Consider the following 72,089-nt stretch of genomic DNA (forward strand, 5'->3'; position numbering starts at 1 on the left):
TCGTTGGATCATATTGTTTTATGAAGGCATAGGTCCAACCTGTCGGGGCATCTTAGGAGCATATACCATACACTCCAAGAGTAATTAACACATGCTTGAAGAGCATGGCTGACAAGGGCACAGGAGACACTCATCAGAAGGAGAAGACACAATTTACCAATGGCATTATGTATCAAGGGAACAATATCACAAGAATTTTTTGAATGTAATGGATTTCGTCGGATATTTACCCAGCAATGGGTCTGACGATCCACAAAAGACCTGATGTGAGTATCGGTACTCAATCAGAGGGAGGTACGATGCAATGCATCGGGTTATAGAACATTAGAAAAATATCGATACTTAGTTACCAAAGGAATTAGTATTTCCAGGTTGGTGTATCATAATCAGATGCTCCGATCAAATACAAGTAAGCTGAATGGACTTAAAAGGACAATCAACCAAAGTTGATTTGTCGAGAACTAGCTCTATCTGGAAGGACATCTAGGCCGGAAGATAATTTATGAATATCAACACATGATTGTGCGCATTCACACAAAGGTAGAATCAATAAGATACAGGAAATTCACTAAGGAATTTAATGAATGCGGCTAGACATATGGATTTATCCATAATGGAAGCAGACGAGAAGGGTCAAGAGCAATAGGCTACCAGGGATTCCAAAAAATCGAAATAACAATTTGAACAAATTTCAAAACCAATGACAACTGATGACGGACGAATCCCCGATAAGGTAATTCGTTGCGTCTCGTAAAACAGGAGAAATTGGAGAAGAAAGTATGAACGACATTTGTATGTAGTCATCCATAGCGGTTGACGGAGGAAGGGAAATGGCAAGAGCGATGGGCACAAGTTCTCGAGAGAAAATCATCGAAGAGTATCATCGGAGTCTTCTAACGGATCAAGCCCTCGTCTGGAATATAGGGCTCTCCGGGAGGAAGTATTTACGAGAACCTAATGTTAGAGTAAGTAAAATCTTTATCCCGAAAGAGAAGAGAGAGTAGAACCCAGAGCATAGAAAAGGAGTAAAAGATACGAATACCACCCAATTGAGATGTGGACCCGTAAGCCACAACATCAGTGTTAGTAATGTTTTTCAAACATTAGACTCAACTTCGGCTAAGGAGTTGGAAAGGGGGCTACATACAGGAGGTTGGCTCTGATACCAACTTGTGACGCCCTCGTTTTAATCGTAAGCTTATCATACACGCAAATGCGTACGATCAAACCCAAGGACTCACGGGAAGATATCACAACACAACTCAAGACACAAATAAAATAATACAAGCTTCATATTACAAGCCAGGGGCCTCGAGGGCTAGAATACAGAAGCTCGATAAACACACGAGTCAGCGGAAGCAACAAATATCTGAGTACAAACATTAAACATGGGGTGCCCTAGAGAAGGCTAGCACAAAAGAAACACGATCGAACAAGGTGAGGCCTCCTGCCTGGGAACCTCCTAAGTACTCCTGGTCTTCAACGGCTTCCATGAAGAAGTCACCATTGGGGGGCACGCGTCGGCAGGAAACTCCATCTCCTGGGCTCCATCATCTGGTCGTAGCAACGGATCAAGGGGACAAAGGGGGAGCAAAGCAATGGTGAGTACTCATCCAAAGTACTCGCAAGTCTTACATCAGAACTATTCTAAGTATGCATCAGTATCAAATAAGGCGGTTATATGTGGATTGACTGCAACACTGCGACAATAGAGAGAGAAGGCCTAGTCCTATCGAATACTAGCATCTTTAGGGTCTTGCAACAATAGACGAGAGTAGAACAGGTGTAACACAATTAATAGTCATATTGTTGCAGGAATATTAAAGTGAGGGCATGCTTAGAGATGCTTCCTCGACTCCCTGCGAGGAAGCAATCCCAGGGCAACAATTCTAGTTAAGTAACAGTTGTAGTGTTAAAAGATCAGGGCACAACTCCAAGTCGTCGTATAACCGTGGACACGGCTATTCGAATAGATAAGTTCTTCCCTGCAGGGGTGCACAACATATTCCCCGACGCGCTCGATAACACTCTGGCCGAACACACTTTTTTGGGTCCTGTCCGGCCTTGGAATATCCACACGTTGCAGCTCCACCTAAGATCAGCAGAGAGGCCAGCCCGCCGGTCTAACTCCTAAGCATAGAGGGTTTGTGGGCCCACTTGCCCTCCGCGCTCCTGCACAATGCGAAGGCGGCCGATGTCAGTCCTAGCACCCCTTAATACAAGAGAGATGCATCTCGGGACCACTCGGGTGCGCGCCGCTACATCGCTGACGTCTCAAGAGCTTCGGCTGATACCGCGATGTCGAGTCCCCATAATTCTTCCCACGAAGACGTTTAGTGCGTAACAAGGCCTTCCGACCAACCCAGATCAAATACCCAAATCCATTATCATTTTAATTAGGCCAACGACACAATCTCGCGGGAATCCACCCGTCTAACAACTAATCACCAATGATCCCAGTAACATGGTCTAGTAACTGTGTGGTTGTAACATCGTGGGGAATCCGATGTACCACCCTCGTTGGATTCCGGACGATGTATCCGTCAAAGTGGACTTAGAGGATCACCCTCGAGGGTCCCACACTTGAGGGGTTGCGTGACAGAGGCATCGTCGGGAATGGTGAAAGAGGAATCACCCTCGATAACCACGACCGACTAGCTATACTACAGAGATATCATCAGGAGTACTTAGTGAGGTGTCACCCTCGGTACCCGATAGTATCTCTGTAGCGTCGTACAACTAAGGGGGGTGTATGTGCCGGGTCGGGTCTGGCTCGTCAATCAGGGATCGAGATTTGAAAACAAAGCGAGGCAACTAGACTACGGGGTCAGAAGGGATGACTGCTCCACTTATACTAAGCAGATTTAAAGTACAATACTGAAAGTAGTTGTTCATCAAAAATAGGCTATGCATCAGATATAGGAGCTAACTACAATAGTAGAAAAATACTAATGCAAGCATGAGGGAGAAAGACATAGGCGATATAGGGATGATCAAGGGGGTTTGCTTGCCTTGTTGCTTTGCAGCAAAGGGATGGTCGGCAAGGTCATAGTCGTACCTAGAAGCAGCGTCAGTCTCGGGGTCTACCGGTAAGAAGAGGGGGAAGAAACAATAAATAATTGCAACGGTGCAACACTAAGCATGACATGGCAATATGCAGAGCTAGGGGGATATATTGCATATCTAAGTGTTTTAGCTGATTAGGAATTTATTCGGTATTATCTTAGTAAAGTCATGCACTATTCATTTATCTGAAACAGGCAAAAAGTTACATGTTCACCTAGCTAGGGGTGATGGTCAAGCATTTTGATTACATATTCAGAATCTACATATTTTTCTGGTCATTTTCCTTATATAAATTATTTTTATCTGAGTTACCGATAAAAAGATATGAATTTCTAAAGATTTTAGCATTTTCTGGAATTGTTCTAATTATTTAAATCAATATTATCCAGAACAGTGCAGGGTGATGTCAACATGACGTAACGGTGACGTTAGCAGTCAATAGGAGGCTGACGAGGTCAAACCTGACCAGATGGTCCCACAGGTCAGTGAGACAGTGGCTAATTAGGATTTAACTAAACTAATTACAAAGTAATTAGGGGGGGTACCCATTAGCCCGTGACTCATTAAAGTTTTAATTAGCTAATTAATTAATTAACAGATTTCTATTTATCTTTAAAATTATTTAAATCACGCGGGACCCACATGTCATAGATACATGCCAGCCCGTCAGCGATGACCGGGTCAACTGGGCCCAGTGGGACCTAGGGGTCAGTGGTTCATCGGTGGGGGCCCGCGGCGCCACATTGGCGCCGGGTAAGCGCGACCACTGGAGTGCACCGGCGAGCCCAGACGCGGTGGCCGAACTCTGACGAATTCGGAAACATGCTACGGGGCATAGTTTTGAGCGCGGCTAGATCCTGTGGAACGGACTCTCCGTGATGCGTCCGATGGTGGTGGTTGCGACAGCCGGGGTGGCCGGAATGGTCGCCGGCGACGACGTCGGTCGGCGACGGTTCCAGGTGCGTGACGGGGACGATGTGTGGTGCGGCCAAGGCGCGCTAAGTGCGGACGGGGTCATGACCAGGGCATGGTGGGCGTGGGCACGGACGCGATGGGGACCGAGGCGGCGATAGTGACGTTCGACGTGGGGAGGGGGAGAAAGGAGGAGAGGTGGCCGAGGGCCTCACATGCGTTGAAGAGGGGGCCGACGAGGTTGAGATGGCCCACGGGGAACGACGTGGTGGCGATGGGGCGTTGAGCGCCGACGAGGAGGGGCGCCGACGGCGGTGCGGTAGGGGATCTGGGGAGGACCGGTGTGGGCATCGGTGAGGGAGCACCATCACGGGGGCATCGGCCAGGGCCGGCGAGGAGTCAGGGTCGGGGGGCTCGGCGATGGGAACCGAGGGGAGAGGCAACGCAGGGGAGGGTGAGGGAGGAGCTAGGCAGAGAGGGGTCGTTGCCTCGTGGGGATGAGGGAGGTCGTGGGGCTCGGGGTGGGCAGCGAGGCCAGGGGTGGGTGGCGGCGGCTCCACGGGGGAGTGGAGCGCTGGTAGGTTAGGGTTTGGCCCGGTGGGGGGCTTTATACCCCATCTACTAGGTGGGCCGAGCTGGTGGGCTGACAGGCCCAATTGGGGCGAGGGGTTTTCTTTTCCTGTATTTATTTATTTTAATATTGTATATATATATATATTATTATTTTCCATTTATTATTATTTTTTAAATTACTTTCTTTTACTTATTTATTTTTATTCTTTTATTATTTCTATTTTAAATATATAGGGTTTTAACCAATTTTAAAAAGCCCGATATATTTTTATAAATCATTAGGGGATTTTCCATCCAACCGTATTGCATTCGAAACTTTCCCCGTTTGACTTTATTTTCAAATTTCGAATTCGAATTGTTTTGTACTAACGCGAGATCAACGATAGGGAATCACGGTTACGTGGCATCATTAGCGTGTGAGCATTGTAGCTTAATTACATTCAACACTGTAGCAAAAGTTGAGGATGTCACACTATCACAAAGTAAAGTGCATAAGTAAAGGGTTCGGGTAAGAGATAACCGAGGCACGTAGAGACAACGATGTATCCCGAAGTTCACACCCTTGCGGATGCTAATCTCCGTTTGGAGCAGTGTGGAGGCACAATGCTCTCCAAGATGCCACTAAGGCCACCGTAATCTCCTCACGCCCTTGCACAATGCAAGATGTCATGATTACACTAAGGGACCCTTGAGGGCGGTCATCGAACCCGTACAAACAAGGTTGGGGCAATCTCCACAACTTAATTGGAGGCTCCCAACAACACCACAAAGCTTCACCACAATGGCATATGGCTTCAAGGTGACCACAAATGCTCGGGGCAATCTCCACAACTTAATTGGAGACCCCGACGCTTGCTTGGAGCTTTACACCACAATGATTGAGCTCTGAGGCTCCACCAAGCTTCTAGGATGCCAAAGCATCCACGAAGAACAATCTCTAGGGGTACCAAGTAACCAAGGGTAATAAGCTTCTCAACTTCTCACTTCCACGTATCACCGTGGAAAACTCAAACCGATGCAACTAATGCAATGGAAAGAACACACGAAGTGGTCAAGGCCCTCACACTCAAATCCCTCCACAACAAGAAAAGCTATGGAAAAATATGAGAGGAAGAACAAGGAGCTCACAAAGAACTCCAACAGCAAGATTCAAAGGGTTCCCCTCATGTAGAGGAGAAAGTGATTGGTGGAGATGTGGATCTGGATCTCCTCTCTCTTTTCCCTCAAGAACTAGCAGGAATTATTGGAGGGACTGAGAGTTAGCAAGCTCTAAGAAGGTCAACAATGGGGGAAGAACGCGAGCTCAACAGATGGATCCAATCCAATGGGGAAGAAGACCCCCTTTATATAGTGGGGGAAAGAATCCAACTGTTACCCCCACTCATAGCCCGAGCGGAGCGGTACTACCGCTGCTAGGAGCAGTAATACCACTCCCAGGAGCGATACTATCGCTGCTAGGAGCAGTACTGCCGCACGGTAGGTTCACCAACCACGGTAGTAAAAAATTACTATCGTGACTACCACCACTGAGGCTGTAGATGCAAAGAAAGTCCGAGGGAGCAGTAGTAACTTTTTATTACCACCACTTAGGATGTATCGTGACTACCACCACTGAGGCTGTAGATGCAAAGAAAGTTACTACCGTCAGAGAGCGGTAATAAAAAAGTACTACCGCTAGCACCAGCGGTACTACCGCTGGACACTGAAACTGCCATAACTTTCGCATACGAGCTAAGAATCGAGCAAAGTAAAGTTTTTTGGATTCAGGACGACAAGAGCTATCAAAACAGCGACGTGAAAATGCCAATGATATAGAGATGTGAGACCTCTATGAATGAAGAACCGGCAAAAACTTCTAACATCGAAAACATCGTAGAAGATGCATATGGACTACGTTTTCGATGAACTCGAGCTTGTCATGAAGATGACCATAAGCTCTAAAACTCACAAAGAGAAACACCAAACAAGAACCAAGAAATATGATGCAATGATGCAAATGTTTTGAGCTCTCAACGAATGATATGATCAAGCTACTCACTTGAGAGCCCCCCTTGACAGTACGTCAATCTATCCTAAAATAGAGAAACCTTTCAAGGGCAAACCTGTACCTTGCACCTAGTCCTCTTGAGCTAGATGATGATGATCTTGGCTTCCTCAAGATGGACCACCTTATTTGATTGCGTTGGTTTGATGCAGTCTAGTTGATTGCTCCCCCATACTCACTATGGGCGAGCCGCTCTTCAGCACATCTTCACACGTCCATTGCCACCACAATGGACGGCAAGCTTCAAGCATGATATCTTCGTGATGCTCCATTTGAACTTGCAAACTGCAATCTTGATGACGATCACCACTTGATGTCATCCTTCATAGGTTGAATGAGATTTCCCTCTTGATGCAAGCCTATGGAAACATACCTGACCCCACATAGAACTCTCATGAAGACCATGGGTTAGTACACATAAGCGTTATGGACAATGCTTACCATACCATGGGATCACTTGATCCTTCTCGGTACATCTTGTACACTTTGTGTGTTGATCATCTTGATTTACTCTCTGCTTAGTCTTGATCAACCTTGTGTCTTTATGACCAATCTTTGGATAATACATTGAATACCACCTTGGTCATCATATAAACTCCTTGAAACCAACAGATGGACTTCAAGAAGTGACTATGGACAAATCCTACGAATATAACTTAAGGCAACCATTAGTCCGTAGGGATTGTCATCAATTACCAAAACCACATATGGAGAAATATGCTCTAACAATAGCATTTGGAGATTTTTGTGGTAAGAATAAGATCAAACAGGGCTAGAAAAATTAGATTTTAATTACCCTAAACAAAGAACATGAAGAACTGAGCAACAAGGAGAAGAAGGCCGACGGTTCAGACATTCCACACCCTAATTCGATTGCAGGAGACACCTACGACAACGACGGATTCACGAAATCCGTGGCCGACACAAGTATGTCGTGGGAGAAGTTTAGGCAGTTAAGCTCTTCCTCTCTGACAATCATGTTTTCCAGCAGTCGTTCTAGGTTTAGAGCTTGAGAGTGAGGCAAAATATGAGTGGAGTAAATGAGAAGGGGAAAGTCAAGGGGTATTTATAGGTTAGTGAACTTTTCTAGGGGTCCAAAGATTTTGGACATCTATGCCCCTAATCCTTGCTTTCCACTCAACATGTGCCGCCCGTGATATGAGTAGTGGAGATATTGGGATTGTGGGGTGAATATTTAATTCTTGCGATGGAAGTGGGAGTGTTTATAGCGGTAGAGGCCAAAACAAAAATTTGAAGTTTCAAATTTCCATTTACAAACTCTTCAGCTTTCAAGGACACGATGAAAACTTTGAACGGTTTTCACAATAGAACACACATGAATAATTTGTGAACATTTGGATTGAGTTTAGCATACAGGGGGAATGGGTCCAATCACATTCACTTAGATGAAAAATCAACTTGAAGAATTAGCGATAAGTGAATGATGTTGAGGACATTGAAAATTCTCTCACTCTATATATAGGGTGGGTCTATTTTGACATCAGCCCTTAAGACCTTATTCTGACATCAAAGAGTCTTATTCTCACGTCAACCCACACACAACACCGCCTCCCCATCCCCTCCTCGCCTTCTACCGTGGTGGCGGCCAGCAAGTCGCTGCCGCCTCTCCCCTCCCCTCCCCTCCTCGCCTTCTTCCATGAGAGCATACTGGAGCGATGCCACCCTCCCCTTCTTGATTTCTTCCATGGCAGCGGCCTGGGAGCACCGCGGCCTACTCCTCCCGACCTTCTATCATGGCAGTTGCGGCAGCAACGGCCTCGGAGCACCGACGGCCCACTTTGCCCGGCCTTCTTCATCAATAGCTCCCTCAGAGATCAGCGGCGCATCAAGAACCAGCAGGGGCAGATCCACTCTGTTCCATCCTCTACAAGATCACATCTGGTTCTTCCTCCACAAGGCATTGTTCGACGGAGAAGAAGTGCACGCAAAGCTCCTTCCTTCGCCCCCGCTGCTTGGATTCAAGCTTCAACAAGGTTTGGCACAAGACCTCCATCTTCACTGACCTTGAGGCAAGTTCAAATCACCCTTGATCTACTAAATAAGTGCAAGAGAAGGTGGACTGCACCGGAGGATGCAAGAGAGCTGCACACAGGTGCGAATGGAACTTCCTAAAAATGCAAGAGCGAACTACAATGTGAGGTAATCATTCCAGTCGGTCTTCACTCTCAGGCTTTTTATTATAGTCAATGCAGTGATCAAAGTTCAGTACATCTTCGAATCTAATGCAGTACATTCAATTCAGTTCATCGTGAGTGAGTTTGTAGTGCAATTAGTGGATTATGTGGTACACTTGTAGATGTTCGCCCTTCTTATGGATGAAATGCGATTGCTTCAGTTCGCAAAGTGCTATAATGCAGTCTACGTGCATTAGTTCGCAATACCCTTTCATATGTAATGCAGTTCATATGATTTACTTCATTTCATCTCACAATGCAGCTTGGTCGTTTTGTGCAGGAAATGATGTTCAACAGACAGAAAATGCCATAGATAATTCCCACCACAGAGCCCCTGAACTGCATGAGGAGCCACTCTCTTGCAAACACTAGATGGGTAACTCCTAAGATACCTCCTGGATTCTTCCCTACAACAGACAGGTAGTCGTACTCTTTGAAAGAATATATTTTTTCCAGGAAGAAGAGCCAGTGGAAGATGGCAATGATGTGACCTTCATGTGGGAGGGCAGTCACCAATGCCAGCAGGATGGTGATGATGATGACGTCGATGATGAACCGATAACTATTCTCAATACAGAGTACAAGCATGACTTCACTACATTTGGACAACATGTCCTAACAGACCATGATGATGTCGTTGGCCATGATGATGAAGATGATGATGATGTGCTGCAGCCTCAACAATTTTCAAACAAACCCACTAAGAGAGCAACACAAAACTGGATTTCCACCGCGTGGAACTTCTACAGAAAAGAGAGCTCTGCATGCACGTGGAACATCAAGTTCAACCCAGCGGCCAACAAGGGTGCCTCGTCCAGAAGCGAACAACAGAAACAAGACTTCCTCACTACTTCCACCGCGAGATCCTAAACTACTCATATCCATTCTAACCCCACCATGCCCAATATAACCCGACGAGCTGCAAACTCTATTGGGTGTCCGATAGTACACACACATAAGTTCCTGTCCTAGAAATAAGAACATTGCAGTCCATTGAGAAAAGCAGCACACTTTTAGTTCATGTGAAGTTTGGTCTTATATCAAATGTCGTCCACACTTCAAAAACAAAATGGCTAGCAGTACTTTCTTATTTCTTATGCAGTCCTCATATGGCAAACAAAAGAGTGCACTTAGTCTGACAGAAAATTCTGCCATAAATAAAATCAAAAGATGATGGTGCAATTTTTAGCTAGTATGGTTTAACGACAATGATATCTTGCAGGATCAAAACATGCCGCCAGATCTTGTACCAGCCGCTAGAATTCAGCTCATAAGACCGAGCAAAGGAGTTTTACAACACTTATGCAAGGCATGCAGGGTTTGGCACACGCTAAAGAGCAATCAACAACAACAATAACTACATCGTCTGCTCCAGACAAGGGATACATATTGAGAAAGTGCTACAATATGAGTGGAAACGTGCAAAGATATCTAAAAGGACTAGCTGCCAAGTAGGAATCAGAGTGAAAAGGAAGAATAATGGGTGCTTCGTTATAGAGGAGGTGGATCTCAAGCATAATCATAAGATGATAGATAGCCCCGGGATGCTTTTGCACATGCGCTCTCACAATAGAGATAATCCTTTGATTGACCAAATGGTGAAGGACATGAAGTTGGACAACCACACTTACGCACACGTGATGTCAACTCTATTGCATTTATCCGGTATGTGCAATACATGGGACATACTAGTCGTGACTGGGTGAACAAGTAAGCACATCACTATCAACATCTCACTTGAGCATCCTTTTTGTAACTATTTCCTGTTTTGACATATATGTTTGCATTGTCTTTGAACTGCAGGAAACAACAACTTGCACGAGAGGAGTCTCAAGACGACGTCAAGAAGCTACTAAATTGTTTCGAGAGGATGAAGAAAATAAACCCAGAGTTCTTTTACGATTACGACAAAGATGTATATAATCATGTAAGAAACATCTTCTCGGCCAGCGCAAATTGCAGAGAGTCGTATGAAGATTATGGAGATTGCGTCACATTCAATACAACATATAGAACAAACAAATTCCACATGCCTCTTGGGGTGTTTGTGGGAGTGAACCATCATCTACAAAGCATGATCTTTGCTCTCGCCCTTGTGTGAGATGAAACAATCCCATCTTTCGAATGGGTTTGCAAAACCTTCTTGAGATGCATGAACTACAAGGGGTCAATTTGCATACTCATAGGTACAAATGCAAACACCTGCATGTTTACATTTGTTCAGTCCCATTCTATTTATTTCCTCTTTTCTTGCACATCACCAATTTCATAATAATACATAACTTCTACCACTCATATCAATGTTCCTCAGTGAAGGCAGCATTAAAGACAAGCCTCCTAGATACATGCCATAACGTGTGTCGGTGGCACATTATGAAGAAATATAAAGACCGACTCGCCTTACTATATAAGGCGTGCATCACATTAAAGGCTCACCTCACTTATGTGCTGAAACATCCACTGATGCCATCGGAATTTGAACGGGCATGGAATGACCTTATGTAGAAATACAACCTGCAAGAGGATGAAGTGATGAAATCGCTATGGGCCGACAGACATGAGTGGAAATCAGCGTACTATAGGAAACATTCTATGCGCCGATGACTTCCACACAAAGAAGTGAGAGCATGGACCGCATATTGAAGAAGAATTTTGTCAAAGAGAATCACGATCTACATATCTTATCTCAATAAGTGTACAAGTGCATTCAGACCAGGAGGGGCATCGAGCAAGCACATTCAATCAAAACCGAGGTAAAACAATAATGTTCATCAACAACCCAAAATTGATATTGTAGTTGTCCCATGTGTGTAACGTTGATTTTCTGATAATGTAGTCGGAGGTGAAGACAACAACACAAATTGGGTATGAAGTCCAGCTGTCAAAAATATGCACAAGGGCCATTTTTGCTGATTTTCAAAAGACTCGTTACTGTGGTACTACATTCAGAGCTGAAAACTGCCCCATCGCGATTGGTCCATGGTCTCCTTCCAAGCACCTGAGGATGCACATGGTCTCCACTTGATGTAGCGACCATGTCTCAAGTGGATCAAATCATAGGTGAGCAAAGAGAGATGTCACCTTGTTTTCCATGGCACGAGCACATGTTCTCGTCATGGATTCACTTGTAGCATGAGGTGTTGGTGTTGTATCCATGAGGATGATCATGGGATGCTCCGTATCATCTCCCCCTTAGGGAAGATCGGTCCTTGGATCACGTCCTTCATCGCCATGGAAAGGGGAATGGTCCTAGATGTTGAATGTGTCTCTCATGTTGTACTTGCCGCGTAGAATGTCGATCTTGTAGGCATTTTTGTTGTAGTGTGCCAACACCTTGAAAGGTCCATTTGCTCGGGGTAGTAGCTTGGACTTGCGTCCAGCGGGGAAGTGGTCCTTACGAAGGTGTGGTCATACAAGATCACTGGTCTTGAACACCATGGGAAGCTTGTTGTTGTTTCACTTGTTGGTGACGCATTCCACTTGACGTTCGATCATGCGCCTTGTATCTTCATGGAATTTCTTCATATAGCTTTCCCTTGTACTTGCGTCCATGTCCACTTGCTCTTGAAGTGGTAGAGGAAGGATGTCCAATGGGGATAAGGGGTTGAAGACGTAGACCACTTCAAAAGGAGCCTTGCCGGTGGTGAATTACCTTTCACGGTTGTAGGCATACTCAACGATGGGGATGCAGTCTTCCCATTCTTTGAGATTCTTCTTGATCAACACGTGTAGGAGAGTTGATAGTGTCTGGTTTGTCACCTCCATTTGGCCATCGGTTTGTGGGTGGTAGGTCGAAGATAATAGGAGCTTGATTCCAAGCTTGGCGCATAGAGTCTTCCAAAATTTGCTAAGGAACTTGATGCCACCGTCCGATACAATTGTCTTGGGGACGCCATGTAGTCAAAAGATGTCCCTACAAAAGAGATTCACAACATGTGAAGCATCGTTTATCTTGTGACATGGAATTGAAGTGAGCCATCTTTGAAAAACGGTCCACAACAACAAACATGGGATCATGACCATTTTTTGATTGAGGCAAACTGAGCACAAAGTCCATGCTTATATTTTCCCAAGGTTAATAGGTATGGGAGACGCATGCAAAGGCCATGGTATTGAGATTTTGACTTAGCTTTGCGGCACGTAGAGTATCAGTTGGTGAATCATGCAACATCACGAAACATCCTTGGCCAAAAGTACTTGTTGGAGACTGTGGCATATGTCTTTCCGCATCCAAAGTGAACCATTAGTCCTCCACCATGGACTTCTTGCAAAATCAACAAACAAAGAGAAGACTTAGAATGCATAATTTGTTAGCACACATAAGATAGCCATCATTCATGTAACAGTTTTTCCAACAAGTTTTAGCATGGCATTTTGCATATGGAATTGCAAAGAAAGTATCATGCTCATATAAATCTTTGATATGCTCAAATCCAATCACATTCGATTCAAGTTGTGTAACGATCATGCATCTGCAAGAAAGCGCATCAGCTACTACATTATCTTTACCCTTAATGTATTTGATAACATAAGGGAAAGATTCAATTAATTCACTCCATTTAGCATGTCGTTTGATCAACTTGGTTTGACCTTAATATATTTCAATGTTTCATGGTCGGTGTGGATGAAAAATTCATGAGGTCATAAATAATGTTCCCAAACATGCAAGACTCTCACTAAAGCATACAATTATTTGTCATATATGGGATAGTTGAGTTGGGCGCCTGAAAGTTTTTCACTAAAATAAGTGATTGGGCGTTTGTCTTGCATGAGCACACTGATACGTCTCCAACGTATCAATAATTTTTGATGGTTTCATGCTATTATCTTGTCAAACTTCGGATGGTTTGGATGCCTTTAATATATTTTTTGGGACTAACTTATTAACTCAGTGCCAAGTGGCAGTTCCTGTTTTTCCATGTTTTTAACCCCTTTCAGAGGAGATTTTGAAACGGAGTCCAAATGGAAGAAAATCCCCGAAAAGATTTTTTTCCGGAACAGAAGAAGATCGGGAAGCTTGGGAGCCAATGAAGGGAAGCCTCAGGGGCCCCACAAGCCCCCACCCCGCGGCCAGGGGGGAGGCCATCGCCCACAGGCTTGTGGGCCCCTGAGCGCCCCGTGACCTAGGGGTTGCGCCTATAAATTCCCTAAAAATCCCAAAAGCTCAGGAGATCATCGAAATCAGTTTTCCGCCGCCGCAAGCTTCTGTCTCCGCAAGATCTCATCTGGGGCACGTTCTGGTGCCATGCCGGAGGGGGTATTCGGACACGAAAGGCTTCTCCATCAACACCATGACCTCTCCGATGATGCGTGAGTAGTTCACCATAGACCTACGGGTCCATAGCTATTAACTAGATGGCTTCTTCTCTCTCTTGGATCTTCAATACAAAGTTCTCCATGATCTTCATGGAGATCTATCCGATGTAATCTTCTTTTGCAGTGTGTTTATCGAGATCCGATGAATTGTGGATTTATGATGAGATTATCTATGAATCTTATTTGAGTTTCTTCTGATCTCTCTTATGCATGATTTCATATCCTTGTAATTCTCTTCGAGTTGTGGGTTTTGTTTGGCCAACTAGATCTATGATTCTTGCAACGGGAGAAGTGCTTGGTTTTGGGTTCGTACTGTGCGGTGACCTCACCCAGTGATAGAAGGGGTAGCAAGGCACGCATCGTGTTGTTGCCATCAAGGGTAAAAAGATGAGGTTTTCATCATTGGTTTGAGATTATCCCTCTACATCATGTCATCTTGCTTAAGGCGTTACTCTGTTCGTCATGAACTCAATACACTAGATGCATGCTGGATAGCGGTCGATGTGTGGAGTAATAGTAGTAGACGCAGAAAGTATCGGTCTACTTGTCTCGGACGTGATGCCTATATGTATGATCATTGCCTTAGATATCGTCATGACGTTGCACGGTTCTATCAATTGCTCGGCAGTAATTTGTTCACCCACCATGATATTTGCTATTATGAGAGAAGCCTCTAGTGAACACTATGGCCCCTAGGGTCTACTCCACACCATATTTTCAGCCTTACACTTTTTACTTCGTTGCACTTTCCACCTTATATCTCACTTTGCAAACAATCTTGAAGGGATTTACAACCCCTTTGAAGCATTGGGTGCAAGCTTATTTGTGTTTGCGCAGGTATTTTGGACTTGACGAGGCCGTCCTTATGGATCCATACCTTGGTTCTCAAACTGAGGGAAATACTTACTGCTCCTGTGCCGCATCACCCTTTCCTCTTCAAGGGAAAAACCGACGCAAACCAGAGAAGTAACAAAAAGAATTCCTAGCGCCAAGGAAGGACTTTTGTTGCCGCAGCAGAATAATTTCTGGAGCCGTTGCCGGGGAGGAAGATCAAGTCAAGGACTCTTCCAAGTAGGTGTCGCAAACTCATCTCTTGCATTTACTTTGTTTGCCAGTTGCCTCTCGTTTTCCTCTCCCCCACTTCACCAATTTGCCTTTTTCGTTTGCCTTTTCGTTCACCCTTTTTCTCGCCTGCTCTTTGTTTGCTTGTTTGCTTGCTTGCTTGCTGAGGTCACCTTGAATGAAAACACCAAACTTTGTGACTTCTCGGATACTAATAATAATGATTTTGTTAGTACTCCGATTGCTCACGCCACTAGTGCGGAGTCACACGAAATCAATGCCGCTTTGCTGAATCTTGTTATGAAAGAGCAATCCTCTGGCCTTCCTAGTGAAGATGCCGCATCCCATCTCAATACCTTCATTGAGCTTTGCGATATGCAAAAGAAAAACTATGTGAATAATGACGTGATTAAATTGAAGCTTTTGCCTTTCTCGTTGCGAGATCGCGCAAAAACTTGGTTTTCTTCTTTGCCCAAAAATAGTATCGATTCTTGGGATAAGTGCAAAGATGCTTATATATCCAAGTATTTTCCGCCGGCTAAGATCATCTCTCTCCATAATGATATCATGAATTGCAAGCAACTTGATCATGAACATGTTGCACAAGCTTGGGAGAGAATGAAATTAATGATTAGAAATTGTCCTGCTCATGGCTTGAGCCTTTGGATGATTATACAAATATTTTACGTTGGCTTGAATTTCGCTTCTAGAAATATCTTGGTGTCCGCCTCAGGTGGAACGTTCATGGTAATCACGTTAGGAGAAGCCACAAAGCTTTCAGACAACATCATGACGAACTACTCTCAGTGGCACACTGAAAGGTCACCTACTAGTAAGAAGGTACACGCTATAGAGGAAATTAACTCATTGAGTGCTAAGATGGACGAGTTAATGAATTTGGTTGCTAGTAGAAGTGCTCCTTTGGATCCTAACGATATGCCTTTGTCTTCTTTGATTGAGAGTAGAGACGCTAGCTTGGACGTTAATTTTGTTGGTAGGAATAACTTTGGCAACAACAATGCTTTTAGATGAAACTATGTTCCTAGGCCTTTTCCTGGTAACTCCTCTAATAACTTTGGCAACTCCTACAACAATACCCATGGAAATTACAATAGATTACCCTCTTATCAAAGAGTTCATCAACTCTCAAAATATTTTCAATGCGTCCATAGAGGAAAAGCTACTCAAAATTGACGATTTGGCTAAGAGCGTTGATAGAATGTCTAGTGATGTTGATGCTTTGAAAGTTATATGTGCTCCTCCCAAAATCAACATGGATGAAACTTTGAAAGCTATGCTTGTTTCCATGATTGAGAGCCAAGAAAGAACCGCCAAAATTCGAGCTAGACATGAATGGCTTAAAAAGGCGTGTTCTCGTGATGAGAATCACGAAGACCTTAAAGTGCTAGGTGTGACTCCCACTGAATCTTTGTTTTCTTGTGTCAAACCTAATGATTATGGGGCTGGATATGTATCCACTTTGGTTGAAAAGTGCCCCAATGATTCAGAGTCCATCTATCTTGATGCTAAAAGCATTGAAAGTGGAGTAGAAGATGTTAAAACTTTAAGTAGTAATGAAATTACTACCGTGGATTTCAAGGAATTTAATTATGATAGTTTCTCCTTGATTGAATGCATTTCTTTGATGTAATCCATGTTAAACTATCCACACACTTATAGCAAAAACAAGGCCTTTACCGATCATATCGTCGAAGCTATGATAAAATCTCTTGAAGAGAAACTTAAATTGGAAGTCTCTATCCCTAGAAAGCTTCGTGATGAGTGGGAACCTACCATCAAAACCAAAATTAAAAACTACGAGTGCAATGCTTTGTGTGATTTGGGTGCTAGTGTTTCTGCGATTCCAAAGTCTTTTATGTGATGTTCTGGGTTTTAATGAGATTGAAGAGTGTTCTCTTAATTTGCATCTTGTTTATTCTACTGTCAAGAAACCCATGGGAAGGATCAATGATGTTCTTATTGTTGCAAATAGGAACTATGTACCCGTGGATTTCATTGTGCTTGACATTGATTGCAATCCTACTTGCCCTATTATTCTTGGTAGACCTTGTTGGAAATATGCCCTAGAGGCAATAATAAAATGGTTATTATCATATTTCCCTATTCATGATAATCGTCTATTGTTCATGCTATAATTGTATTAACAGGAAACAGTAATACATGTGTGAATAAATAGATCACAATGTGTCCCTAGCAAGCCTCTAGTTGGCTAGCTCGTTAGTCAATAGATGATCATGGTTTCCTGATCATGGGCATTAGATGTCATTGATAACGGGATCACATCATTGGGAGAATGATGTGATGGACAGACCCAATCCTAAGCCTAGCACTAGATCGTATTGTTCGTATACTAATGCTTTTCTAATGTCAAGTATCTTTTCCTTCGACCGTGAGATTGTGCAACTCCCGGATACCGTAGGAGTGCTTTGGGTGTATCAAACGTCACAACGTAACTGGGTGACTATAAAGGTGCACTACGGGTACCTCCGAAAGTGTCTGTTGGGTTGGCACGAATCGAGATCGGGATTTGTCACTCCGTGTGATGGAGAGGTATCTCTGGGCCCACTCGGTAGAACATCATCATGAGCTCAATGTGACTAAGGAGTTAGTCACACGATGACGTGCTACGGAACGAGTAAAGAGACTTACCGGTAACGAGATTGAACAAGGTATAGGTATACCGACGATCGAATCTCGGGCAAGTTCTATACCGACAGACAAAGGGAATCGTATACGGGATTGATTGAATCCTTGACATCGTGGTTCATCCGATGAGATCATTGTGGAGCTAGTGGGAGCCACCATGGGTATCCAGACCCCGCTGATGGTTATTGGCCAGAGAGGTGTCTCGGTCATGTCTGCGTGTCTCCCGAACCCGTAGGGTCTACACACTTAAGGATCGATGAGGCTAGGGTTATAGGGAATTGTTGTACGAGGTTACCGAAAGATGTTCGGAGTCCCGGATGAGATCCCGGACGTCACGAGGAGCTCCGGAATGGTCCGGAGGTAAAGATTGATATATAGGACGAATGGTTTTGGACACCGGAAGTGTTTCGGGCGTCACTGGTAACGTACCGGGACCACCGGGACCACCGAAGTGGGGCAACGACCCCAAGAGGCTAGATGGGCTAAGTGCGGGAGGGAACCAGCCCCTAGGTGGCCTGGTGCGCCACCCACACCCAGCCCAATGCGCAAGTGGTGGGGAGAGTGGGCAACCCTAGGCGCAGGTGGGCCTTAGGCCCACCAGGTGGTGCGCGACACCCCCTCCCACCGTAGCCGCCGCCCCCTCTCCCATCTGGTGGCCGTCGGCCCCTAGGGAGGGAACCCTAGGGGTGGCGCAGCCCTCCCCCCTCCTCCTATAAATAGATGAGGACTCGGGGCTGTTGGAGACACGGTTTCATCTCTCTCTCGGCGCAGCCCTGCTCCTCTACCTCCTCCTCTCTGCCGGCGCTTGGCGAAGCCCTGCCGGGAGACCTCGTCTCTCCACCGACACCACGCCGTCGTGTTGCTGGACTTCTTCCCCAACCTCTCACTCCTCCTTGCTGGATCAAGGTGCGGGAGACGTCACCGGGCTGCACGTGTGTTGAACGCGGAGGTGCCGTTGTTCGGCACTAGATCGGAATTGCCGCGAGTACGACTCCATCAACCGCGTTCTAGCAACGCTTCCGCTTAGCGATCTTCAAAGGTACGAAGATGCTCTTACCCCTCTCTCGTTGCTGGTCTCTCCATAGGAAGATCTGAACATGCGTAGGAAATTTTTTGAATTTATGCTACGTTACCCAACAGTGGCATCCGAGCCAGGTTTTCTATGCGTAGATTCTATGCACGAGTAGAACACAAAGGTTGTGGGCAATGGTTTGTCAATTTGCTTGCCGTTACTAGTCTTATTCTTTTCCGGCGGTATTGTGGGATGAAGCGGCCCGGACCGACCTTACACGTACGCTTACGTGAGACTGGTTCCACCGACAAACATGCACATCGTGCATAAAGGTGGCTAGCGGGTGTGTGTCTCTCCTACTCTAGTCGGATTGGATTTGATGAAAAGGGTCCTTAGGAAGGGTAAATAGCTTTGGCATATCATCGTTGTGGCTGTCACGTAGGTAAGAAGGCGTTCTTGCTAGAAACCCAAATCAGCCACGTAAAACTTGCAACAATAATTAGAGGACGTCTAACTTGTTTTTGCAGGGTTTGACATGTGATGTGATATGGCCAAAGTTGTGATGTTGCATGTATGATGTATGAGATGATCATGTTATTGTAATAGGTTTCACGACTTGCATGTCAATGAGTATGACAACCGGCAGGAGCCATAGGAGTTGTCTTACTTTATTGTATGAGATGCAACGCCATGTGCTTACTACTTTCACTTCATTGCTAACGGTTAGCTATAGTAGTAGTGATAGTAGTAGTTGGCGTGACGACTTCACGGAGACACGATGATGGAGATCATGATGATGGAGATCATGGTGTCACGCCGGTGACGATGATGATCATGCGATGCCTGAAGATGGAGATCGAAAGAGCAAAGATGATAATGGCCATATCATGTCACTATATGATTGCATTGTGATGTTTATGATGTTTTACATCTTATTGCTTAAAACGACGGTACCATAATAAGATGATCCCTCTTAAAATTTCGAGAACGTATTCCCCTAAGTGTGCACCATTGCGAAGGTTCGTTGTCTCGAAGCACCACTTGATGATCGGGTGTGATAGATTCTAACGTTCGCATACAATGGGTGTAAGCCAGATTTACACACGCGAAACACCTAGGTTGACTCGATGAGTTTAGCATGTACATACATGACCTCGAATGCAAGAGACGAAAGGTCGAACATGAGTCGTATGGTTGAATACGATCAGCATGAAGTTGCTCACCATGGTGACTAGTCCGTCTCACGTGATGATCGGACACGGGTTAGTCAACATGGATCATGTATCACTTAGATGACTAGAGGGATGTCGATTTAAGTGGGAGTTCATACTTGATTTGATTAAATGAACTTAATTGTCATGAACTTAGTCTAAAATTTGTCTTTACAAATATTGTAGATGTCCAACGTCAACCTCAACTTCAACGCGTTCCTAGAGAAAAACAAGCTGAAAGATGATGGTAGCAACTATGCGGACTGGGTTCGCAACCTGAAGCTCATCCTTGAAGCAGCTAAAAAGGCTTATGTCCTTAATGCGCCGCTAGGTGACCCTCCCGCTCCCGCAGCAGCCCAGGACATTCTAAACGTCTGGCAAGCGCGGAGTGATGACTACTCTCTGGTCAGGTGTGGCATGTTATACAGTTTAGAAACGGGGCTCCAAAGACGTTTTGAGCAACACGGGGCATATGAGATGTTCCAAGAGCTGAAGCTAGTTTTTCAAGCTCATGCCCGTGTCGAGAGATATGAAGTCTCCGACAAGTTCTTCAGCTGTAAGATGGAGGAGAACAGTTCTGTCAGTGAGCACATACTCAAAATGTCTGGGTTACACGGTCGTCTGACTTCACTTGGAGTCGAACTTCCGGATGATGCTATCATTGACAGAATCCTCCAGTCTCTCCCACCAAGCTACAAAGGCTTTGTGCTTAACTACAACATGCAAGGGATGGACAAAACCATTCCCGAGTTGTACTCGATGCTCAAGTCTGCAGAAGTAGAAATCAAGAAGGAGCATCAAGTGTTGATGGTCAACAAGACCACTAGTTTCAAGAAAGGCAGAGGTAAGAAGAACTTCAAGAAAGACGGCAAAGCTGTTGCCGCGCCCGGTAAGCCAGATGCTGGGAAGAAGAAAAAGAACGGACCCAAGCCTGAGACTGAGTGCTTCTATTGCAAGGGAAAGGGTCACTGGAAGCGGAACTGCCCCAAATACTTAGCGGACAAGAAGGCCGGCAACGTTAAAGGTATATGTGATATACATGTTATTGATGTGTACCTTACCAGCGCTCGTAGTAGCTCCTGGGTATTCGATACCGGTGCTGTTGCTCACATTTGCAACTCAAAGCAGGAACTGCGGAATAAGCGGAGACTGGCCAAGGACGAGGTGACGATGCGCGTCGGGAATGGTTCAAAGGTCGATGTGATCGCCGTCGGCACGCTACCTCTACATCTACCATCATGATTAGTTTTAAACCTTAATAATTGTTATTTAGTACCAGCTTTAAGCATGAACATTGTATCAGGGTCTTGCTTAATGCGAGACGGCTACTCATTTAAGTCAGAGAATAATGGTTGTTCTATTTATATGAGTGATATGTTTTATGGTCATGCTCCGCTGGTGAATGGTTTATTCTTGATGAATCTCGATCGTGATGTTACACATTTTCATAGTGTGAGTACCAAAAGATGCAAAGTTGATAATGATAGTCCCACATACTTGTGGCACTGCCGCCTTGGTCATATCGGCGTTAAGCGCATGAAGAAGCTCCATACTGATGGACTGTTAGAGTCTCTTGACTTTGAATCATTTGACACATGCGAACCGTGCCTCATGGGCAAGATGACTAAGACTCCATTCTCAGGAATAATGGAGAGAGCAACCGACTTATTGGAAATAATACATACTGATGTGTGTGGTCCAATGAACGTCGAAGCTCGTGGTGGTTATCGTTATGTTCTCACTCTCACCGATGATTTGAGTAGGTATGGGTATATCTACTTGATGAAGCACAAATCTGAGACGTTTGAAAAGTTCAAGGAATTTCAGAGTGAGGTTGAGAATCAACGTGACAGAAAAATTAAATGTCTACGATCTGATCGTGGAGGAGAATATTTGAGTCACGAGTTTGGCACACACCTAAGAAAGTGTGGAATCGTTTCACAACTGACGCCGCCTGGCACACCGCAGCGCAACGGAGTGTGTGAACGTCGTAATCGCACTTTATTAGATATGGTGCGATCTATGATGTCTCTCACCGACTTACCGCTATCATTTTGGGGATACGCATTAGAAACTGCAACATTCACTTTAAATAGGGCACCGTCTAAATCCGTTGAGACGACACCGTATGAACTATGGTTTGGCAAGAAACCTAAGTTGTCGTTTCTTAAAGTTTGGGGCTGCGATGCTTATGTGAAGAAACTTCAACCAGAAAAGCTCGAACCCAAAGCGGAGAAATGCGTATTCATAGGATACCCTAAGGAAACTATTGGGTATACCTTCTATCTTAGATCCAAAGGTAAAACCTTTGTTGCCAAGAACGGATCCTTTCTAGAGAAAGAGTTTCTCTCGAAAGAAGTAAGTGGGAGGAAGGTAGAACTTGATGAGGTAATTACTCCCCCTCTCGAACAGGAAAGTAGTGCAACGCAAGAAGTTGTTATTGTGGTGCCTACACCGACTGAAGAGGAAGTTAATGATGATGATCATGAAGCTTCGGATCAAGTTACTACTGAACCGCGAAGGTCCACAAGGGTACGCTCCGCACCAGAGTGGTACGACAACCCTGTGATGGAAATCATGTTGTTAGACAACGGTGAACCTTCGAACTATGAAGAAGCGATGGCGGGCCCGGATTCCAACAAATGGCTTGAGGCCATGAAATCCGAGATAGGATCCATGTATGAGAACAAAGTATGGACTTTGGTGGACTTGCCCGATGACCGGCGAGCCATAGAAAATAAATGGATCTTCAAGAAGAAGACTGATGCAAACGGTAATCTAACCGTTTACAAAGCTCGACTTGTCGCAAAGGGTTTTCGACAAATTCAAGGAGTTGACTACGAAGAGACTTTCTCTCCCGTAGCAAAGCTGAAATCAGTCCGAATCATGTTAGCAATTGCCGCCTTTTATGATTATGAAATTTGGCAAATGGACGTCAAAACAGCGTTCCTTAACGGGAACCTTAAGGGAGAGTTGTATATGATGCAACCAGAAGGTTTTGTCGACCCTAAGGGTGCTAACAAAGTGTGCAAGCTCCAGCGCTCCATCTATGGGCTGGTGCAAGCATCTCGGAGTTGGAACATTCGCTTTAATGAGGTGATTAAAGCGTTTGGGGTTCATACAGGTTTACGGAGAAGCCTGTCTGTACAAGAAAGTGAGTGGGAGCTCTGTAGCTTTCCTCGTACTATATGTGGATGACATATTATTGATGGGGAATGATATAGAGATGTTGGAGAGCATAAAGGCCTATTTGAACAAGAGTTTTTCAATGAAGGACCTAGGACAAGCTGCATACATATTAGGCATCAAGATCTATAGAGATAGATCGAGACGCCTCATAGGTCTTTCGCAAAGTACATACCTTGACAAGATATTGAAGAAGTTCAATATGGAAAACTCAAAGAAAGGGTTCTTGCCAGTTTTGCAAGGTATGAGATTGAGTAAGACTCAGTCACCGACCACGGCAGCAGATAGAGAGAAGATGAGTTCTATCCCCTACGCTTCAGCCGTGGGCTCTCTAATGTATGCCATGTTGTGTACCAGACCTGATATAAACCTTGCCATAAGCTTGGTAGGGAGGTACCAAAGTAATCCCGGTGCGGAACACTGGACAGCGGTCAAGAATATCCTTAAGTACCTGAAAAGGACTAAGGAAATGTTTCTCGTTTATGGAGGTGACGAAGAGCTCGTCGTAAAGGGTTACATCGATGCTAGCTTCGACACAGATCCGGATGACTCTAAGTCACAAACCGGATACGTATATGTGTTGAATGGTGGGGCAGTGAGCTGGTACAGCAGCAAGCAAGAAGTCGTGGCAGCATCTACATGTGAAGCGGAGTACATAGCTGCTTCAGAAGCAGCTCGTGAAGGAATTTGGATGAAGGAGCTCATCACCGACCTTGGAGTGGTTCCGAGCGCGTCGGGTCCTATGACACTCTTCTGTGATAACACTGGAGCCATTGCCATAGCCAAGGAGCCCAGGTTTCACCGGAAGACGAAGCACATCAAGCGCTGCTACAACTCCATCCAGGACCATGTCCAGAGTGGAGTGATAGATATTTGTAAAGTGCAGACGGATCTGAATATTGCAGACCCGTTAACTAAACCTCTTCCACGAGCAAAACATGATCAACACCATGATGCTATGGGTGTTCGATACATCACAATGTAACTAGATTATTGACTCTAGTGCAAGTGGGAGACTGTTGGAAATATGCCCTAGAGGCAATAATAAAATGGTTATTATCATATTTCCCTGTTCATGATAATCGTCTATTGTTCATGCTATAATTGTATTAACAGGAAACAGTAATACATGTGTGAATAAATAGATCACAATGTGTACCTAGCAAGCCTCTAGTTGGCTAGCTCGTTAGTCAATAGATGATCATGGTTTCCTGATCATGGGCATTAGATGTCATTGATAACGGGATCACATCATTGGAGAATGATATGATGGACAGACCCAATCCTAAGCCTAGCACTAGATCGTATTGTTCATATGCTAATGCTTTTCTAATGTCAAGTATCTTTTCCTTTGACCGTGAGATTGTGCAACTCCCGGATACCGTAGGAGTGCTTTGGGTGTATCAAACGTCACAACGTAACTGGGTGACTATAAAGGTGCACTACGGGTACCTCCGAAAGTGTCTGTTGGGTTGGCACGAATCGAGATCGGGATTTGTCACTCCGTGTGACGGAGAGGTATCTCTGGGCCCAATCGGTAGAACATCCTCATGAGATCCATGTGACTAAGGAGTTAGTCACACGATGACGTGCTACGGAACGAGTAAAGAGACTTACCGGTAACGAGATTGAACAAGGTATAGGTATACCGACGATCGAATCTCGGGCAAGTTCTATACCGACAGACAAAGGGAATCGTATATGGGATTGATTGAATCCTTGACATCGTGGTTCATCCGATGAGATCATTGTGGAGCTAGTGGGAGCCACCATGGGTATCCAGACCCCGCTGATGGTTATTGGCCAGAGAGGTGTCTCGGTCATGTCTGCGTGTCTCCCGAACCCGTAGGGTCTACACACTTAAGGTTCGGTGATGCTAGGGTTATAGGGAATTGTTGTACGAGGTTACCGAAAGTTGTTCGGAATCCCGGATGAGATCCCGGACGTCACGAGGAGCTCCGGAATGGTCCGGAGGTAAAGATTGATATATAGGACGGATGGTTTTGGACACCGGAAGTGTTTCGGGCGTCACCGGTAACGTGCCGGGACCACCGGGACCACCGAAGGGGGGCAACGACCCCAAGAGGCTAGATGGGCTAAGTGCGAGAGGGAACCAGCCCCTAGGTGGGCTGGTGCGCCTCCCACACCCAGCCCAATGCGCAAGTGGTGGGGAGAGGGGGCAACCCTAGGCGCAGGTGGGCCTTAGGCCCACCAGGTGGTGCGCCACACCCCCTCCCACCCTAGCCGCCGCCGCCCACTCCCATCTGGTGGCCGCCGGCCCCTAGGGAGGGAACCCTAGGGGTGGCGCAGCCCTCCCCCCTCCTCCTATAAATAGATGAGGACTCGGGGCTGTTGGAGACACGGTTTCATCTCTCTCTCGGCGCAGCCCTGCTCCTCTCCCTCCTCCTCTCTGCCGGCGCTTGGCGAAGCCCTGCCGGGAGACCTCGTCTCTCCACCGACACCACGCCGTCGTGTTGCTGGACTTCTTCCCCAACCTCTCCCTCCTCCTTGCTGGATCAAGGTGCGGGAGACGTCACCGGGCTGCACGTGTGTTGAACGCGGAGGTGCCGTTGTTCGGCACTAGATCGGAATCGCCGCGAGTACGACTCCATCAACCGCGTTCTAGCAATGCTTCCGCTTAGCGATCTTCAAAGGTACGAATATGCTCTTACCCCTCTCTCGTTGCTGGTCTCTCCATAGGAAGATCTGAACATGCGTAGGAAAAAATTTGAATTTATGCTACGTTACCCAACAGACCTTTCCTAAGGACTATCGGTGCTATCATCATATGAAGGAAGGGAATATTAGATTTCAATTTACTTTAAGGAAGGGCATGGAACACTTTCCTAGAAAAAAATAAGGTTGCCTTATGAATCCATGATGAGGGCTACTTATGGTTTGAGCACCAAAGACGATGATACATGATTCTATCGCTTTTATGCCTAGCTAAGGGCGTTAAACAATAGTGCTTGTTGGGAGGCAACCCAATGAATTTATATTTTTCTTTCTATATTGTTGCATCCACACCATCATGATTCTGTTGTGATTGTGTTTTTTGTGTTTCTTTTTGTGTTTGAACCAAGCAAAACCTTTATGACTAGTCTTGGTAATGGTTGTTTGATCCTGCTGGAAAAAGACAGAAACTTTTCGCTCACGAGATGATTTTTCATTTTTATTGAGAAAGAGATTTTTAGTTGATTCCTTTTCCTACTGGTTGATATCAGTTTTTCCCATGACGTAGTTATTGTTCAGATTTTTGGAGGTAACAGAAGTATACGAAGTATATAGATTGCTACAAACTCGTGTGTTTTTGACAGATTCTGTTTTTGTTGAGTTGGTTGCTTGTTTTGATGAAACTATGGTTAGTATCGGGGGTTACTAGCCATGGAAAAGTGAGAATATAGTAGCCCAACACTAATGTAGATGGAATTCAAGATTGCTACAGTACCAAAAGAAGTGGTAGTTTGTTTTCTTGTACTAACGTTATCACGAGTTTCTGATAAAGTTTTGTGTTGTGAAGTTTTCAAGTTTTGGGTGATGTTCTCATGGATGATGAGATAAGGAGTGGAAAGAGCTCAAGCTTGGGGATGCCCTAGGCATCCCAAGCCAATTCAAGGACACCAAAAATCCTAAGCTTGGGGATGCCCCGGGAAGGCATCCCCTCTTTCGTCTTCAATCCATCGGTAACATTACTTGGAGCTATATTTTTATTCACCACATGATATGTGTTTTGCTTGGAGCGTCTTGTATCGTAGGAGTCTTTTATTTTTGTTGTGTCACAATCATTCTTGCTGCACACCTTTTTGAGAGAGAGACATGCACTCATCGTGATTTTGCTAGAATGCTCATAGTGCTTCACTTATATCTTTTGAGATAGATACTTTTGCTCTAGTGCTTCACTTATATCTTTTGAGCTAGATACTTTTGCTCTAGTGCTTCACTTATATATTTTAGAGCACGGTGGTGCATGATTTGGTAGTTGGCTTATGCTTTGAAAGTAGTCCCAAAAGTGATAGCTACCCAAAGAGGATGCAAAAACCTCCATCTTCATGTGCATTGAGTAGAAAGAGAAGTTTCTATTCCTCTCAATTAGTTTTGAGACGTGGATTCGGTAATATTGAGAGCTACTTTAGTAGGGAGTTGTCAAACCCACCAAATTATCGCTGGTGCCGCGCAATTCTCGCCGGTGCACAAACCCACCTAATTCCTTCCTCAAACAAGCCACCATATCTACCTACTATTGCATTTTCATAGCCATTCCGAGATATATTGCCATGCAACTCCCACCGTTCCGTCTCATGACTTGTGCTGTCACTCTCATATTGCCATTGCATGATCGTAAGATAGCTAGCAAGATGTTTTCAACGTCATACGCCATGCTAGATCGTTGCATCCCGGTACACTGCCGGAGGCATTTCCTATGGAGTCATCATCATTGAGATCTTTGAGCTATGAGTAAATAAAAGTGTGATGATCATCATTATTAGAGCATTGTCCCATGTGAGGAAATAAAAATAAAAATAAGAGGCCAAAGAGCCCAAAAATAATAAAAAAAGAGGAAATAAAAGAAAAGAAAAAAAGAGGCCTAAGAGCCCAAATGAAAAAAAAAGAAGAGAGAAAAGAGAGAAGGGAAAGTGCTACTATTTTTTTCCATACTTGTGCTTCATGATAGCACTATGTTCTTCATGATTGAGAGCTTCTTTCTTTTTCACCACCATATGCTAGTGGGAATCTTCATTATATAACTTGGCTTGTATATTCCAATGATGGGCTTCCTCAAAATTGCCCTAGGTCTTCGTGAGCAAGCAAGTTGGATGCACACCCACTAGTTCTCCTTTTGAGCTTTCACATACTTATAGCTGTAGTGCATCCTTTTGTATGGCATTTCCTAATCATTCACATTTATATCTGTTAATGGGCATCTCCACAGCCTATTGATACGCCGAGTCAATGTGACCATCTCCTCTTTTTGTCTCACAACCACCACCACACTCTATTCCACTTATAGTGCTATATCCATGGCTCGCGCTCATGTATTGCGTGATATTTATAATTTTTTTTGAGAAAGTAAGAGTGCGAAAACAATTACTTGGCCAATACCGGGGTTGTGCATGATTTACATTAGTTGTGTGCGGATGATGGAGCATAGCCAGACTATATGATTTTGTAGGGATAACTTTCTTTGGCCTTGTTATTTTGAAAGTTCATGATTACCTTGCTAGTTTGCTTGAAGTATTATTGTTTACATGTTAATAGCATACTATTGTTTTGAATCTTACGGATCTGAACATTCATGTCACGTGAAAGAAGTTGCAAAGGACAACTATGCTAGGTAGCATTCCATTTCAAAAATTCATTCTTTTTCCCTTCCCTACTTGAGGACTTTGGATGTTTGGCGACGCTTGATACATTTCCAACGTATCTATAATTTTTGATGGTTTCATGCTATTCTCTTGCCAAACTTTGGATGTTTTGCATGCCTTTTATATATTTTTTGGGACTAACTTATTAACTCAGTGCCAAGTGCCAGTTCCTGTTTTTTCCATGTTTTTGACCCCTTTCAGAGGAGATTTTGAAATGGAGTCCAAACGGAAGAAAATCCCCGAAAAGATTTTTTCCGGAACGGAAGAAGATCAGGGGCCCCACAAGCCCCCACCCCGCGGCCCACAGGCTTGTGGGCCCCCTGAGCGCCCCCTGACCTAGGGGTTGTGCCTATAAATTCCCTAAAAATCCTAAGAAAATCAGGAGATCATCGAAATCACTTTTCCGACGCCGCAAGCTTCTGTCTCCGCAAGATCCCATCTGGGGCACGTTCTGGTGCCCTGCCGGAGGGGGATTCGGACACGTAGGGCTTCTCCATCAACACCATGACCTCTCCGATGATGCGTGAGTAGTTCACCATAGACCTACTGGTCCATAGCTAGTAACTAGATGGCTTCTTCTCTCTCTTGGATCTTCAATACAAAGTTCTCCATGATCTTCATGGAGATCTATCCTATGTAATCTTCTTTTGCGGTGTGTTTGTCGAGATCCGATGAATTGTGGATATATGATCAGATTATCTATGAATCTTATTTGAGTTTCTTCTGATCTCTCTTATGCATGATTTCATATCCTTGTAATTCTCTTCGAGTTGTGGGTTTTATTTGGCCAACTAGATCTATGATTCTTGCAATGGGAGAAGTGCTTGGTTTTGGTTTCATACCGTGTGGTGACCTCACCCAGTGACAGAAGGGGTAGCGAGGCACGCATCGTGTTGTTGCCATCAAGGGTAAAAAGATGGGGTTTTCATCATTGGTTTGAGATTATCCCTCTACATCATGTTATCTTGCTTAAGGCGTTGCTCTGTTCGTCATGAACTCAATACACTAGATGCATGCTGGATAGCGGTCGATGTGTGGAGTAATAGTAGTAGATGCAGAAAGTATCGGTCTACTTGTCTCGGACGTGATGCCTATATGTATGATCATTGCCTTAGATATCGTCATGACTTTGCGCGGTTCTATCAATTGCTCGGCAGTAATTTGTTCACCCACCATGATATTTGCTATTATGAGAGAAGCCTCTAGCGAACACTATGCCCCCGAGGGTCTACTCCACACCATATTTTCAGCCTTACACTTTTTACTTCATTGCACTTTCCGCCTTCAGATCTCACTTTGCAAACAATCTTGAAGGGATTGACAACCCCTTTGAAGCGTTGGGTGCAAGCTTGTTTGTGTTTGCGCAGGTACTCTGGATTTGATGAGGCCCTCCTTCTGGATCAATACCTTGGTTCTCAAACTGAGGTAAATACTTACTACTCCTGTGTTGCATCACCCTTTCCTCTTCAAGGGAAAAATCGACGCAAACCAGAGAAGTAACAAGAAGAATTCCTAGCGCCAAGGAAGGACTTTTGTTGCCGCAGCACGCACCACTTATGCCGTTACCACTAGTGTCACAATGCACTTCAAAGGTTTTATCGAAGTTGGGTAAGGCAAGCAATGGTGCATTAGTAAGCAAGTTTTTAAGTTCAAGAAAAGTTGTGCTTGCGATGGTCCCCAAACAAAGGGTGTGTGTTTCTTTCTCAAAGCATGTAGAGGAGATTCCATGGTGCTAAAATCCTTAACACAACGACAGTAAAAGCCGGCTAGGCCAAGGAAACTACATACTTGTTGCAAATTCGTGGGCATGGGCCAAGGATCCTTTATAATGTCTATGAAGTTGGCGTGAACAGTAATCGTTGTGACATCTTGGTTTATTTTGGTGGGAGGTGTACTAATGCTTTTAGGAACGTATATGAACTTGGGACTTTTGTCTCTAGAAGGACTAGCACTAGTTTTAGATGGTGTAAAGGCGGAACCTACTTTGTCAATAACCTCCTCCATTTTATCAATTCTACTCAAAACTTGTTCCATCCTTTCATCAATAATAATGTACTTTTCCTTTAAGTTTTTCAAAGTCATCTCTACATGTGACCCAAGTTGAGCGATATGATTATGCAATTTTTTGTCTAACTCCTCAATGGGTTCGTGAGTAACCACTTTTCTTTCAATAGTATCAAGTCTTTGCATAACATGTTCCGAGGCTAAATTGGTTTCACTAACGATAATGGGTGTTGTTTCAACAAGATTTTCAATGGGATTATAGGCGTCCATAGTGTGTCACATAGGGAAATTCCCACGTGTGATACTGTCAAGGACAAACCTATACTATGTTGTGACACCAACATAAAAATTGTGGAGCATGGTATTAGTGGACAGCTTATTAGTTTCTTTATTTTGATCATAGAAAATCCTATATCATGCATCTTTCAAGCTTTCTCCTCCCCTTTGCTTAAAATTGACAACATCATTATTGGGAGTAACGCAAACAAAGGAAGAACTAGACATGATTTCAAACTAGAAGACAAGTAGCAAGTGAAGATAAATATTTTTTCTATTTTTATTTTTATTATCACACAAACTAAATATACCAGCAAATAAAAAGAGGAACAAGTGAATTAAATTTTGTGTGGAGTTACTTGGTAGTTGGTGATGATATTCCCCGACAATGGCGCCGGAAATTATTCCTGGTACTTCTGATCTACGTTGGGTTTTTCGTGAAGAAGAACGGGTTATCGCAGCACAATGTGGGTAAGTATTTGCTTTAGTTATGAATGTTTATCGAACCTATAGGGATATGAACCGCAACTGTCTTCAGCTACTGCACACAAAAGAATAAGCAATTTGCACCCAACGCGGGGAAGAGGGATTTCAATCCTCTTGTCTTGTTATTTGCAAGCAAGTGAGGTGTGTAGATAATTGTAGATAGCAAGATAAAATAAAAACAAGTAAATGGCAACAAGGTAATGAAGGTTTTATCAATATGTTGTGAATAGACCCGGGGGTCATAGCTTTCCCTAATGGCATATCTCATGAAAAATAACATACGGTGGATAAACCAATTACTGTTAGGCAATTGACAGAAAAGTAGATAGTTACGCGATATTCACGGCAATGATCATGTGTATATGGGCATCGCGTTCATAAACAAATAGGCTGACTCCTGCCCGCACCTATTACTATTACTCCCCTCATCGACCGCTATCCAGCATGCATCTAGAGTATTAAGTGAAACAGAGTAATGCAATGAGAACAATGACATGATGTAGACAAAGTAAACTCAAGCTATATGAATAAACCTCGTCGATTTATCCTTAGTAGCATCAACACAAAGACACATCTTGTCCCCTTCTATCAGGGATATAGAAATTCGCCAGGTTGAACCTACCACAACACACCTCTCTCACCGAAGGAATATCAATCTAGTTGGCCAAACTATTTCAATAGATCAGAGAGAATTACAAAGCTACCATAATCATGCACATAAGAATCATACAAGTATTCAAAGGAGACTCAAATATTTATCATGAATAATCTGAACATAAACCCACAATTCATCGGATCCCAACAAACACACAGCACAAAAGGAATTACATCATATGTATCAAAGCGAAGATGCGATGATCATTCTATTGAAGATCAGAGAGAGAGAGAGAGATTTCCATCTAGGAACTGGCCATGGAACGGTAGGTCTATGGCGAACTACTCACACTTCATCGTCAGGGCAGAAAGGTTGATGAAGAGGCCCTCCATGATTGATCCCCCTCCAGTAGGGTGCCGAAATGGAGCTCCACATGGCCTCCCGTCGGAATAGAGACTTGCGACAGCGTAAAAGTGTTTTGGGACTCCTTTTGGTGTTCTCAGGGTAGGTGGGAATTTATAATCCAAACAACATAGTCGGGAGGGCCATGAGGGAGGCACAACCCACCAGGATGCCCCCTCCATGTCGCGCCATGTTGGCTTGTGGGCGCCTCGTGAGTACTCCAGCCTTCTTATGATGCTCATTGGTTTTCTTTTGGTCCAGAAAAAATCACCAAAAAGTTTCAAGGCAATTGGACCTCATTTGGTATGGAAAACCTGCAAAGTGAAAACACACACAAAACAACAACTCACACTGGGCACTGGGTCAATAGGTTAGTGCTCAAAAATAATATAAAATGGTAAATAAATACCCCAAAAGTATTCTAGAATGATAATACATCAGCATGGAACAATCAAAAAATATAGATACGTTGGATATGTATTAGTCATTATGTTGTCCTCCATGTCGAGCATAAACACTTGACCATTATATAATATTTGATGGGGGCTCACAATCGTAAAAATTGTCCAAGATAGTGTATTTATATGTGAAACTCCTATTCTCTATCATAATCTTGCATAGATCATATCAATTTCTAATGCTATGTTTGTTAGTTCTCAACATCTTTTATGAGTTATACATTTTTCTATTTGAAGGCATTACTCCTAATGAGATAAGCATATGATCTTTTCTATTTATTTTATTACCATGCTATGATGATGGGTGCATGAAAGTAAAGAACACAAACTCAACTAATCTTTATTATATAACTCCCACACCCAATTACAAGGATAGATAGATCTCAAAGCAACAAATTCTAAGCAAAGAAAATCTGAAATTTTATCTCTAAATCATGAAAAAGTAAGGATCGAACTAAGATATATAGTAGTGGTATAGTGATGGTGATACGATATCGGGGCACCTCCCCTAAGCTTGTACCAAGCTAAGGGTGGTGCCCATACCCATGTACTCAAGCGTCCTTCTTGGGTGATGGTGGTGATGATATGATAAGCATGTGATCCATCTTCTAAGGCACATGCTTTCCATCATAGAAAGAAGATCTTGTCTCCATAATCCTGAAAGCTGCAGCGAGGATCATCCTTTTAAACCTAGATTCATACTCATAGTTTTGGCTTTGCAGTTCATAGATTTGAGCTTGGAGATGCTCAGTCCGCTCTTTAAGCTTGAAGAGAACCTCTCCCACATTCCTTATGTCCATCTTGTTTCCCCGTATGAATTCTGTTATCATGGAGTGATTAGCACTCACACCACGCTCAACCATCCCTTGGCACTTGAAGATATCCTGCTCCACCGTTGCAAGCCTGGCCTTCTCGTTTCCCCCCTTCCTGGGAGCTTGAACATCCTGGATGTTAAACAACCCCTCACGCATCTCGATGGTTTGAGGGTGATTCATCACCTCCTACCGGTCGGGGTTGATGCCTTTCTCAAAGAACTTTTCCTTGGAGGGGCTTGGAAACGTAATGACGATCTAGATCTGTCAAAAAATAGCCTAAAATAAGAACAGAGGAGAAACTGGCGATGCGGGGGTTAGAACATATAGGAGTATATATAATGAATTTTTATAGGTCCGAATACGTGCTTGAGAAGAAAACGGAGTCCGGGAGGCACACAAGGACCCTACAAGCCATCAGGGCGCGACCACGGGGTGGTCGCGCCCTATTGCTTGTCCCTCCCTCGTGGCTTCCCCTGATTCCTTTTTATTTCTGGAATTTTTCTAAAATACCAAAACCAATAGAACATATTTTTTGGAATTTTGGAGTCCCTTTACTTACCATATCAAGGACCTACTCCCTTTTCAGGTTTCTGGAGTGTTCCATAAGCTCTCTCTTGTGTGCTCTTCCGGTGTTATCACTTGAATAATATTAGTTCCATCATTAATGGGCTTACGTGAAATGTAGTGCTTAATTATTTTCCCATTTACCATCTCGGATTTTTTCCTTCGAAGTTATTAATTTTTGTAGCACCGGAGCGACAGACCTCCTCGAGAACACATGGGCCTTCCCATTTGGAGAGGAGTTTACGTGCAAAAAATGTGAAACGAGAATTGTACAAAAGTACTAGCTCTCCTACATTTAATTCTCGTTTTGAATCCTCTTCTCATGCCATATTTTAACATTTCCTCTAAATAACTTGGCATTTTCATAAGCTTGTGTCCTGCATTCATCTAATGAGCTAATATCAAATAAACACTTTTCACAGGCAAGTTTAAAGTCATAGTTAAGTTCTTTAATTGCCCTATAAGCTTTATGTTCTAACTCAGGAGGTAAATCACAAGCTTTTCCATAGAACATTTTATATGGAGACATACCCATGGGATTTTTATAAGAAATCCCAATCCCATAAGGCATCATCTAGTTCCTTAGGCAAATTCTTTCAAGATCTATTGCTAGTCTTTTGCAAAACTAATTTTATTTCTCGGTTGCTCAATTCCTCTTGGCCACTAGACTAAGGATAATAAGGTGATGCAATTCTATGGTCAACATCATATTTAGCTAGAAGTTTCTCAAAAGAGCCATGAATAAAATGTGAACCACCATCAGTAATTAAGTATCTAGGGACTCCAAACCTCGGGAAAATGATGTCTTTAAGCTTTTTAATAGAGGTGTTATGATCAGAACTACTAGTTGGAATAGCTTCTACCCACTTAGTAACGTAATCAACAGCAAATAAAATATGAGTATACCCATTATAGGAAGGAAAAGGTCCCATAAAATCAAAGCCCTAGACATCAAATGGTTCAATAGAAAGTGAATAATTCATAGGCATTTCCTAACGTCTACCTATATTGCCAACTCTTTGACATTCATCACATGAAAGGATATACTTTCGGGCATCTTTAAAAAGAGTAGGCCAATATAAACCAGATTGTAATACCTTGTGTGTAGTTCTGTCACGAGCATGGTGTCCTCCGTAGGCCTCGGAGTGACACTTCATTAGAATATGTCCCAGTTCATGCTCGGGTATACAATGTCTAATAACACAATCTACTCCTTTCGAAATACGTGGATCATCCCAAAAGTAATGTCGTAAATCTTAAAATAATTATTTTGTTTTGTTGATAGGTGAAGCTAGGTGGAATGTATTTAGAAACAATGTACTCAGCATAATCAGCATATGGAGGAGCGATACATGAAGTATTTATAGCAGCAAGTTGCTCATCGGGAAAATTATCATCAATGAGCATTGAGTCATTGAAAACATTTTCCATTGTAGACAAGTTATCTCCTATGGAGTTTTTAGCTCCCTTTCTATCGGTGATATGCAAATCAAATTCTTGAAGTAAAATCACACACCCAATAAGTCTAGGTTTAGCATCTTTCTTTTCCATAAGGTATTCAATAGTAGCATGATCGGTGTGAATAGTTACGTTGGAATCAACGATGTAAGGTCTGAACCTATCACATGCAAAAACAACTACTAAAAATTACTTCTGAATAGTGGCATAATTTCTTTGAGCAGTGTCTAGGGTCTTACTAGCATAATGAATAACATTCAATTTCTTGTCTACTCTTTGCCCTAGAACAACACGAACAACATAATCACTAGCAACACACATTATTTCAAATGGTAGGTTCCAATCAGGTGGTTGGACAATAGGTGCAGAAATCAAGGCTTTCTTATGTATTTCAAAGGCCTCTACACAATCATCATCAAAAGCGAAAGGAATGTATTCTTCGAGTAGATTAGTTAATGCCTAGAAATATTTGAGAAATCTTTAATGAAACACCTATAGAAACCAGCATGACCAAGGAAACTTCTTATACCTTAAATATCCTTAGGTCCTGACATTTTCTCTATTGCATCAACTTTGGCTTTCTCCACCTCAATGCCTCCTTCAGAAATTTTATGCCCAAGTACTATACCTTCATTCACCATAAAGTGACACTTCTCCCAATTCAAGACAAGATTAGTTTCTACACATCTCTACAAAACTCGACCAAGGTTGCTCAAGCAATCATCAAAACAAGTCCCGTAAATGAAAAAATCATCCATGAAAACCTCAACAATCTTTTCACAGAAGTCAGAGAATATAGTAGTCATACATCTTTGAAAGGTAGAAGGTGCATTGAATAGACCGAAAGTCATACACCTATTGACATAGGTATTTGAGAAGAACGAGAGTATCCATTTAGAAAACAAAGTGTTTGTGCTTAGATAGTCTCTATAACATTTGATTAATAAAAGGCAAGGGGTAATGATCTTTCCTAGTAGCTTTATTAAATATCCAGAAATCAATCACCATCCTATAACAAGTTATGATTCTTTGTGGAATAAGCTCATTTTTACATTAGTAACAACAATTATACCACCTTTCTTAGGAGCACAATGAACATGACTTACCCATCTACTATCAGCAATAGGATAAATTATACTTGTGTGCGTAAGTTTGAATTTATCAGTTCTTACCACCTCCTTCATCTTAGGATTGAGTTGGTGTTGATGATCAACGACAGGTTTAGTATCCGGTTCTATATTAATCTTGTGCTGACATAGAGTGGGGCTTATGCCCTTAAGATCGTTAAGAGTATATCCAATAGCAGCCCTATGCTTCTTTAGAGTTTTAAGTAATCTTCTTTCTTCATTCTCTGAAAGGTTGGCATTGATAATGACATGATATATCTTCTTTTCATCGAGATAAGCATATTTAAAAATATCAAGAAATGTCTTTAGCTCAAGCACGCGTTATCCCTTGGGTGGAGGAGGATCCCCTAAAATATTAATTGGCAAGTTGTGTTTAAGAATAGGTGTTTGTCTAAGAAATATATCATCTATTTCATTTATTTAATTCATATGCATATCATATTCGTGGTCTAGCAAATGTTGTTCTAGTGGATCAGTGGGTGGTACATCAATAGAAGTAAGACCAATTATTTCATCCTTATTAGGCAATTCCTTTTCGTGTGGTTGTCTACTAAACTTAGAGAAATTAAATTCATGAGACATCTCACTCAAGCTTACCTTGACCTTCTCAGTAGCACAATTAATTTTAGCATTAACAATATTCAAGAAAGGTCTACCAAATATAATGGGACAAAAGTTATCTTGTTCCGAACAAAGTACTAGGAAATCAGTTGGTACTTGAATTTTCCACACAAGACTTCAAAATCCCTAACAATCCAAAATGGTGAAATAGTATCACATTTTCCAAGTGTAATAGTAAAATCAATATCTTCAATATCATAGGGTGTTATGTCATGCATAATTTCTTGATATAATGTAAAAGGTATAGCACTAACACTAGCACAAATGTCACACAAGCCATGGTAACAATGATCTCCAATATTAATTGAGACAACAAGCATGCCTACAACTGGTTTGTTTTTTATCAAGCTCACCCCACTTGTTTCTAACAGGTTTTGCAATTCTAGCAGCTTCATCACAGACGTAAATAACCTGACCATCAATATTATCGACTAGGGGATCTTTAACCATGGCAAGTTCAGGCTCAACATTTATTTGTGCACAAGGTTTAGTTGTCCTAACATGACTTCTAATTACCACAATTATAGCCTTATAATGTTCTCGAACTCTAACAGGAAAAGGAGGTTTCTAAATGTAAGCAGTAGGAAAAATTGGATCGACATGACTATCAATTACTTCTTCTTTATTAATTTTAACAGCTTCCTCTAATGATTTTTCAATGGAGGATGATATTTAAACTACTTCTCTCGGAATATCAACATGAGTAGCAAATGATTCACAGAATTTAGCTACTATCTTATAGTGAAGATCATATTCATTGCTAAACTCATGGAAAGCAGTAGTTTCCATAAAAGATCTAACGTAATAAATAATAAGCTTTATGCATGACTCTTCAGAGTTGCATTTAATTCTTTCTAGAAGATCCCATTTGAATTCAATAGTCTCCTTGTAGGAACGAGTAGCACAAGAATCGAGTAATACTTGATCATCATGAGAAAGCCGAGCATAACAATTTTGTATAATCATTTCTCTCGAGAGCTCATGGTTGGGGCAACTGTGTATCATAGATTTAAGCCTCCCCCAAACTTGAGCGATAATTTCTCCTTCATGAGGCCAGAAATTATAAATAAAGTTCTGATCACAATGGGTTAGATGCATAGGATAAAACTTCTAATCAAATTCCATCTTCAAGCGATTCTAGTCCCATGATCAAATATCATCCAATAACATGTACCGCATTAATGCTTTTACCTCCAAAGATGAAGGGAAAACTTTCTTCTTAATTTGATCTCCGCGTAGACGTGAAAGCTTAAATAATCCACAGATCTCATCGACATATATCAAAGAGTAATCAGGATGAGTTGAACCATAATAAGGATTAGCAAACAGTTTCTCTATCATAATCGAAGGAGTCTCATAATAAATATTTTCAGTAGGTTCAGTAGGTTGGGGAACAAGCCAGTATGTCCTTTCAACCTCCTTTTGAGGCGAAGTTTCCCCGAGAAAGCCACTCAAAGCATGACCCTTCATAATGACAAGCAACAGTAAATTTCAGCATGTATAGAAAATGTTTCCTTACCAATTTCCACTTACCAAAGGTGCTTCATTCCCCGACAATGGCACCAGAAAAGAGTCTTCATGACCCATAAGTATAGGGGGTCAACCGTAGTCCTTTAGATAAGTAAGAGTGTCGAACCCAACAAGTACCAAAAGGAAATAACAAGCAGTTTTCAGCAAGGTATTCTCCGCAAGTGCTATGAATAACAATAGTAGATAGTTTTGTAGCAAGATAATTTGTAACAAGTAAGAAGTGATAATAGTAACAAAGGAGCACCAAGGTATACCAATCCTTTTTATAACAAAGTACATACCTGAATGTACTCTTATATTAAGCAAGCACTCCCGACGACACATTGGATTTACTGTCTAGTCATGTTCATCGTGTTGAGTTGATTTGCATTTGCTACTTTGATTATTTGATAAGTGGGTGGACTAGTGATAAGGTGTTGTCCTTACTTGAATGAACAACCTACTTATGATTACCCCCTCTCGCAAGCGTCCGCAACTACGAAAGAAGAATTAAGATAAATCTAACCATAGCATGAAACGTGTGGATCCAAATCAGCCCCTTCTGAAGCAACACATAAACTTGGGTTTAAGCTTCTATCACTCTAGCAACCCATCATATACTTGTTACTCCACAATGACTTACCTTAGGCCCATAACATGGTGAAGTGTGATATAGTCGATGTTCACATGAAACTACTAAGAGAAGTAACAACATACATATTATCAAAATATCGAACGAATACCAAGTTCACGAGATTACTTATAACAAGACTTCACCAATGTCCTCGGGAACAATAGTAACTCCTCACACCTCATCAGCATGTTCAAGATCAAAGGTATAATAATAATGATTAAGGAGCTGAACATAATATCTTCCACCAAGTAATCTAACAAGCATTAATTACAAGATGTAATCAACACAACTAGTAACCCACATGTACTAATCAGAGGTTTTCGGACAAATATTGAATAGAAGAGATGAACTAGGGTTGGAGATTAGATGGTGCTAGTGAAGGTGCTGATGAAGATTGGTCCTCCCACGAAGGCGGAAGCGTTGGTGATGACGATGGCTTTGATCTCCGCCTCCACGAGAGGAATTCCCCCGGCAGAATTTGATTGCCAGAGTGCAAAAGGGCCTCTACCTAGGTTTCTACCTTGAGACAGCGTCGCTTCATCCCAAGAGATTGCTCATGATTGTTTCTAGGGTATAACACACCATATAGGGGAAAAGGGGGTCGGGAGACCTGCAAGGCCCCCAGAAGCCATCTGGCCGCGCCGTGTTGGCTTATGGACAGCAGGTGGCCCCCTATGGTATATTTTTGGCCCAATAATTCTTAAATATTCCATACAAACTCTTCCCTGCTCGACTATGAACTTCAGAAGGAGCCGGCGAACCGGATCCATGCGAAGAAGGCGACATTGGGGGAGTAAACGAGAACACTTAAGTTCGTGACCGAGACTCATGACGCCTTTCAACGTGAGCACCCTTGCCTCGCCGACCGTTACCCCTTTTTCCTCTAAGTTCGTCATGTCCGGCCTATAGCTTAGGCCGACCGACATGACATATTTTGTCTTACTTGTTTCCTTTTCCCCCCTCTCACACCACTTCTTCGAGATGCGGGGAAGGGCAGAGAGAGTCGTGGAGGAGCACCGGGAGTATTTCCGGTAGCACGGGCACGCGATCGGCGAGCAAAACGACTGGACGCTGGAGGAGATCGTTCTTGCCAATGAGACTTGGTTGGAGCGAATGGACGCCTTCCTGGTGTGGCTCCGCTCTATCGGCGAGGAGATCGTCAAGGCTCTCCAGCCATACCAGGAGCACCCAATCCATGCGTGGAAGGCCTATGCGATGCGGGTCGACATGTGGATGGCTTTGAGTTTCGCCATGTCCTCGTATCCGGGTCGGATCGGTAGTCGATCTCGCGGAGCGTGACGGTGCCATCGGAGTCCGGGCCAGCAAGCTCGCCTCTTAGAGCATCTCCAATACTTTTGCATCTCTCACGCCTAAAAACACTTCTCAAACAGACGGTGTAGATGCAAAAAAATACATCTCTGCCTCCCTGGAATGTAAATTACAACACCAAATTGTGCAAATTTGCACCTCGACCTCTAGGAGATGTAAAAACTGAAACTGCCCTCCAACCCACTACTACCTCTTGAGCTTGCGTTGGTTTTCCCTTGAAGAGGAAAGGGTGATGCAGCAAAGTAGATAAGTATTTCCCTCATTTTGTTGAGAACCAAGGTATCAATCCAGTAGGAGGAACAAGCAAGGCTCCAACAGTAGTACCTACACAAATAATCAAACACTTGCACCCAACGCTATAAAGGGGTTGTCAATCCCTTCAGAGTTATTTGCAAGGATGAGATCTGATAGGGATAGATATAAAATATTGCGTAGAAAAGCAAATAAATTGCAGCAAGATATTTTTGGTATTTTTGGTTTATAGATCTGAAAATATGATATGGAAAATAGACCCATGGGCCATAGGTTTCACAAGAGGCTTCTCTCATAAAGGAAAATAATACGATGGGTGAACAAATTACTGTCCAGCAATTGATAGAAAAGTGAATAATTATGAAGATATCTAAGGCAATGATTATGCATATAGGCATCACGTCCATATCAAGTAGACCAAAACGATTCTGCATATTTACTATTACTCCACACATAGACCGACTCTTGCGTTCATCTAGAGTATTAATATCATGATGAACAGAGTAACACGTTAAGTAAGATCACATGATGTAGAGGGATAAACTCGAACAATATGATGAAAACCCCATCTTTTTAGCCTTGATGGCAACAATATAATACGTGCCTCGCTACCCCTACTTTCACTGGGTGACGACACCGCAAGATTGAACCCAAAACTAAGCACTTCTCCGATTGGAACAATTACCAATCTAGTTGGCCAAACTAAACTTAACTGCAATATTCGAAAACGTGGAAAAACATAAACTAGCAGTAGGCTCTAGATTAATAGGTTAGTCCCAAAAATAATATAAAACAGCATATAAATCCAAATAAAACATCCAAAACATATAATATAATAGCATGGAACAATCAAAAATTATAGATACGTTGGAGACTTATCAAGCATCCCCAAGCTTAATTCCTGCTCGTCCTCGAGTAGGTAGATGATAAAAACAGAATTTTTGATGTGGAATGCTACCTAACATATTTATCCATGTAATATTCTCTATTGTGTCATGAATATTCAGATTCATAAGACTCAAAACAAAAGTCTATATTGACATAAAAACAATAATACTTGAAGCATACTAATAAGGTAATTGCTTCCTTTCAAAATAACATGGTCTTAGAAAGTTATCCCTACGAAATCATATGGTCTGGCTATGCTCCATCTTCACCACACAAAGTATCTAAATCATGCACAACCTTGATGAAAATAAAGAAATTGTTTCACAGTTTTCATGTTCTCAAACCTTTTCAACTCTCACGAAATACATGAGTGTGAGCCATGGATATAGTACTATAGGTGGAATGGAGTGTGGTGGAGGTTGCAAAGGAAAAAGGAGAAGATAGTCTCACGTCAACGAGGCATATCAACGGGCTATGGAGATTCCCATTAATAGATATTAATGTGATCGAGTAGGGATTGTCATTCAACAAATGCACTACAACTATAAGTGTATGAAACTTGAAAAAGAAAACTAAGTGGTTCTGCAAAAGATGTAATTCCGCTAGTTATATGAAAGTCACAAAATAAGAGACTCTCTATGAAGAACATGGTGATACTTTGAAGCACAAGTGTGGAAAAGGATAGTAGAATTGTCCCTTCTCTCTTTCTCTCATTTTCTATTTTTTCTATTTTTTCGTGGGCTTCTTTGGCCTCTCTTTTTTGTGGGCTTCGCTGGCCTCTTTTGTTTTTTTGTAAAGTCTGGACACTCATCCCAAGTTTTGAGGGAATCATAGCTTCCATCATCCTTTTTATCACACTTGACAATGCTCTAATAATGCAAATCATCACACTTTTATTTACTTACAACTCAAAAGTTTACAACTCGATATCTAGAACAAAGTATGACTCTACAAGCAATATGGAACTGATGGTGCGTGTCATAAAAATGGGACGGTGGTGTTGCATGGCAATATATCTCGGAATGGCTATGAAAATGCGATAAGAGGTAGGTATGGTGGCTGTTTTGAGGAAAATATATGGTGGCTGTTTTGAGGAAAATATATGGTGCCTATTTTGAGGAAGGTGGGTTTAATGTACCTGCAAAAGTTGCTCAGTACTAGAGAGGCTAGCAAAGGTGAAAGGTGAGAGTGCGTATAATCCATGAACTCAACATTAGTCATAAAGAACTCACATACTTATTGCAAAAGCCTATTAGTCATCAAAGCAAAGTATTATACGCATGCTCCTAGGGGAAGGGTTGGTAGGAGTTAACCATCGCGTGATCCCGACCTCCACACAAAGGTTGACAATCATCAAACAAGTCATGCTCCGACTTTCACATAATGGTTCACCATACATGAATGCTACGAGAATTAGAAGTTTTAACACAAGTATTTTTTCTAATTCACAATTACTTACTAGCATGACTCTCATATTACCATCTTCACATCTCAAAACTATATAAAAGGAATCAAACTTATCATCATAGTCAATGCACTTAATACGAAAGTTTTTATTATATCCCTCTTGGATACCTATTATATTAGGACTAAATTCATAACCTAAACCAATTACCATGCTGTTTAAAGAACTCTCAAATAATATAAGTGAACTATGAGAGTTTAATAATTTCATAACACCGCCGTGCTCTAAAAGATATAAGTGAAGTATTTGAGCAACATTGCCTAGATCAAAACATATAAGTGAAGCACAAAGAGTATTCTAATAAATTCACGATTCAGTGTGTCTCTCTCTATCGAAGATGTGTCCAGCAAGGATGATTGTGTAAAACTAAAAATTAAATACTCCTATCATACAAGACGCACCAAGCAAAACACATATCATGTGGTGAATAAAAATATAGCCTCAAGTAAAATTAGTGATGGATTGAAGACGAAAGAGGATATGCCTTCTGGGGCATCCGCCAGCTTAGGCTCTTTGGTATCCTTGAATATGACTTGGGGTACCTTGGGCAATCCCAAGATTAGGCTCTTGCCACTCCTTATTCCGTAGTCCATCAAATCTTTACCCAAGACTTGAAAACTTCACAACACAAAACTCAATAGAAAGCTCATGAGATCCGTTAGGATAAGAAAGATAAATCAACACTTTATGTATTGTTGTGAACTAATTATTTATTTATATTGGTGTAATATTTACTGTATTCCAACTTATCCATGGTTCATACCCCCCGATACAACCCATAGATTCATCAAAATGAGCAAACAACACAAAGAAAACATAATCTATAAAAAAACAATCTATAGCAATCTATTTACTTAGAATACTTTTGTAACTCCAAAAATTATGAAACATTAGGATGACCTGGAAAATTTGTAAACCAATATAGTGTAAAAAAATTGATCAAAATCACGTCCAGTGAATTTATAAAATCCCTGGACATAGAGCGAAAGTTTCTGTTTTTCAGCAAAATCAACTTGCAAACACCATAGACCATCCCAAAGGTCTTACTTGGTTCAAACACTAATTAAAACAAGAAAACACAATTATTACAGAGGTAATAATATGTGCAACACTCAAAAACAAAAATAAAAACAAAAACAAATAAAATTGGGTTGCCTCCAAACAAGCTATATTGTTTAACCCCCCCCCCCCAGCTAGGCATAATGCAATAGATCTAGGTATTCTCATCTTTGCTATGCAATCCATAAGTAGCTTGTCACATCCCTAACCCTTAACCAAGATAGCATTGTGCTCATGTCTTATTTGCATTTGCATCTAGGAAGTTTCAACAAAAACAACAAAGTGGCAAAGGAAAAACTCAAAACCCTAGCCACCATTTCAATTAAAGGAAATTTCAACTAGTTCAAAATCAATGAACCCAAAATGGCCTCAAGAAATGTTCAAACTTTCTGATAAATCATGAAAGTAAATGAGCATTGGAGAAAACTATTTTCTTGATACTTTAAGCATTTTAAATAAATGCAAAAGCCACTGGTTTCAAATTTAAAAATTTGAAATCAGAAACTATAATTTTCCAAAAATGTTGAAAGTCTTGGAAATGAGTGGGGATATTATAAAAAATATTTCAGGAGGTCAAAATCAGTTTTTACCTTTTGTTTTGGAGCTGAAATAATTAGCAAAGCAATAAATAGCAAAACAGAAGAACCAAAAAAGAGAAAATGGGAAAAAGCTTACCTGACGCCCAAGCCAGGCCCAGCCCATCTCGCCGCTCGTGCCCTTCCCCGCGCCAGTAGGCAGCAGGAGGTGGCCGCCGCCTCTTTCGGCGCGGCCACGCACCTGCGTGCCTGCCTGGCCGCCGGTTCGCGCTGGCGACGACGGGGATAAGCTCCCCAGAGCCTCCCCTATCCATTCCCCGCCTCGGTTCTCCTCCTCCGCCCGGATCCCCTCCTTCTCCCTGCTGCCGCCATTAGAGCCGAGCTCGAGCTCGAGCTGGCCGTGCCCCTGGCCATAGGATCCCCTCCGCGAGCACGCCATTAGCTCCGCCTCGTCGCCCTGGTCATTCCTGCAGAAGCCGAAGCTTCCTCGCGCCCTGCAACGCCCGCAACGCCGTCGTCTTCTTCCTCCGGCCGCCGGACCTCTCCCGTCGATTCGTCGCCCCCAGGCCTTCCCCGAGCCGTCTGAGCTCTTCTCTGCACTCCCTGTGAGCATGCGGTGGTTTTCCCTAAGTTTTCCCCGTCGATCCCCTCCTCTAGCCCTAGTTTCACCGGAGCCCGACAAGCACCGCCGCTGCCGCTCGTCGCCGGTAGCCCTCCGATGTCCAGCTCGTCCTCCCGAGAGCACCAGCAGCTCCAGGACGACGCGTAGATGCCGAGCAGCTAAGAACTAAGCATGGATCCCTCTGATTCAAAGCCCCGACGACGCCCGAGATTCGGCCGCCGCTCCGGCTCGTCGCCGACGCCTCTTCCGGCGACCCTAGCCTCCCCAGTTGGTCCTGCCAGATCGGCCACTTCTTGAGCTTGCTGTAGCTGCCAACCGCGTGCGTTTTCGTGCCGTGCAGGGCCGTCTAGGTCGCCTCCGGCGAGCCCTCCGCCGCGGGTTTGGTCGCCGGCGACCACCCTCCGGTGGCTGTCGACGTGGCCGACCATTAGGGCCTAATCGCCCTCCCCTGAGTCGCTGCCAGAGGGCCCCACGCCTGGTCAAACCCCAATTAGGGGCTGGTCAGCGCGGGATTAGTCCCAGAGAGGCTGACCAGTGGGGCCCCCCTGTCAGGTTTGACCTGCACAGGTCGGCTGACCTGCTGACGTCAGCCTGATGCAATAAACGGAATTTCCAGTATAAAAATAATTCAGGAAATTGCTAAAAATTGCAAAAATCATAGAAATTAATCTGTAACTCCAATGAAAATAATTTATATATGAAAAAGTATCAGAAAAATTCGAGGATTCTGATTATGCTATTTTCAACTATGTTTGAAAAAGTTACAGAACCCTAAATTGTGAAATAAGGAATAACTCAATTCTTTTAATCACTTTATAAATGGAATTTGGAAAAATATCCAAATTTCATTATAAATACAATGATCACACACTGCCCTAGGGGTAAATCAGTACCATAACATGGCATTTCATGCATGTTAACATTAGGTTGATCTGAGCATCAGGTCGAATCAATTAAACCGGTATCCGGGAATACCCGTTTGAATTGCTATTCGAAGGTGATTCAAATCAACGCTAAACCTAAACATCTTGATTATAATAAACTATCATTTGCATTCTCATGCCATGCTCATGCATCATTTTGATTGCATATGATTGTTATTGAATGTTGCCATTCATTTCGGTAGGCTCCGCACCCCCGGATTCCACCGAATATCCGTCCGACGGATATCGTTCCACCTCTGAGCAACAAGGCAAGCAACCCTTTTGATCATCCCGATAACACCTATGTTCTTGCTCCTGCACCTATTTATTGCATTAGGATCAAATGCTTCAACTGCTTTTGCCACGATAGTTGGACCCACTTCCTTTGCATGACTTAACCTTGTCACAGTAAATAGCCGAACCTTGCAACCTAGCATACCTGGTAGTTGCTTGAGCTATGATGTGCCTTATCCTGCTATGCATGCTATGCTTAGAGTTGTGTATGGTCTGTCATCTGGGAGATGAGCAGAAATGTGGAATGTGTTCGGTGAGCAAAGGTCGTGTGTTGAACTTGATTTGGTAAAGGTACCAGTGAAAGGCTGTGTAGGAGTACATGGCGGGTTGTTTCATTGGAACCGTCCTTAGGAACTGAGTTCCGTGTATGTAATCCAAGACTAGATACTACCACATGCTGGGCCCTGAAATATGACCCCGCTCGGCCTATTAATCGCGTAGTACTCGGTCCAGGAGTTGCAAGTAGTTTCTGGTGTTTATAGTAATGCTGGAGGCCGTGCATGGTGCTGACCTGAGAGGTGGACCGTGATGCGGTAGGCAGTGGCACGGTGTACCAAGTGGCACCCGGATGGTGGGCTTGGGAACCCTGCGCACATCGTTTGAGGCCGTGGCGGAAACCTCGGCCGGACTTCCGTACGAGTTACTCTCAGATAGGCGATAAACCTGGACTAGGGACTAGTGTGATTAACGGTCGTGGCCGACTCCCTCGCTGGGCTTCCGCTTGAGGGTTGCCGAGGTGCATGACGTGCACATGGCGATAAGTGGCGGGAGCGTGTGTGACGAAGTATACCCCTGCAGGGTTATGTTCTATTCGAATAGCCGCGTCCGCGGATATGGACTACTTGGAGACATATGTTGTTCATAGATAACTTCAATGGCTACTCATAAAATTGTCAAGATAAGCGTGAGTGTCGTGGACGGCATTTCCGTATGGAGACGGAATGATTCCACGATAGTGTATTGTTGTGGTGTTAGTGGACTCGTGTGCGAGAAATCAAGTTGTCAAAACTAATTTCAAAAAGCAAGTTGTCTAGCCACGAGTCAAATGCTGGCTTTCCGCATGAAACCCCACAATACCTTCTTGATACCTTGCATGAGTAGTTAGTCATCCTAAAGTCTTGCTGAGTACCTTCGTACTCATGTTTGCTTAATAAATGTTGCAGAGGTTGCTAATGACCCTAATGGAGGGTTCTTCGTAGACATCGACGACGACGAGTAGCTGGTGTCCCAGCTACGATCTGGCCCTACGTCGGCTCTGTAGTATAGTCAGGCCATGTGCCTTCCAGTTGCTCTGTCTGTACCCAGACAGTTTATAACTCTTCCGCTGGCTTGTATTGTGTGACTGATATTATGGGTCGTGAGACCCTTAATGTGTAATAATATGTGTGTGGCTCTTCCGAGCCTCTTAAATAAAGCTTGTATGTTTATGGTTATGTTGTGATGCCATCGATGTATCTATACATATCGGTATGCCATGCGTACGTGTGTCTTACTTGATATGTATGGGGTTCGAACACCTAGTCGTGAACTTTAGTAGCACTCCTTACAAGGAAATGCCCCTTTGTGATCCAATGAGGCTTGGTAGTTCACTACTGCTCCGGACACATTGGTTGACCGGCATGTGTCCTTCTTAGCTGCTGTGTCTGTCCCCTTTGGGGAAATGTCACGCGACGTAATGGAGTCCTTGTAGCTTGCTACGACTCGTCTACGTTCGTTGATGACCGACACCTGCTTTGTTGGGTCATGTATGCCTGTCCTTGTGCGGAACTGCCACTTTGGTTTATGACTAGACATGTCGATCCGGGTTCTTTGACATTGGAATGTTAGCGACACTATCGCATACGTGAGTCAAAAGACGCAAACGGTCCCGGCTAAGGTAAGGCTGCAGCCGTGGAGTTAACCATGTGTGAGGCCACAAAGGGATGCAAAGTGTTACAGGCTGGATTCCTATGGCTTAGGATCGGGGTCCCGACAGCGTTGGTATCAGAGCCTGACTGACTGTAGGATTACTAAGCCAAACTGGTCGAAGTTGAGTCTAGAATTGCTTTAGTTATATATAAGGGAATTGTTTGTGGAAGGGAACGTAAGATTCTTGTTCTCTTCTCAAGTTATTCTATTCTGGTCATCCTCGTCTTTTCTGCGGGAATTAAGGACTAGATTTCTCATCTTCTCCTAGGCTCGTGTTTCCGATCGATAGATTATAGGACTACGGGTCGAGAGATATTGGGTTTCTTTTATTCCTGGGAAGCAGGAAGTAAGTTTGATGATCAGAGAGTTGAACTTGATAGTTGAGTGGTGACTCTATTTCATTTTGGGTTGTCTCAAAATTTGTTTTGAGCATTTACAGCCGTTATGCTGCCCAATTTTTCATTCAGAGCTCTAATGCTTTTTGCATTACTCTCTATTTACAGATGCCTGGCCGTCCTTCTCGTCAGGTGGTATGTTTGACCAGGTGCATTGATGTACCGGGTCATACGGCCATGCTGGTCAGGGTGATGTCAGTGTGCGGTTACCGCTGGTACCCCGAGTACACGGTAGAGGAACAGTACCGAGACTTCAACCAGAGCCAGTACATCTGCACTGTTAGGGTATTTCCAGATTACCCTGGAGCGGAGAAGCCAATCCATTGGTCCTATGGGTTGGGAGTCACTGTTGACATGGCAGTACAAGATGTTGCCTATTCAATGCTGACTATTATGAGAGCGAGACATGCACTGCTGCAGAATTCAGAGTTCTGCTATGTTCCGGCCTCTCAGTCTGGTGAAGAGGGATACCTCAGTGGAGTCTATTTTGATTCTTCTATGGAGGACCCACTTCTGCAGTCCACTGTTGAGATGCTAGAGAACAGAGACAAGGATGCTTGTGCTCTCCGCATGGAGCTTTATGCTACCCGTGCCCGTCTGTGGACAGCTTTGACGCAGCTGGCACCGGTAGTCCAGACAGGGTATGGAGAGATGGAGATGCTGAACCCTGTTAGGACCCATCTTCCGGCCCATGCTGACTGGTCAGCTATAGGAGGAGTCACACCTCTTCGGGGACCCCTCTTACCACCAGTCAGGGGACCAAGGCCACATCCGTGTCCTTATGGATCCCAGGGATCTCAGGCTGGAGTGTTTCCTGATCCGCAGGTTGAGCTTCGGGGTCATGGAGGTAACCTCTATGAGATGTTCTATGCGGATGCCTGAGCTATGAGCGGAAGGATAGTATGGTAGTAGCCGTATGTTCACAGTCCTGCGTGACTTGTGTAGTATGGTAGTAATGTGAAACGAATTCCGGAGCCCTAGATAAATAATGTATAGGAAGCTTGTACGCCTCTGATGAGTAGTTCCACCATTTCAGTAGTTTGCTCTTCGAGTAAGTTTGTACTGAAATATGTAAGGGTGTGTATGAACCATGGTGTATATATAGCAGTTGCTTGTTACCATGTTGTTCGGATATTCATTTCCGCATTCCGTGTGTTCAGTACATTCTTAATCCATAGATAGTTTTGATATGATTTTGGTCTAAGCTATGAGTTTGTTTGTCAGGATGGTGTTCACCAGGTTGAACCGTGCCCCTGCTCATGAGCAAGGTGAGGGTAGTCAAGCGTCGCAGGAAGACCTGCCTCACCCACCTTCTCTGGTAGAAGTGATGCTTGAGGCAGAAAGAAACAAAAGGGAGACCAACCGACTGCTAGAGCGTATTGAGCAGAATACGGCTCGACAGCCTAGGAATGCTGCAGTGTCCCTCAACGACTTTGTGAAGCTGAATCCTCCAAAGTTTCATCATTCCGTCGATCCCCTCGACGCTGATGACTGGCTGTGCAGCATTTCACGCAAGATTCGCTCTGCGAATGTGTCTGAGGCCGACAAGGTGACCTTTGCAGCGTATTTCCTGGAGGGACCCGCCGATCTATGGTGGGAGAATTTTGAAGCTATGCGTCCCGCTGAACCAGTGGCCACATTGGCAGACTTCAGTGCAGCTTTTCGTCTGCACCATATTCCAGAGGGCCTGATGGACAGAAAGAGAGAGGAGTTATGTGCCTTCACTCAGGGCAAGTTGTCTGTGGATGCCTATAGCCGCGAGTTCGGTAACCTCGCCCGCTATGCAACAAAGGAGGTGTCTACTGACGCCAAGAAGCAAGCAAGATTCCGTAAGGGTCTGAGCCCTGAGCTCCGTCGAGACCTGCGCCTCCATGAGTGTGCAAGCTTTCAAGCCCTGGTCAACAAAGCGATCAGTGCGGAGACTGGTCATACTGACTTCGAAGCCACAAGGAAGCACTCCCGTGACTTTGGCTCGTCTTCTGGTTCCGCGTTTCCAAAACGCAGGCTGTGGGTTCCAAACAGTTCTCTGCCGCCAAGATACACTCCGAGGCCATCCTACGTGGCGCCTCAGACGAATCAGGCCAACCCTCCAGCAAAAGCTTATGGTGGTCCAGCTAGCAATGCTGCACCACGTGCCAACCAGGTGATATGCTACAAGTGTGGAGAACCAGGGCATTATTCCCGTGAGTGTCCTCAGAATGTGGGTGCCAAGCAACCCGGAAAGTCCGTCGGGCAGGCCAAGTCGGGCAAAGCGTTTTACGTGAAGCCAACTCCTGCACGTGGCCGTGTGAACTATGTGTCAGCAGAAGAAGCTGCAGAGGATCCCGACGTCATGCTGGGTACGCTTCTTGTTAATCATCACCCAGCGTCCGTTCTCTTTGACACTGGGTCTTCTCATTCCTTCATTTCAGAAAGTTATGCACAGTTGCATAACATGTCATTTTGTGATATGCCAATCCCATTGGTTGTCCAAACCCCTGGTAGTAAATGGCAAACCTCTAGGATAACCTATGACAATGAAATTCTAGTAGACAGGCTAGTTTTTCTAGCCTCATTGATAGTGTTGAAATCTTTGGATATTAATATCATCTTGGGCATGGACTGGATGTCAGCTCACTATGCCAAGATTGATACTCACGCTAGAAATGTCTAGCTTACCATCCCTCGGGTGAGATAGTCAATGTCTCTACTCGAGTTGCCAAATGCCAACTCTATTCCCTAAATGCCAACCCTCTTCCGGAACTTGAAGACATTCCGTTAGTCCGTGACTTCCCGGATGTTTTTCCAGAGGAACTGCCAGGAATTCCACCTGACAGAGATGTAGAGTTTGTGATAGATCTTGTTCCGGGAACTGTCCCAATAGCCAGAAGACCTTATAAGATGGCACCCCTGGAGCTAGCCGAACTTAAGAAGCAATTAGATGAGGCCTTGAACAAGGGTTTCATTCGTCCTAGCTCTTCTCCTTGGGCTTGTCCCGTCCTCTTCGTCAAGAAGAAAGACGGAACGGATCGGATGGTTGTAGATTACCGACCAGTTAACCTGGTCACCATAAAGAACAAGTATCCGCTCCCCAGGATCAACGATCTGTACGATCAGCTCGCTAGATCCTCAGTCTTCTCCAAAATGGATTTGAGGTTGGGATACCATCAAATCAAGATTAAGAACGGGGACATTCCAAAAACGGCCTTTGTTACCCGTTATGGCCAATATGAGTACACCGTTATGTCCGTCGGTTTAACCAATGCCCCAGCCACCTTCTCTCGACTGATGAATTCAATCTTTATGGAGTATTTGGATAAATTCGTCGTAGTATACCTCGATGATATTCTCATCTACTCCAAGAATGAACAAGAACATGCCGAGCATCTAAGGCTGGTATTGATGAAACTTCGAGACCATCGCCTTTATGCCAAATTTTCAAAATGTGAATTCTGGTTACCAGAAGTGACCTATCTAGGCCACGTAATCTCTGGTAAGGGTATTGCTGTCAATCCCGAGAGAGTTCAAGCTGTCCTTGACTGGACTCAACCTGAATCGGTTAAGCAAGTTAGGAGTTTTCTTGGTCTAGCGAGCTATTGTCGCCGCTTCGTCGAGAATTTTTCCAAGGTTGCAAAGCCTCTAACTGAACTCCTCAAGAAGGATAAAAAGTTCGAGTTGACACCACAGTGTGAGCATAGTTTTCAGGAACTGAAAAGACGCCTGACTTCCGCACCTGTGTTGCTACCACCAGATTTTTCTAAGGACTTTGTTATCTATTGCGACGCCTCGCGACAAGGATTAGGTTGCATTCTCATGCAAGATCGTCATGTGATCGCATACGCATCTCGACAGTTGCGTCCACATGAGGATAATTATACCACACATGACCTTGAGCTTGCAGCTGTGGTCCATGCACTAAAAACCTGCCGACATTACCTTCTGGGTAATCGTTGCGAAATATTCACTGATCACCAAAGTCTGAAATATATCTTCACCCAGCCGGATTTGAATCTCAGGCAAAGACGATGGGTTGAGTTGATCTCGGATTACGACTTAGGGATAACTTACACCCCGGGGAAGGCCAATGTTATGGCCGATGCACTAAGTCGTAAATATTATTGTAACAATCTGATGCTACAACAAGGTCAACCACTTCTCCATGAGGACTTTCGGAAGTTGAATCTTCATATTGTTCCTCAAGGATTCCTTTCTACCTTGGTGGCGAAGCCTACTCTTAAGGATCAAATTATAGCTGGCCAAAAGCGTGACAAGGGTATATCACGGATCAAGGAGAATATTTTTAGCGGAAACGCTAAAGAATTTTCCATGAATGATCAAGGTGTGGTATTCTTCCAGAATCGTTTAGTGGTTCCTAAGAACCCACATCTAAGGCAGTTAATCCTTAAGGAGGCTCATGATTCCCCTCTCACCATTCATCCTGGTAGTACTAAGATGTATCAGGACCTACGCCAGAGGTTCTGGTGGACTAGGATGAAGAGAGAAATTGTTGAGTTCGTTGCTAACTGCGATGTTTGTCGTCGAGTTAAGGCAGAACATCAAAGGCCTGCTGGCACCCTTCAACCTTTAGCTATTCCTGAATGGAAATGGGATAAAGTTAGCATGGATTTCATTACCGGATTTCCCAAGACCAAGAAAGGAAATAATGCTATCTTTGTGGTCATTGACCGTCTTTCCAAAGTGGCTCATTTTCTTCCTGTTCGTGAGGGTATAACAGCTAGCCAGCTAGCAGAGTTATATATCTCTTGAATAGTGTCTCTTCATGGTGTTCCCCTGGAAATTAACTCGGACCGTGGAAGTATCTTTACTTCTCGTTTCTGGGAAAGTTTTCAGAATGCCATGGGGACTCACTTATCTTTTAGCACTGCTTTCCATCCCCAATCAAGTGGTCAAGTAGAAAGAGTGAATCAAATCCTAGAAGATATGCTCCGAGCTTGTGTTATTTCGTTCGGTATGAATTGGGAGAAGTGCCTTCCATTCGCCGAATTCGCTTATAACAATAATTATCAATCAAGCTTGGGCAAAGCCCCTTTTGAAGTTCTCTATGGACGAAGATGTCGAACACCTCTTAATTGGTCAGAAACCAGAGAGAGGCAACTCTTTGGCCCGGACATGATCCAGGATGCAGAAGAGCAGGTTCGCATTATTCGTGAAAAGTTGAAAACAGCCCAGTCTCGTCAAAAGAGCCAATATGATCGTCATCATAAGGCTGTGACCTTTGAAGTTGACGAGAAGGCTTATCTTCGGGTTACACCTTTGAAGGGTACCCATCGTTTCGGTATCAAGGGCAAGTTGGCTCCTCGTTACATTGGACCTTTTCGCATTCTTGCCAAACGAGGAGAAGTTGCCTACCAGTTGGAACTTCCTCCGCATCTTTCCAAGGTTCATGATGTTTTCCACGTCTCGCAACTCAGGCGTTGCTTTTCGGATCCTATCCGTGAAGTGGACCACGAAACGCTTGATCTCCAAGATAACCTTTCTTACCGAGAATACCCCGTGCGTATTCTTGATCAAGCTGAGCGTACCACTCGACGTCGAAACCTCAAGTTTCTTAAAGTTCAATGGTCAAATCATTCTAAAAAGGAGGCAACTTGGGAAAGAGAGGATCGTCTCTGACTCGAATATCCTGCGTTGTTCCCGACGACTTCTAAATCTCGGGACGAGATTCTTTTGAGTGGGGGTGAGTTGTCACATCCCTGACCCTTAACCAAGATAGCATTGTGCTCATGTCTTCTTTGCATTTGCATCTAAGAAGTTTCAACAAAAACAACAAAGTGGCAAAGGAAAAACTCAAAACCCTAGCCACCATTTCAATTAAAGGAAATTTCAACTAGTTCAAAATCAATGAACCCAAAATGGCCTCAAGAAATATTCAAACTTTTTGATAAATCATGAAAGTAAATGAGCATTGGAGAAAACTATTTTCTTGACACTTTAAGCATTTTAAATAAATGCAAAAGCCACTGGTTTCAAATTTAAAAATTTGGAATCAGAAACTATAATTTTCCAAAAATGTTGAAAGTCTTGGAAATGAGTGGGGATATTATAACAAATATTTCAGGAGGTCAAAATCAGTTTTTACCTTTTGTTTTGGAGCTGAAATAATTAGCAAAGCAATAAATAGCAAAACAGAAAAACCAAAAAAGAGAAAATGGGAAAAAGCTTACCTGACGCCCAAGCCAGGCCCAGCCCATCTCGCCGCTCGTCCCCTTCCCCGCGCCAGTAGGCAGCAGGAGGTGGCCGCCGCCTCCTCCGGCGTGGCCACGCACCTGCGTGCCTGCCTGGCCGCCGGTTCGCGCTGGCGACAACGGGGATAAGCTCCCCAGAGCCTCCCCTATCCATTCCCCGCCTCGGTTCTCCTCCTCCGCCCGGATCCCCTCCTTCTCCCTGCTGCCGCCATTAGAGCCGAGCTCGAGCTCGAGCTGGCCATGCCCCTGGCCATAGGATCCGCTCCGCGAGCACGCCATTAGCTCCGCCTCATCGCCCTGGTCATTCCTGCAGAAGCCAAAGCTTCCTCGCGCCCTGCAACGCCCGCAACACCGTCGTCTTCTTCCTCCGGCCGCCGGACCTCTCCCGTCGATTCATCGCCCCCAGGCCTTCCCCGAGCCGTCTGAGCTCTTCTCTGCACTCCCTGTGAGCATGCGGTGGTTTTCCCTAAGTTTTCCCCGTCGATCCCCTCCTCTAGCCCTAGTTTCACCGGAGCCCGACGAGCACCGCCACTGCCGCTCGTCGCCGGTAGCCCTCCAATGTCCAGCTCGTCCTCCCGAGAGCACCAGCAGCTCCAGGACGACGCGTAGATGCCGTAGCAGCTAAGAACTAAGCGTGGATCCCTCTGATTCAAAGCCCCGACGACGCCCGAGCTTCGGCCGCCGCTCCGGCTCATCGCCGACGCCTCTTCCGGCGACCCTAGCCTCCCTAGTTGGTCCTGCCAGATCGGCCACTTCGCGAGCTTGCTGTAGCTGCCAACCGCGTGCGTTTTCGTGCCGTGCAGCGCCGTCTAGGTCGCCTCCGGCGAGCCCTCCGCCGCGGGTTTGGTCGCCGGCGACCACCCTCCGGTGGCCGTCGACGTGGCCGACCATTAGGGCCTAATCGCCCTCCCCTGAGTCGCTGCCAGAGGGCCCCACGCCTGGTCAAACCCCAATTAGGGGCTGGTCAGCGCGGGATTAGACCCAGAGAGGCTGACCAGTGGGGCCCCCCTGTCAGGTTTGACCTGCACAGGTCGGCTGACCTGCTGACGTCAGCCTGATGCAATAAACGGAATTTCCAGTATAAAAATAATTCAGGAAATTGCTAAAAATTGCAAAAATCATAGAAATTAAGTTGTAACTCCAATGAAAATAATTTATATATGAAAAAGTATCAGAAAAATTCAAGGATTCTGATTATGCTATTTTCAACTATGTTTGGAAAAGTTACAGAACCCTAAATTGTGAAATAAGGAATAATTCAATTCTTTTAATCACTTTATAAATCGAGTTTGCAAAAATATCCAAATTTCATTATAAATACAATGATCACACACTGCCCTAGGGGTAAATCAGTACCATAACATGGCATTTCATGCATGTTAACATTAGTTTGATCTGAGCATCAGGTCGAATCAATTAAACCGGTATCCGGGAATACCCGTTTGAATTGCTATTCGAAGGTGATTCAAATCAACGCTAAACCTAAAACATCTTGATTATAATAAACTATCATTTGCATTCTCATGCCATGCTCATGCATCATTTTGATTGCATATGATTGTTATTGAATGTTGCCATTCATTTCGGTAGGCTCCGCACCCCCGGATTCCACCGAATATCCGTCCGACGGATATCGTTCCACCTCTGAGCAACAAGGCAAGCAACCCTTTTGATCATCCCGATAACACCTATGTTCTTGCTCCTGCACCTATTTATTGCATTAGGATCAAATGCTTCAACTGCTTTTGCCACGATAGTTGGACCCACTTCCTTTGCATGACTTAACCTTGTCACAGTAAATAGCCGAACCTTGCAACCTAGCATACCTGGTAGTTGCTTGAGCTATGATGTGCCTTATCCTGCTATGCATGCTATGCTTAGAGTTGTGTATGGTCTGTCATCTGGGAGATGAGCAGAAATGTGGAATGTGTTCGGTGAGCAAAGGTCGTGTGTTGAACTTGATTTGGTAAAGGTACCAGTGAAAGGCTGTGTAGGAGTACATGGCGGGTTGTTTCATTGGAACCGTCCTTAGGAACTGAGTTCCGTGTATGTAATCCAAGACTAGATACTACCACATGCTGGGCCCTGAAATATGACCCCGCTCGGCCTATTAATCGCGTAGTACTCGGTCCAGGAGTTGCAAGTAGTTTCTGGTGTTTATAGTAATGCTGGAGGCCGTGCATGGTGCTGACCTGAGAGGTGGACCGTGATGCGGTAGGCAGTGGCACGGTGTACCAAGTGGCACCCGGATGGTGGGCTTGGGAACCCTGCGCACATCGTTTGAGGCCGTGGCGGAAACCTCGGCCGGACTTCCGTACGAGTTACTCTCAGATAGGCGATAAACCTGGACTAGGGACTAGTGTGATTAACGGTCGTGGCCGACTCCCTCGCTGGGCTTCCGCTTGAGGGTTGCCGAGGTGCATGACGTGCACATGGCGATAAGTGGCGGGAGCGTGTGTGACGAAGTATACCCCTGCAGGGTTATGTTCTATTCGAATAGCCGCGTCCGCGGATATGGACTACTTGGAGACATATGTTGTTCATAGATAACTTCAATGGCTACTCATAAAATTGTCAAGATAAGCGTGAGTGTCGTGGACGGCATTTCCGTATGGAGACGGAATGATTCCACGATAGTGTATTGTTGTGGTGTTAGTGGACTCGTGTGCGAGAAATCAAGTTGTCAAAACTAATTTCAAAAAGCAAGTTGTCTAGCCACGAGTCAAATGCTGGCTTTCCGCATGAAACCCCACAATACCTTCTTGATACCTTGCATGAGTAGTTAGTCATCCTAAAGTCTTGCTGAGTACCTTCGTACTCATGTTTGCTTAATAAATGTTGCAGAGGTTGCTAATGACCCTAATGGAGGGTTCTTCGTAGACATCGACGACGACGAGTAGCTGGTGTCCCAGCTACGATCTGGCCCTACGTCGGCTCTGTAGTATAGTCAGGCCATGTGCCTTCCAGTTGCTCTGTCTGTACCCAGACAGTTTATAACTCTTCCGCTGGCTTGTATTGTGTGACTGATATTATGGGTCGTGAGACCCTTAATGTGTAATAATATGTGTGTGGCTCTTCCGAGCCTCTTAAATAAAGCTTGTATGTTTATGGTTATGTTGTGATGCCATCGATGTATCTATACATATCGGTATGCCATGCGTACGTGTGTCTTACTTGATATGTATGGGGTTCGAACACCTAGTCGTGAACTTTAGTAGCACTCCTTACAAGGAAATGCCCCTTTGTGATCCAACGAGGCTTGGTAGTTCACTACTGCTCCGGACACATTGGTTGACCGGCATGTGTCCTTCTTAGCTGCTGTGTCTGTCCCCTTTGGGGAAATGTCACGCGACGTAATGGAGTCCTTGTAGCTTGCTACGACTCGTCTACGTTCGTTGATGACCGACACCTGCTTTGTTGGGTCATGTATGCCTGTCCTTGTGCGGAACTGCCACTTTGGTTTATGACTAGACATGTCGATCCGGGTTCTTTGACATTGGAATGTTAGCGACACTATTGCATACGTGAGTCAAAAGACGCAAACGGTCCCGGCTAAGGTAAGGCTGCAGCCGTGGAGTTAACCGTGTGTGAGGCCACAAAGGGATGCAAAGTGTTACAGGCTGGATTCCTATGGCTTAGGATCGGGGTCCCGACAGCGTTGGTATCAGAGCCTCACTGACTGTAGGATTACTAAGCCAAACTGGTCGAAGTTGAGTCTAGAATTGCTTTAGTTATATATAAGGGAATTGTTTGTGGAAGGGAACGTAAGATTCTTGTTCTCTTCTCAAGTTATTCTATTCTGGTCATCCTCGTCTTTTCTGCGGGAATTAAGGACTAGATTTCTCATCTTCTCCTAGGCTCGTGTTTCCGATCGGTAGATTATAGGACTACGGGTCGAGAGATATTGGGTTTCTTTTATTCCTGGGAAGCAGGAAGTAAGTTTGATGATCAGAGAGTTGAACTTGATAGTTGAGTGGTGACTCTATTTCATTTTGGGTTGTCTCAAAATTTGTTTTGAGCATTTACAGCCGTTATGCTGCCCAATTTTTCATTCAGAGCTCTAATGCTTTTTGCATTACTCTCTATTTACAGATGCCTGGCCGTCCTTCTCGTCAGGTGGTACGTTTGACCAGGTGCATTGATGTACCGGGTCATACGGCCATGCTGGTCAGGGTGATGTCGGTGTGCGGTTACCGCTGGTACCCCGAGTACACGGTAGAGGAACAGTACCGAGACTTCAACCAGAGCCATACATCTGCACTGTTAGGGTATTTCCAGATTACCCTGGAGCGGAGAAGCCAATCCATTGGTCCTATGGGTTGGGAGTCACTGTTGACATGGCAGTACAAGATGTTGCCTATTCAATGCTGACTATTATGAGAGCGAGACATGCACTGCTGCAGAATTCAGAGTTCTGCTATGTTCCGGCCTCTCAGTCTGGTGAAGAGGGATACCTCAGTGGAGTCTATTTTGATTCTTCTATGGAGGACCCACTTCTGCAGTCCACTGTTGAGATGCTAGAGAACAGAGACAAGGATGCTCGTGCTCTCCGCATGGAGCTTTATGCTACCCGTGCCCGTCTGTGGACAGCTTTGACGCAGCTGGCACCGGTAGTCCAGACAGGGTATGGAGAGATGGAGATGCTGAACCCTGTTAGGACCCATCTTCCGGCCCATGTTGACTGGCCAGCTATAGGAGGAGTCACACCTCTTCGGGGACCCCTCTTACCACCAGTCAGGGGACCAAGGCCACATCCGTGTCCTTATGGATCCCAGGGATCTCAGGTTGGAGTGTTTCCTGATCCGCAGGTTGAGCTTCCGGGTCATGGAGGTAACCTCTATGAGATGTTCTATGCGGATGCCTGAGCTATGAGCGGAAGGATAGTATGGTAGTAGCCGTATGTTCACAGTCCTGCGTGACTTGTGTAGTATGGTAGCAATGTGAAATGAATTCCGGAGGCCTAGATAAATAATGTATAGGAAGCTTGTATGCCTCTGATGAGTAGTTCCACCATTTCAGTAGTTTGCTCTTTGAGTAAGTTTGTACTGAACTATGTAAGGGTGTGTGTGAACCATGGTGTATATATAGCAGTTGCTTGTTACCATGTTGTTCGGATATTCATTTCCGCATTCCGTGTGTTCAGTACATTCTTAATCCATAGATAGTTTTGATATGATTTTGGTCTAAGCTATGAGTTTGTTTGTCAGGATGGTGTTCACCAGGTTCAACCGTGCCCCTGCTCATGAGCAAGGTGAGGGTAGTCAAGCGTCGCAGGGAGACCTGCCTCACCCACCTTCTCTGGTAGAAGTGATGCTTGAGGCAGAAAGAAACAAAAGGGAGACCAACCGACTGCTAGAGCGTATTGAGCAGAATACGGCTCGACAGCCTAGGAATGCTGCAGTGTCCCTCAACGACTTTGTGAAGCTGAATCCTCCAAAGTTTCATCATTCCGTCGATCCCCTCGACGCTGATGACTGGCTGTGCAGCATTTCACGCAAGATTCGCTCTGCGAATGTGTCTGAGGCCGACAAGGTGACCTTTGCAACGTATTTCCTGGAGGGACCCGCCGATCTATGGTGGGAGAATTTTGAAGCTATGCGTCCCGCTGAACCAGTGGCCACATTGGCAGACTTCAGTGCAGCTTTTCGTCTGCACCATATTCCAGAGGGCCTGATGGACAGAAAGAGAGAGGAGTTATGTGCCTTCACTCAGGGCAAGTTGTCTGTGGATGCCTATAGCCGCGAGTTCGGTAACCTCGCCCGCTATGCAACAAAGGAGGTGTCTACTGACGCCAAGAAGCAAGCAAGATTCCGTAAGGGTCTGAGCCCTGAGCTCCGTCGAGACCTGCGCCTCCATGAGTGTGCAAGCTTTCAAGCCCTGGTCAACAAAGCGATCAGTGCGGAGACTGGTCATACTGACTTCGAAGCCACAAGGAAGCACTCCCGTGACTTTGGCTCGTCTTCTGGTTCCGCGTTTCCAAAACGCAGGCTGTGGGTTCCAAACAGTTCTCTGCCGCCAAGATACACTCCGAGGCCATCCTACGTGGCGCCTCAGACGAATCAGGCCAACCCTCCAGCAAAAGCTTATGGTGGTCCAGCTAGCAATGCTGCACCACGTGCCAACCAGGTGATATGCTACAAGTGTGGAGAACCAGGGCATTATTCCCGTGAGTGTCCTCAGAATGTGTGTGCCAAGCAACCCGGAAAGTCCGTCGGGCAGGCCAAGTCGGGCAAAGCGTTTTACGTGAAGCCAACTCCTGCACGTGGCCGTGTGAACTATGTGTCAGCAGAAGAAGCTGCAGAGGATCCCGACGTCATGCTGGGTACGCTTCTTGTTAATCATCACCCAGCGTCCGTTCTCTTTGACACTGGGTCTTCTCATTCCTTCATTTCAGAAAGTTATGCACAGTTGCATAACATGTCATTTCGTGATATGCCAATCCCATTGGTTGTCCAAACCCCTGGTAGTAAATGGAAAACCTCTAGGATAACCTATGACAATGAAATTCTAGTAGACAAGCTAGTTTTTCTAGCCTCATTGATAGCGTTGAAATCTTCGGATATTAATATCATCTTGGGCATGGACTGGATGTCAGCTCACTATGCCAAAATTGATACTCACGCTAGAAATGTCCAGCTTACCCATCCCTCGGGTGAGATAGTCAATGTCTCTACTCGAGTTGCCAAATGCCAACTCTATTCCCTAAATGCCAACCCTCTTCCGGAACTTGAAGACATTCCGGTAGTCCGTGACTTCCCGGATGTTTTTCCAGAGGAACTGCCAGGAATTCCACCTGACAGAGATGTAGAGTTTGTGATAGATCTTGTTCCGGGAACTGTCCCAATAGCCAGAAGACCTTATAAGATGGCACCCCTGGAGCTAGCCGAACTTAAGAAGCAATTAGATGAGGCCTTGAACAAGGGTATCATTCGTCCTAGCTCTTCTCCTTGGGCTTGTCCCGTCCTCTTCGTCAAGAAGAAAGACGGAACGGATCGGATGGTTGTAGATTACCGACCAGTTAACCTGGTCACCATAAAGAACAAGTATCCGCTCCCCAGGATCAACGATCTGTACGATCAGCTCGCTGGATCCTCAGTCTTATCCAAAATGGATTTGAGGTTGGGATACCATCAAATCAAGATTAAGAACGGGGACATTCCAAAAACGGCCTTTGTTACCCGTTATGGCCAATATGAGTACACCGTTATGTCCTTCGGTTTAACCAATGCCCCAGCCACCTTCTCTCGACTGATGAATTCAATCTTTATGGAGTATTTGGATAAATTCGTCGTAGTATACCTCGATGATATTCTCATCTACTCCAAGAATGAACAAGAACATGCCGAGCATCTAAGGCTGGTATTGATGAAACTTCGAGAGCATCGCCTTTATGCCAAATTTTCAAAATGTGAATTCTGGTTACCAGAAGTGACCTATCTAGGCCACGTAATCTCTGGTAAGGGTATTGCTGTCAATCCCGAGAGAGTTCAAGCTGTCCTTGACTGGACTCAACCTGAATCGGTTAAGCAAGTTAGGAGTTTTCTTCGTCTAGCGAGCTATTGTCGCCGCTTCGTCGAGAATTTTTCCAAGGTTGCAAAGCCTCTAACTGAACTCCTCAAGAAGGATAAAAAGTTCGAGTGGACACCACAGTGTGAGCATAGTTTTCAGGAACTGAAAAGACGCCTGACTTCCGCACCTGTGTTGCTACCACCAGATTTTTCTAAGGACTTTCTTATCTATTGCGACGCCTCGCGACAAGGATTAGGTTGCATTCTCATGCAAGATCGTCATGTGATCACATACGCATCTCGACAGTTGCGTCCACATGAGGATAATTATCCCACACATGACCTTGAGCTTGCAGCTCTGGTCCATGCACTAAAAACCTGGTGACATTACCTTCTGGGTAATCGTTGCGAAATATTCACTGATCACCAAAGTCTGAAATATATCTTCACCCAGCCGGATTTGAATCTCAGGCAAAGACGGTGGGTTGAGTTGATCTCTGATTACGACTTAGGGATAACTTACACCCCGGGGAAGGCCAATGTTATGGCCGATGCACTAAGTCGTAAATCTTATTGTAACAATCTGATGCTACAACAAGGTCAACCACTTCTCCATGAGGACTTTCGGAAGTTGAATCTTCATATTGTTCCTCAAGGATTCCTTTCTACCCTGGTGGCGAAGCCTACTCTTAAGGATCAAATTATAGCTGGCCAAAAGCGTGACAAGGGTATATCACGGATCAAGGAGAATATTTTTAGCGGAAACGCTAAAGAATTTTCCATGAATGATCAAGGTGTGGTATTCTTCCAGAATCGTTTAGTGGTTCCTAAGAACCCACATCTAAGGCAGTTAATCCTTAAGGAGGCTCATGATTCCCCTCTCACCATTCATCCTGGTAGTACTAAGATGTATCAGGACCTACGCCAGAGGTTCTGGTGGAGTAGGATGAAGAGAGAAATTGTTGAGTTCGTTGCTAACTGCGATGTTTGTCGTCGAGTTAAGGCAGAACATCAAAGGCCTGCTGGCACCCTTCAACCTTTAGCTATTCCTGAATGGAAATGGGATAAAGTTAGCATGGATTTCATTACCGGATTTCCCAAGACCAAGAAAGGAAATAATGCTATCTTTGTGGTCATTGACCGTCTTTCCAAAGTGGCTCATTTTCTTCCTGTTCGTGAGGGTATAACAGCTAGCCAGCTAGCAGAGTTATATATCTCTCGAATAGTGTCTCTTCATGGTGTTCCCCTGGAAATTAACTCGGACCGTGGAAGTATCTTTACTTCTCGTTTCTGGGAAAGTTTTCAGAATGCCATGGGGACTCACTTATCTTTTAGCACTGCTTTCCATCCCCAATCAAGTGGTCAAGTAGAAAGAGTGAATCAAATCCTAGAAGATATGCTCCGAGCTTGTGTTATTTCGTTCGGTATGAATTGGGAGAAGTGCCTTCCATTCGCCGAATTCGCTTATAACAATAGTTATCAATCAAGCTTGGGCAAAGCCCCTTTTGAAGTTCTCTATGGACGAAGATGTCGAACACCTCTTAATTGGTCAGAAACCGGAGAGAGGCAACTCTTTGGCCCGGACATGATCCAGGATGTAGAAGAGCAGGTTCGCATTATTCGTGAAAAGTTGAAAACAGCCCAGTCTCGTCAAAAGAGCCAATATGATCGTCATCATAAGGCTGTGACCTTTGAAGTTGACGAGAAGGCTTATCTTCGGGTTACACCTTTGAAGGGTACCCATCGTTTCGGTATCAAGGGCAAGTTGGCTCCTCGTTACATTGGACCTTTTCGCATTCTTGCCAAACCAGGAGAAGTTGCCTACCAGTTGGAACTTCGTCCGCATCTTTCCAAGGTTCATGATGTTTTCCACGTCTCGCAACTCAGGCGTTGCTTTTCGGATCCTATCCGTGAAGTGGACCACGAAACGCTTGATCTCCAAGATAACCTTTCTTACCGAGAATACCCCGTGCGTATTCTTGATCAAGCTGAGCGTACCACTCGACGTCGAAACCTCAAGTTTCTTAAAGTTCAATGGTCAAATCATTCTGAAAAGGAGGCAACTTGGGAAAGAGAGGATCGTCTCCGACTCGAATATCCTGCGTTATTCCCGACGACTTCTAAATCTCGGGACGAGATTCTTTTGAGTGGGGGTGAGTTGTCACATCCCTGACCCTTAACCAAGATAGCATTGTGCTCATGTCTTCTTTGCATTTGCATCTAAGAAGTTTCAACAAAAACAACAAAGTGGCAAAGGAAAAACTCAAAACCCTAGCCACCATTTCAATTAAAGGAAATTTCAACTAGTTCAAAATCAATGAACCCAAAATGGCCTCAAGAAATGTTCAAACTTTCTGATAAATCATGAAAGTAAATGAGCATTGGAGAAAACTATTTTCTTGACACTTTAAGCATTTTAAATAAATGCAAAAGCCACTGGTTTCAAATTTAAAAATTTGAAATCAGAAACTATAATTTTCCAAAAATGTTGGAAGTCTTGGAAATGAGTGGGGATATTATAACAAATATTTCAGGAGGTCAAAATCAGTTTTTACCTTTTGTTTTGGAGCTGAAATAATTAGCAAAGCAATAAATAGAAAAACAGAAAAACCAAAAAAGAGAAAATGGGAAAAAGCTTACCTGACGCCCAAGCCAGGCCCAGCCCATCTCGCCGCTCGTCCCCTTCCCCGCGCCAGTAGGCAGCAGGAGGTGGCCGCCGCCTCCTCCGGGGCGGCCACGCACCTGCGTGCCTGCCTGGCCGCCGGTTTGCGCTGGCGACGACGGGGATAAGCTCCCCAGAGCCTCCCCTATCCATTCCCCACCTCGGTTCTCCTCCTCCGCCCGGATCCCCTCCTTCTCCCTGTTGCCGCCATTAGAGCCGAGATCGAGCTCGAGCTGGCCGTGCCCCTGGCCATAGGATCCCCTCCGCGAGCACGCCATTAGCTCCGCCTTATCGCCCTGGTCATTCCTGCAGAAGCCGAAGCTTCCTCGCGCCCTGCAACGCCCGCAACGCCGTGGTCTTCTTCCTCCGGCCGCCGGACCTCTCCCGTCGATTCGTCGCCCCCAAGCCTTCCCCGAGCCGTCTAAGCTCTTCTCTGCACTCCCTGTGAGCATGCGGTGGTTTTCCCTAAGTTTTCCCCATCGATCCCCTCCTCTAGCCCTAGTTTCACCGGAGCCCGACGAGCACCGCCGCTGCCGCTCGTCGCCGGTAGCCCTCCGATGTCCAGCTTGTCCTCCCGAGAGCACCAGCAGCTCCAGGACGACGCGTAGATGCCGTAGCAGCTAAGAACTACGCGTGGATCCCTCTGATTCAAAGCCCCGACGACGCCCGAGCTTCGGCCGCCGCTCTGGCTCGTCGCCGACGCCTCTTCCGGCGACCCTAGCCTCCCCAGTTGGTCCTGCCAGATCGGCCACTTCGCGAGCTTGCTGTAGCTGCCAACCGCGTGCGTTTTCGTGCCGTGCAGCGCCGTCTAGGTCTCCTCCGGCGAGCCCTCCGCCGCAGGTTTGGTCGCCGGCGACCACCCTCCGGTGGCCGTCGACGTGGCCGACCATTAGGGCCTAATCGCCCTCCCCTGAGTCGCTGCCAGAGGGCCCCACGCCTGGTCAAACCCCAATTAGGGGCTGGTCAGCGCGGGATTAGTCCCAGAGAGGCTGACCAGTGGCGCCCCCCTGTCAGGTTTGACCTGCACAGGTCGGCTGACCTACTGACGTCAGCCTGATGCAACAAACGGAATTTCCAGTATAAAAATAATTCAGGAAATTGCTAAAAATTGCAAAAATCATAGAAATTAATCTGTAACTCCAATGAAAATAATTTATATATGAAAAAGTATCAGAAAAATTCAAGGATTCTGATTATGCTATTTTAAACTATGTTTGAAAAAGTTACAGAACCCTAAATTGTGAAATAAGGAATAATTTAATTCTTTTAATCACTTTATAAATGGAATTTGCAAAAATATCCAAATTTCATTATAAATACAATGATCACACACTGCCCTAGGGGTAAATCAGTACCATAACATGGCATTTCATGCATGTTAACATTAGGTTGATCTGAGCATCAGGTCGAATCAGTTAAACCGGTATCCGGGAATACCCGTTTGAATTGCTATTCGAAGGTGATTCAAATCAACGCTAAACCTAAAACATATTGATTATAATAAACTATCATTTGCATTCTCACGCCATGCTCATGCATCATTTTGATTGCATATGATTGTTATTGAATGTTGCCATTCATTTCGGTAGGCTCCGCACCCCCGGATTCCACCGAATATCCGTCCGACGGATATCGTTCCACCTCTGAGCAACAAGGCAAGCAACCCTTTTGATCATCCCGATAACACCTATGTTCTTGCTCCTGCACCTATTTATTGCATTAGGATCAAATGCTTCAACTGCTTTTGCCACGATAGTTGGACCCACTTCCTTTGCATGACTTAACCTTGTCACAGTAAATAGCCGAACCTTGCAACCTAGCATACCTGGTAGTTGCTTGAGCTATGATGTGCCTTATCCTCCTATGCATGCTATGCTTAGAGTTGTGTATGGTCTGTCACCTGGGAGATGAGCAGAAATGTGGAATGTGTTCGGTGAGCAAAGGTCGTGTGTTGAACTTGATTTGGTAAAGGTACCGGTGAAAGGCTGTGTAAGAGTACATGGCGGGTTGTTTCATTGGAACCATCCTTAGGAACTGAGTTCCGTGTATGTAATCCAAGACTAGATACTACCACATGCTGGGCCCTGAAATATGACCCCGCTCGGCCTATTAATCGCGTAGTACTCGGTCCAGGAGTTGCAAGTAGTTTCTGGTGTTTATAGTAATGCTGGAGGCCGTGCATGGTGCTGACCTGAGAGGTGGACCGTGATGCGGTAGGCAGTGGCACGGTGTACCAAGTGGCACCCGGATGGTGGGCTTGGGAACCCTGCGCACATCGTTTGAGGTCGTGGCGGAAACCTCGGCCGGACTTCCGTACGGGTTACTCTCAGATAGGCGATAAACCTGGACTAGGTACTAGTGTGATTAACGGTCGTGGCCGACTCCCTCGCTGGGCTTCCGCTTGAAGGTTGCCGAGGTGCATGACGTGCACATGGCGATAAGTGGCGGGAGCGTGTGTGACGAAGTATACCCCTGCAGGGTTATGATCTATTCGAATAGACGCGTCCGCGGATATGGACTACTTGGAGACATATGTTGTTCATAGATAACTTCAATGGCTACTCATAAAATTGTCAAGATAAGCGTGAGTGTCGTGGACGTCATTTCCGTATGGAGACGGAATGATTCCACGATAGTGTATTGTTGTGGTGTTAGTGGACTCGTGTGCGAGAAATCAAGTTGTCAAAACTAATTTCAAAAAGCAAGTTCTCTAGCCACGAGTCAAATGCTGGCTTTCTGCATGAAACCCCACAATACCTTCTTGATACCTTGCATGAGTAGTTAGTCATCCTAAAGTCTTGCTGAGTACCTTCGTACTCATGTTTGCTTAATAAATGTTGCAGAGGTTGCTAATGACCCTAATGGAGGGTTCTTCGTAGACATCGACGACGACGAGTAGCTGGTGTCCCAGCTACGATCTGGCCCTACGTCGGCTCTGTAGTATAGTCAGGCCATGTGCCTTCCAGTTGCTCTGTCTGTACCCAGACAGTTTATAACTCTTCCGCTGGCTTGTATTGTGTGACTGATATTATGGGTCGTGAGACCCTTAATGTGTAATAATATGTGTGTGGCTCTTCCGAGCCTCTTAAATAAAGCTTGTATGTTTATGGTTATGTTGTGATGCCATCGATGTATCTATACATATCGGTATGCCATGCGTACGTGTGTCTTACTTGATATGTATGGGGTTCGAACACCTAGTCGTGAACTTTAGTAGCACTCCTTACAAGGAAATGCCCCTTTGTGATCCAACGAGCCTTGGTAGTTCACTACTGCTCCAGACACATTGGTTGACCGGCATGTGTCCTTCTTAGCTGCTGTGTCTGTCCCCTTTGGGGAAATGTCACGCGACGTAATGGGGTCCTTGTAGCTTGCTATGACTCGTCTACGTTCGTTGATGACCGACACCTGCTTTGTTGGGTCATGTATGCCTGTCCTTGTGCGGAACTGCCACTTTGGTTTATGACTAGACATGTCGATCCGGGTTCTTTGACATTGGAATGTTAGCGACACTATCGCATACGTGAGTCAAAAGACGCAAACGGTCCCGGCTAAGGTAAGGCTGCAGCCGTGGAGTTAACCGTGCGTGAGGCCACAAAGGGATGCAAAGTGTTAGAGGCTGGATTCCTATGGCTTAGGATCGGGGTCCCGACATAGCTCTCATAATAGATTCGTAAGGTAATCTTATTTTCTTTCTAGGAAAGTGCTCCATGCCTTTCCTTAATTGAAATTGGAATCTAATATTACCTTCTTTCATGTCAATAATTGCACCAATCGTTCTAAGGAAGGGTCTACCAAGAATTATAGGACATGTAGGATTGCATTCTATGTCAACAACAATGAAATCTACATGCACATAATTCCTATTAGCAACAATAAGAACATCATTAATCCTTCACGCGGGTTTCTTAATTGTAGAATCCGCTAGATGCAAATTTAGAGAACAATCATCAAATTCACGGAATCCTAACACATCACATAAAGTTTTTGGAATTGTGGAAACGCTAGCACCCAAATCACACAAATCACGGCACTCATAATCTTTAGTTTTAATCTTCATGGTAGGATCCCACTCGTCATAATTTTTTCTAGGTATAGAGACCTCCAAGTCAAGTTTCTCTTCAAAATATTTCATCATGGCATCCACGATATGTTTAGTAGAAGCTTTATTTTGACTATAAGCATGCGGAGAATTTAACATGGATTCCAACAAGGAAACACAATAAATTAAATAGCAACTATCATAATTAAAATCCTTGAAATCCGAAAGAGTGGGCTCATTGCTATTTAAAGTTTTAACCTCTTCCATCCCACTTTTATCAATCTTATCAATAAGATCTATGAACTCTGAATCATTGGGATGCCTTTTAGCTAAAGTTGACTCATATCCGGTCCCATATTTTAAAGAATTATCCTAGAAAACAAAGATTCATTAGGTGTCACACCAATCACTTTTAGATCTTCATCAATATTATCACGAGAAAACATATTTTCAAGCCATTCGCGCTTAGCATGTATTCTAGCGGTTCTTTCCTTACACTCATCAATAGAATCATATATTTTAAAGACTCATTAATATCATTCTTTGGTGGAATAGATCAAATTTTCAAAGAATCAATCTCAAGAGAAATTGTATCAACGTTCCTAGCCAAATCATCAATCTTGAGCAATTTTTCTTCAATCATAGCATTGAAACCTTTTTGAGAGATAATGAATTATTTAATATTATTCTCAAGATCAGAGGGCATCTTATTATAATTTTCATAAGAATTGTTATAGGAATTACCATAATTATTAGAGGAATTACTAGGAAACGGCCTAGGATTAAAATTACCTCTATATGCATTATTGCCAAAATTGTTCCTACCAACAAAATTCACATCCATAGATTCATTATTATTTCCTATCAAAGAAGACAAAGGCATATCATCGGGATAAATAGGAGCACTCTTACTAGAAAACAATTTCATTAATTCATCCATCTTTCCACTTAAAGTATTTATTTCTTCCATAGCATTTACTTTTTTACTATTAGGAGATCTTTCCGTATGCCATTGAGAGTAATTTGCCATAATATCATCTAGGAGTTTAGTGTCTTCTCCTAATGTGATTTCCGTAAAAGTACCACCCGTGATGGAATCTAAAAGATTTCTAGAAGAAAAATTGAATCCTGCATAAAAAATTGTATAATCACCCATAAACTCAAACCATGGACGGGGCAATTCCATAATCATTAGTTTCATCCTCTCCCAAGATTGTGCAAGATTCTCATGATCAAGTTGCTTAAAATTCATTATATCGTTCCTAAGGGAGATAATCTTAGCTGGCGGAAAGTACTTGGAAATAAAAGCATCTTTACACTTATTCCATGAATCAATACTATTTTTAGGTAAAGATGAAAACCAAGTTTTGGCGTGATCTCGTAATGAGAAAGGAAATAGCTTTAATTTAACCATTTCATTATCCACATCTTTCTTCTTTTGCATATCACACAACTCAATGAAAGTATTTAGATGGGATGCGGCATCTTCACTAGGTGTCACATCCCTGACCCCTTAAGCAAGTTAGCTTTGTGCTCATGTTTTATTTGCATTGCATCTAGGAAATTCTCAACAAGAACAAAGTAAGTGGTGAAGGAAAATTCAACAAACCCTAGCCACTTCTCAAATTAAAGGAAATTCAAACTAGTTAAAATCAATGAACCCAAAATGGCCTCAAGAAAAGTTCAATCTTTCTGATAAATCATGAAAGTAAATAAGCAATGAAGAAAACCTTTTTCTTGACACTTTAAGCATTTTAAATGAATGCAAAAAGCTACTTGTTTCAAGTTTTAAATTTGAAATCAGAAACTTTAAACTTTCAAAAATGTTGAAAACTTTGGGAATGGTTGGAAATATTCCAACAAATATTCTGGTGTGTATAAAATAGTTTTTACAAACTATTTGGGAGCTGAAATAAATAGCAAGTTAATGAAATAGCAAAACAGAAACAAATCAGAAAGAAAATGAGAAAAACCTTACCTGACGCTCACCTGGCCCAGCCCATCTGCTCCTGTCGTCTTCCTCCTCGCCAGTAGGAGCAGGAGGTGGCCGTCGCGTCGCCGCGCGCCTCCACGCAGCTCCCTGGCTGCCTGGCCGCCGCTTCGCGCTGGCAAGCACGGGGATAACCTCCCCGAGCTCGTAGCTATCCGTTCCCCAGCTCATTCTCCCCCTCTGCCTCGTTTCTTTCTGCCGCCATTGGAGCCCGAGCAGAGCTCGAGCTCGCCGTCGTTCTAGCCTACCCTTCTCCCTCCTGAGCTGCGCAATAGGTCCGCCGCAACTCCCTGAAGCTTTCTAGCCACGAGCCCGACGCCGAGATGCAGTGAAACGACGAGATGCAATCGTCTTCTTCCTCGGGTCACCGAAGCTCGTCGCCGGCGTTCTTCCTCTCCAGGCCGTCCCCGAGCAAGCTAGCGCCACCACTGCACTCCTCGTGAGCTTGCGCATCTTTCCCCTAAGATCTCCCCGT

The sequence above is a fragment of the Hordeum vulgare genome, chromosome 6H (assembly GCF_904849725.1).
Source record: "Hordeum vulgare subsp. vulgare chromosome 6H, MorexV3_pseudomolecules_assembly, whole genome shotgun sequence".
Classification (NCBI taxonomy): Eukaryota; Viridiplantae; Streptophyta; class Magnoliopsida; order Poales; family Poaceae; genus Hordeum; species Hordeum vulgare.